The 72089-nt window shown below is 39.3% G+C and overlaps 4 protein-coding genes across 6 annotated transcripts in view; 3 read left to right on the plus strand and 1 right to left on the minus strand.

Annotated features, from left to right (window-relative positions):
- The window catches only part of MAB1 (Transketolase family protein), a 9227-nt gene extending 976 nt beyond the window's left edge, over window positions 1-8251 (minus strand). Inside the window, exons 1-13 of one of the 2 annotated variants that reach the window (XM_078590333.1) lie at window positions 8019-8251; window positions 7411-7490; window positions 7243-7308; window positions 6549-6629; window positions 6447-6473; window positions 6279-6341; window positions 5981-6067; window positions 1616-1741; window positions 1359-1492; window positions 1199-1271; window positions 649-714; window positions 491-529; window positions 272-396 (exon numbers count right to left, since the gene is read on the minus strand). In XM_078590333.1, coding sequence (XP_078446459.1) covers window positions 272-396; window positions 491-529; window positions 649-714; window positions 1199-1271; window positions 1359-1492; window positions 1616-1741; window positions 5981-6067; window positions 6279-6341; window positions 6447-6473; window positions 6549-6629; window positions 7243-7308; window positions 7411-7479 — 956 coding nt within the window. In that variant the 5' untranslated portion in view covers window positions 7480-7490; window positions 8019-8251. The remainder of the gene's footprint in view (window positions 1-271; window positions 397-490; window positions 530-648; window positions 715-1198; window positions 1272-1358; window positions 1493-1615; window positions 1742-5980; window positions 6068-6278; window positions 6342-6446; window positions 6474-6548; window positions 6630-7242; window positions 7309-7410; window positions 7491-8018) is intronic. The other variant, XM_078590334.1, reaches the window with a different exon arrangement.
- Window positions 8252-9867: 1616 nt separating this feature from the next.
- Window positions 9868-16692, plus strand: LOC144715763 (5'-3' exonuclease family protein). Of its 2 annotated transcripts, XM_078590737.1 has the most exons (18): window positions 9868-10493; window positions 10613-10729; window positions 10982-11040; window positions 11322-11381; window positions 11457-11510; window positions 11597-11645; window positions 11834-11881; window positions 12831-12896; window positions 13072-13122; window positions 13226-13345; window positions 13416-13500; window positions 13736-13817; window positions 14206-14320; window positions 14404-14460; window positions 14528-14574; window positions 14658-14712; window positions 15690-15932; window positions 16534-16692. In XM_078590737.1, the coding sequence occupies exons 1-17, from the start codon at window positions 10401-10403 to the stop codon at window positions 15888-15890; spliced, it is 1359 nt and encodes a 452-aa protein (XP_078446863.1). In that variant the 5' UTR covers window positions 9868-10400; the 3' UTR covers window positions 15891-15932; window positions 16534-16692. The 2 variants fall into 2 exon arrangements, with proteins under 2 accessions (XP_078446863.1, XP_078446864.1); XM_078590738.1 differs by lacking the exon at window positions 15690-15932 and having other exon boundaries at window positions 10333-10493.
- Window positions 16693-30792: 14100 nt separating this feature from the next.
- On the plus strand, window positions 30793-39792 carry LOC144715510 (Polyketide cyclase / dehydrase and lipid transport protein). Its single transcript, XM_078590445.1, has 3 exons — window positions 30793-31318; window positions 38676-38843; window positions 39359-39792. The coding sequence occupies exons 1-3, from the start codon at window positions 30902-30904 to the stop codon at window positions 39587-39589; spliced, it is 816 nt and encodes a 271-aa protein (XP_078446571.1). The 5' UTR covers window positions 30793-30901; the 3' UTR covers window positions 39590-39792.
- Window positions 39793-62256: 22464 nt separating this feature from the next.
- Window positions 62257-64974, plus strand: POL (Protein phosphatase 2C family protein). Its single transcript, XM_078590359.1, has 3 exons — window positions 62257-64245; window positions 64334-64598; window positions 64686-64974. The coding sequence occupies exons 1-3, from the start codon at window positions 62698-62700 to the stop codon at window positions 64799-64801; spliced, it is 1929 nt and encodes a 642-aa protein (XP_078446485.1). The 5' UTR covers window positions 62257-62697; the 3' UTR covers window positions 64802-64974.
- Window positions 64975-72089: the final 7115 nt, after the last annotated feature.

Here is a 72089-nt window from a genome sequence, read left to right on the forward strand (position 1 = left end):
CAGAATGGCCCGGATGATGAAAATGATCACAATGAAACTTATCCAGCAGCAGCAAGTAGCAACTGTAATGATTGCTGATGCTCGTGATGATGAGCATGATGACAATCAAAGTGATACTCAAGCATAAGATGATGACGTGAAAGTGTGATCTTTGACTCAAATTCAACCACAAGAGCAACAAAAAACGCAAGTTGGGAATGATCAAGATCATGATGATGGTGATGACGATGATAATGATGACTTTAACAAAGATGATGGGAGGGAAGCCAACCATATCTCAGCGCCAACGCCATGCTGAGGAAAGCCCTCCTCAACGGCAACTAGCCTGTTGGTCTTCCTGACAGAGGCATTGATTGTGGCTCTGTCCAGTGGTCTGAGGGAGCGGAGATTTATGACCTATCAAACAAGAAAACATGAGATGGTTGAAGATCAGCAACCAATAAAAAATGAAATTGTTTCAACAGCAAATCGCCCGTTAACAATAGCCAACCTCTGCACTGATCCCTTCCTTTGCAAGCACCTCTGCCGCCTTCAATCAAGGACAAGGAAAAGGTGTAAGTTACAGACAATGCACAACCTTTTACAGCATCTTATTGCATACTAAATAGTGGCCGAGAAATGAAACAAGAGCTGGAAGAGTGTGTGCACCTGTAGGGCATATCCCACCATCTTGGAAAATGCTGTAATGGTGATATCATTCCCTTCCCGCTCAATCTGCCAAGGGACGGAAAGTTGAAGGTGGACTATATCCATAAAGATTGGCAAAAACGTTGAGATCCGAAATGAAGCAAACACAAGTGGGACAGAAGAGAATGATCCAATTATCAATCGTATGATAAAACCACATTAGATGAACTTGTTTGGTGACCATTGATAGGAAAGATACAAGAATCCAGACCAAAAAAGTACGATGTTAATTGGAACTTATCAGTATTTAATTGTTTTTGAAAGATAACTTATCATTATTTGATGTTAGGACAACTTATATACAGCAAATATAATATTTCTTCATTACGATCTTCTAAACATTGGACGGAGATGTAGGACGATTAGATGTTTGCCATTTTAGAATGTCTACCGCCATGCATTAACTGTAGTCGGTCAGACATTTTATTTAATCTCTCCAGTCATTTAGTCTATACAAGAAACAACCGAACATGGTAATGAATAAAACTTATCATCATCAGGTAGTACTAACCTTTGCCTTGCCGATGGGCAGGCAGAAGCTGGAATCCAAAGCTTCCTCTGAAATAGGGAAAGACTGCCCATACCTGCAGAAGACAGAGTTGAGCTACTAAGTACAAGGGTTTAAAATACAACTGGATTGGCTGAGAACAAGCGACAGAATAGACTATTACAGAATCTCATTCTCAAGGAAGACGACAGGGTCTGGATCCCTGATGGCAGCTTTCAGAAGACCTCTAGCATCTTCAGAGGAGTATGGGCTCAGAACTTTTAACCCAGGAACATGAGCATACCAAGCTGCATAACACTGCATTGGATGCAAGAGTAATTAGCCCAGCAATCACAATGATTAATGGAGTGAACCCATGCATTAGATGGATGTAGCTGATTGAGTTAGGAATCGAACCAAGTTCAAAATTTTCTAAAATACCTGAGAGTGCTGGGAGCTGACTCCTGCGGCAGCACCGTTGGGCCCCCTGAAAACGATGGGCACAGATATGTTACCTGCGGACATGTAATTCATCTTCGCTGCAGAATTGATGATGTGATCGATTGCCTGAAAAGAAACGTGGCAAGTCCTCGCATTAAGTAAGATGACTATGATATGGGGAGTCGGGAAAATGTTAGAAAACAAAAAGAATAAAATCAAAACTGCCCATCTTTTGCTAAAGAATAAAGAGAGAAAACTTTAAAGTTCTAGAGAAGACAAAAGTTGAAAAGAATGCCATCCACCTCCTTCCCCAACACAACCACCTCCATTGAGGGGAAATCAGATCATTTTAATTGACTCAGCTTTTAAACTAGAGGGTCAATTTCAATTTGGAAGAAAATAAGTTATTTCGAGCAAGCCAAGCTTTGGAGCCAAAATTTTATGGATAATGGTGTTACAGAAGCCTAAAACAGACATTTTTTCTCAAATCCATGAACATAATTGTCACGGGATTAATTACACAGCACGTGGGGCTCACGTGCTGCTCATCTTCTATGGCTATTCTAGAAGTATGGGATCTAGCTCAGCAGAGATTCTCAATGAGGGAAGATGAATCTCGGCATTAGAATATGCAATGAACTTCAAGCCTTGTGGAAGGAAATTGATTTTTACCGTCCACCTGCGGCAAATTCAGTGGATAGACAATATGTGATCAGGTGTAACAGTACCTAAAGGGACTACGAGCTGAATTCGAAACTGCTAGAGCTCAGCTATTCAACCGTGAGCATAAACTGAATTTTGAAGATACATTTAGTCAGATTCACAAAGAAGAGAGTCGTCTGACCCCTCCAACTGTTTCTACACTTCAAAATTCAGCTTGTATTGTCAAACAACCGTCACATACTAATCAGGCCATCAGAACCCCTGCATCAACTATATCAGAAGGACCCAAGAAGATACAACCTAAGGGGACACATGGAGATGACAAAGACCAGTTATGGTGCTGTCATTGTCGACGCCATTGCCATACGAAAGACACCTGCTGGAAACTCCATGGCCGCCCTGCCTGGGCTGAAAAACTGCATAGCAAAAGCAACAGTATGATTACTACAGAAGAAAGAAACCATGTGCAGGAAGTGGACAACAACAGTGAGCTCTCTGGATTAAATTACAAACTGCACATCCTCAGGAATCAACTGAAGGCCACTGAATTTATTGGCTCCACATCCCTTGTTCACTCAGGTACCGCTTTGAGTCTTTCAATTGCAAAAAAATTGCATGTCTCATCTGTAACATGGATACTAGTTCTGGTGCTACTAACCATATGACCCCCTTGAAATCAGCATTTATAAAATATGAAATATGTCATAGCACTAAAAAGGTCCAGACCGCTGATGGCACTCTGCTTGCGGTTGCTGGGATTGGAAGTATTGAGATTAACCCTCTTGGTGTACTTACTAACGTCTTACACGTCCCTCAACTCTGTGTCAGTCTTATCTCTGTACAACGATTAGCACAACTTGCATCTTCCAAGTTTTTTTTTGAATTAACTTCCATCCTGTAAGTTGATCTTTGACGGGTACATGTATTTCTTAAAAAACAAGGTGGCGGGTCTGAAGCGTGGGCCAGCTAGGATACAAGATGGTCTCTATTACTTATGCTCTTCCCAAGATGGTACAAGTTCCTTGGTGTCGAAGTCGATGTCAGGGGAGAAGCTCGCGTCAAGCTCTTCCTCCAACAAGGAAGATCAACTTTGGATTCTCCATCGTCAGTTGGGACATCCATCTTTTCATTTGCTCAAAACATTTTTCCCAGATATTTGTCAAGGTTTATGTATGGATAACTTTGTGTGTCAAGTTTGCCATATGGCTAAGCATAAACGCAAAACATATCCTACTTCCCATTCCGCTGCTACAAATGTGTTTGAATTGTTTCATTGTGATGTGTGTGGACCATCTCCATTTGTGGACTTACATGGCTTCCGCTGGTTCCTAATTCTTACAGATGACGTCAGTTGTTTCACTTGGATTCACTTAATGAATTATAAATTGGATGTTCCAAATATAATCCGCGAATTTGTGGCTATGATTACTCACCAGTATGGTCCGCATATCAAACGATTCCGTACGGATAATGGTCGTGAATTCATGAATTCCTCCATCGCATCCGTCTTTAAAGAGCAAGGTATAATCCTTGAGTCCTCATGTCCGCATACACCACAACAGAACGGTGTGGCAGAACACAAGCGTGGGCATATACTATAAAAAACCAGGGCAGTGACAATTCAGAGTAATGCTCCAAACTTGCTTTGGGGGGAAGCTGCTATGCTTTCCACTTATCTTATTAATTGGCTTCCTACACCGTCTCTTAAGGAAAAAACCCCCTTAGAAGTTGTGAGTAACATTTTTCCCATTGCCCAGCCACATCATGACGTGGAACTTCATCTCTTTGGGTGTGAATGCTATGTTCATCTCTATCCCCATCAAACTACTAAATTAGCCCCTCGTGCACTCCCTTGTGTCTTTGTTGGTTTTTCCAACACTCAGAAAGGCTATAAGTGTTATCATTCTCCCACACGTCGGATCCTCAAATCTAAGGATGTCACTTTCAGTGAAAGAAAATTTTATTATCCACATCCTGCATGTAATAATCCCATAACAATAACGATTTCTACGCAGTACATGAACAATAGCGCAAACCAAACGAACTGCCAGAAAATGCACCAGACTTCATGAACAATAAAATAACTATTTTTTCCTACAAAATTAGCAGACCAGAAATGCATTCACGGAAAATACCTAAGCAAGTAGAAAAATCCTATGATCCTAAAACAACATCTAATATCCATTGAGCTGAAACTTACTTCCACTGAGCTATACCATTGCATAGAAAAATTCTAACATTTTTTTACTTCACGGTTCTTCTCACCTCCACAACACAATGAACAACTCACCAATTAAATTCTCTTCACTTTGGCAGACCAGTTATAGATAATAAGGTTCTTGCTAGGGAGAATTTTCCTCGCAAGATACATTTCAGCAGACCATCGTATTGCTCCCAACTTGGGAACCTACGGCTGAAAAATGATAAAGTCCTTCCAAGGACCTTATTGGAGATAGAGGCTAATGAGATCACTACCCGAACCCACACGCGCCAGCTGAAAGGGACGTAATCTGAAAGGGCGAGGTGGGAGATTGAAACATTCAAGAAGTCTGTTACAGGAAATTCCCGAGGGAGTCGACAGTACCTGAATGCTGGACATGGGAGAGGCCTGCAATCAGAAGGGGAGAAATCTACTGATTTCTTGATAATGTCACTCTGTGGGCTTATCAAGTGAACCAGAGAAGGCGACGTGATCACACACGTGCACCTTAACTGGCAGTTGATTTCAAACTCATTTTGGCATGAAGCAGGACACTAAAAAATAAGACCAGGTTTAGTGGTCAAGGATAGGGTTGTCTTGAAGATTAAGAGACGCAGCTTCAAGCTGAAGTCAGAGAGATTCTCTAGGATTTAGAGGAGTCAATCCATTGGTTCTTCTCTTTCTTCTATCATCCCGTCCTGCATTACTCTCTCTCTCTCTCTCTCACTTCGAAACTCAGTTCCTCATTGTAAGTTCTTAGTTGGATATTGCTACTTTCGGAAAATCTTATTTGAATTCTTGTCTGAAATAGTTTTACATTCCAGGATCGAAAAAGTCCGTTGCGCCCGTCGATCCTTCCATCCGTTTTTCATCTGATCTCTTCTTTCCCCCTAATCCCGTTCACGGATCGATTACTGTCTCATGACGGTGATTGAGTACTAATCTTTTTTTCATCCCGGGACATCTACGTTCACCGAGTCCCTAGAGTGAACATAACAGAAACGAAACTGCAACTGGCAGATGCGTAAGAGAAACGGTTGAATTCTCATGGGAAATAATAGGACGCTAAAATATAGTACAATTGAAACCTTTAACTGTTCTGAGAAGAGTCATTTTTTTTACCGCAAATAGCAAGAAAAACAGGAAATATTATTCAATCACTATTTTTTGGAAAGAACTATTCAATCATTTCTTGCGTGTAGGTTGACAGAAATCAAAATAAAGAGAAACCACATAGAGGCAATCACTTCTGTTAAACCCAAGAGAAGTCACATAAATCAGTGTAATTTATGATACTGATGAGGAAAATGCACTTATGATCTTTCATTAGTTTTCCAGAAAATTCCTTTATAAAAGATCAGTTTTGAGGAAAATCTGTATTTTTAACTTCATAAAAGTAGACAAGAAAGATCGATCGGTAATGCCCTCACAGCATTTCTAGAAGGGTTGAGCAATGTTCCGAACAAGAATAAAAAAATACGGAAATAAAGTAGAAGTGAAACCTGCATGGAGAAATTGAAAGTCATGAATTCAACGACTGGTCGAAGACCATAATAAGCAGCTCCAACACCGATCCCAGTAAATCCAGCCTGTGAAGAAAAACGAGGAATAATAGGTAAACAAACATTAGAAGATAAAGAAAAGAGATCATGTTAAAAAATGACGGCATAGCCTGGCCATAATCTTCCCAACAGCGCATGGAAGTTGATTAAAGGTTATGTGTAACAAAGTGGATGCAGAATAAAATCATAGAACCGAACAAAAATGACATTATTAAAATAAAATTAATGGGTTTATGACCTCCGTGATTGGCGTATCAAGAACCCTCTCAGGACCATATTTCTCCAGAAGTCCCTTCGTAATCTAGGAACGATGGAGAGTTAGGATACGAGAACACAAAAAGAGACCCCGAATTGAGGATATAATAGAGAATAATGAATAGATCAGAGTTATAAGTGAGGATCAAACCTTGTAAGCCCCTTGATACTCTCCAACCTGTACATGCAACGCAAGTATCAGATTATCGAGACCTGAAGAATTAAAACAGAAATTTGCGGTCCGAGAGGCTACCTCTTCGCCCATAAGAAAAACCTTCGGGTCAGCAGACATCTCCTCATCCAGTGCTGAGTTCAGAGCTTCTCGAACAGTGATCTAATAAAACATTGAACTTCAGTCAAACTAATGGTAAGATCGTACCTTGCGCAGAAAAAACTGACGTAAAAACTCGATAGATAATGAAACGGAGATTTGTTTTCAAACACAAAATGGCAAGTAAACATACACCGAATGAAGATATTGCTTTAAGCAAGTCCATACAAACAATCTAAAATGCTCACACGAGGGAGTGAGTGAAAATTTAGGACTATTTCAACCCAACTAGAAGGATTAGATACAAAATAACAATGTATCAAAAGACGCGAAGCTGAGAGGAAGTAGCCATTCAAGAACCTCACCTGTTTTCCTAGAGTCGAAAAACCTCTTTCTAACATTGAAACCTCGGGCAGAATTCTAAAATTGAAACCCTGATGTAAAAACTCGATAGATGATGAAACGGAGATTTGTTTTCAAACACAAAATGGCAAGTAAACATACACCGAATGAAGATACTGCTTTAAGCAACTCCATAAAAACAATCTAAGATGCTCACGCAAGGGAGTGAGTGAAAATTTAGGACCATTTGAACCCAACTAGAAGAATTAGATACAAAATAACAATGTATCAAAAGACAAGAAGCTGAGAGGAAGTAGCCATTCAAGAACCTCACCTCTTTTCCTAGAGTCGAAAAACCTCTTTCTAACATTGAAACCCCGGGCAGAATTCTCCGCAACGGCTGCTCAAGAGACAAGCAACAGTGGATATTGAAAAAAATTAAAAACAGCATGAAGATATTGGATAAAAACAATGAGATCGCCGATGATTTGATGTTCCTTACAGAGTTGAGAGAGCTCCCAGCCGTTAGCGCCCGCATGGTAAGCCCCAACATTTTCCACCTCTGCATCATGACAGGAAAATCCGAAATTCCAACCGGATTCGTCAGCCCACATCTCGGAAAATTCATCACAAAATAGTTCAAGAATTAGGGCCATTTTCTTCAGAACAGAGCAAGCGACGAAGAAATTCTACATGGAAAGATTTGGATCATCCTCGTTCCTCGCCATTCCAGAGCCAATATCGAAAGGTGGGTGATTTATAACATCCTTAGACAGAGATAGACCGCATATTTTGTTGGGAAAAAACCAAGAAATAACCCCTCACTTGTGAAATCATAGAAAATCCACTTTAAGATCAAACAATTCCATCGAATTGAGTATGAGTATATGTGTGATAGCATCTACTATACTAGGAATATCAATGAACCCAATTCTTGCAATTGCTCAGGATACCCTCTTTTAGCTTTTAGGGTCTATTTCTTAGTTCCGGTAAAACACTCTTCTCAAGAATTTAGGCTGCCCCTCAACACAGCAGGGAAAAAACAAATACGGGCAGGAATCAAAACCCGCGCGGATAGAGAGAAAATCAGAGAAAGAGAGCAACAACTACCTAGATTTTCGGCAGAAACCGGGGGCCACTCGGCGATGGATGAACGGCAAAATGCTCGCTCCCCCACGATCTATCGCGATCGAAAACCAAAAAATGGCGACTTGTGGTTGATCTGCGAACTAAAAACCTTCGATCTATCGCCCTTCTTCTCCCTTGCTAGCCGGGTTGACCGCAATCTGCTCTTGACGCCGCCTCCCCAAATGGGTTAGGTGTCAACCCTCCCTCCATCTCCTGCCATTTTGTTATTTATTTATTTATTAAATTCATGCACCTATTTATTAAATTCATGCACCTTCATAATCACCGTTGATCACATTTTAAATAACTATTATTTAATAAATCCTGCATCTCCTTCCCTCCCAGGGCCACTGTAGGGCTCGGCTCGCATCAACTAAGATTCATCTCCATCTTAATGTTACGAAGTCAATTAAGGTTCAGGTGAATGTCGCTTTCTAGGATGAAAGGCGATTGACATCTTCCGTCAACCGTCAAGGTTGTCTGCCAAAGTTTCATGTTCATCTTAGTGTTAGAAAGTCAATTCAGATTCAAATGAAATGTCACTTTTTGGGATAAAAATGATTGGCATCTTCCGTCAATTGTCGAGGTTATCTACCAAATATTCATCTTTGTTTGAATGTTATAAAATCAATTCAGATTTGAGTGAATGTCATTATCTATGATGAAAGAAGATTCAGATTCAATTCAGATTCACATTCAGGTGAAAATGTTTTCCCCTACTCGGGCCCATTTAAGGGTTCGGCTCGCATCAAAGGTGGAGGTCTTTGTCTGCCTGAGATTCATAATCATCTGAATGTTACGCAGTCAATTCAAATTCAAGTGAATGTTGCCTTCTGGGATGAAAGATGGTTGACATCCTCTGTCAACCGTCAATGTTGTCTACCTAAGTTTCATATTCATCTTAGTGTTACAGAGCCAATTCAGATTTAGGTGAAATGTCAATTTTTGGGATGAAAAATGGTTGGCATCTTTTGTCAAACGTCAAGGTCGTTTGCCATAGACTCACCTTTGTTTGAATGTTATGCAGTCAATTCAGGTTCATGCGAATGTCGCTTTTTTTGGATGAAAAAAGACTACTGACGTTTTCCATCTACTATCGAGGTTGTCTGCCTAATATTCATCTTCATCTGAATGTTACTATTTCAATTCAGATCCAGGTTCTAGTGAATGTCACTTTTTGGAATGAAAGAGGATTGATGTCTTTTTCGTCAACCTTGTCTAGCTAATATTCATCGTCATCTGAATGTTATGAAGTCAATTCAGATCCGAATGAATGTCACTTCTAGGGATGAATGATGACTTCTGTCTTCTGCCAACCTTCGAGATCGTCTGCCTGAGATTCGTATTCATCTGAATGTTACGAAGTCAATTCAGATTTTGGTGAATGTTGGTTGTCGGGATGAAAGACAATAGACATGTCATGCGTTATGGTTGGGGATGGGCGACAAATCATGGGCAGCCATCTGTCCCTACCTTGAAAGCCTTCATGCCTTTTCAGCAATCCTGATGTTAGCGCTACAACCGCCTTGGTACCCAACCCACCTAGTCTTTGGAGAGAAACTACATACTCTCTAATGCGGCCTAAATCTCCGGCATATCTTTCCCTTTCCTTGATTTTGTTGGGGAGCCGGCTGACCTAGATGATCTGGCCCATATATTTAGTATTTAATTTATTTTTCATTTTCGAACGTTTTTTTTTATTTCCATTTTTTTAAAAATGGGCATCACCGGAAGGTTATATAAAGCCCTCCTGCACTGCTTGCAAGGAGTAGGTTTTTCGAAGAAGAAAATCAGTTACAAAAGAGAGGTCTCATCGCCGCAGTCGCAGCCTACAGCCGCCGCCAACACGCAAGTTGTCCCGTGGTAACACTATCTCCGCTGCACACACTACCCTGCCGCAAGTGCGTCCTCCTTGTAACCTTATCGTCATCATCGACATTGATGTTGTCGCCGTCTCCGTCACTCTCGTCGCCATCTCATCTCTTCCATGACGTCTTCTCCGTCTCTGCCACCACGCACTCCCGTCTGTCCTGCATCACTCAAATCATCTCTCATTTTCACAGATCCCTCATTTTCAAACTATGTTCCCAGCTACACTGTACTAAGTACATACTGACATAGCAACTTCTTGAATATTACAACCCAAGTCCTATCAGCTAATATCAGAGCAGCTAGTGTCTGATGCCATGCCATTCATCATATTCCGTCGTCCGTCCCCAGCCTTAAGTTCAGCAAGAAGAACGATCACGTCAACGTCATCAGGAGAAGTTGACGTTGACGTAGTTTGACGGATCCAGATTGCGGGTATTCCAGTACCGATAAGGTTATCCGAAGGTGCCACGTCATCTGCCGCGAGGGCGGGAAATGAACAGGCTTGGCTGGTTTATAAATTCTTCCGCGAAGTCGAGATCAGTTGGTCAGTGGACGAAGAGGGAAGCATCGGCTATGGGGATTAAGGTCTGTTCGTTTGATTTGATGCAGTTGCATTCGTTTGATTTGATGCGGATTTATTCGTCTATGCTTGTTTTTTCTGGATTTTTCCTTTCTGATTCTGTGATGGGTCGGATTTTGTCTAGGGTTTGACGAAGCTGCTGGCGGATAACGCGCCCAAGGCCATGAAGGAGAACAAGTTTGAGAGTTATTTCGGCCGGAAGATCGCAATCGACGCCAGTATGAGCATATATCAGTTCCTGGTTCGGCTGTCTGGTCCCGTGTTTCTTTAATTTTTTTCTTCTATTTCCGTATTGAGGTCGATCGTGCTATTGTTAGTTGGATTTATTGATCCGTGTGGTGTCTGGTGTCATCCCAGGCTGAATTTCTTGTACATTTGAGTCTTTTCGTAGGATTATTTTTCCTTCGTCAATATTAGAGTTCTATTTCTTCGTTTTTTTTTTGAGTTTTTATGTGCGTCAAAGTCATGGAGAATCTACTTCGTGGATGTTTAGATTGTTGTTGGAAGGACAGGCACGGAGATGTTGACAAACGAGGCTGGTGAAGTGACGAGGTAATGGACTTTCCGCTACTTCGCATAGGACTATTTGGAATATGCGAAATTTATTGTTTTTCATGGGAATAAGATCCGAAAATGTGCATTTTAGCGCCTAGAACACATTATAATCGAAGTCGTGTCGGATACTTTTCATATCTGTCTTGGAAAATAAGGCTCAGAATGAGTAAAATCCCTTCTAAGCCTTTCTACCTGATGCACTCTTGGGGGCATTCCGGATTCACTCGAAACGTTAACCTATTTGTTCATCTAACTTTGCCATTTATTTTTCTTTGTAGTCATTTGCAAGGAATGTTCACTCGTACAATCAGACTTTTGGAAGCGGGAATCAAGCCTGTGTAATGCTATTTTACCCTTACTGGTTTTGTTTGAAAGGATATTGTATGCATTTGCTGACGAAAGTTAGAAGACAGATATGTCTTTGATGGTCAGCCCCCAGAGTTAAAGAAGCAAGAGCTGGCGAAAAGGTATGTTCAAAAAAATGAAAAATGAAATTGTTTACTGCAAGTTTGCTTTAAACAACACTAAACATTTTTTGTCGACTATTACTCAGATACTCTAGAAGAGCAGACGCCACAGAAGACTTGGCAACGGCGTTGGAGGTCAATACCAGTATTTTCTCCGTTCTATGACCTTGTATCTCTAATATCATATTTCTCATGTTCTCTTCAAGTTCTCTATTATCCTTTATTTCTTTTTGTCCGTTTGTTTGAAATTGAGGAATATCTTTGCATTATGGTTTTTCGTATACTTGTAGTCCTCTTGTAAACTTTTGCTTCTTATTCTATAGGATGGAGATAAGGAAAGCATTGAGAAGTTCAGCAAACGAACAGTCAAGGTAGGTTTTTCTTTTACTTCGTGCTATAATATTGCTTTTGTGAAATGATATGAAGAATTTCATCGGCACCAAGTTTATTACTCGTCCTCCTTGGTAATTTCTGCTAATTTATTGCATTTAAATGGACGGGGTGACTGCTCATTCCAATTATATTTCAGTTTTTTTTTTTCGAAGAGAATTATATTTCAGTTTTAAAGGTAAAGAGCTGCTTTCTATGCCCCATTTTCTCTTTGACTTAACTATTTTGTTAATCGTTGCTATTTACAATGCCCTTATACTGTAACAAGCTGCACAACATTAACTCTACCTGGCCAATTAACGGCATGCATCAACAAGTATTTCTTCAAAAAAATCATGCACCAACTAATAGGGTGCGCCTCCAAGTGGTCCCTCTGCTGCAGATCATGCGCATTTGGGGTTTGTCGAAAAAAGAGTGCTTTTTTAGGTAACTTCTCCGATTTAAATGTGCCTTTAGAGGCATTCGTGGGCTAGGCCCATTTGCTTACCCATTCAGTAGATCCGTGTGCTTCTTAAGTGGATACTTTCGAGGGGACATTTCTGATATCAGGAAAACAGTAGGGTATGTAAGTAAAAACAAGGAACTACAACGTTTAAAGAAGTATAAGTGGAGAGGAGAAACGGTATCTCGATAAAAAATCTGGTATTTTATGAATGCAATACTCAATAAAATGTTTCTTTTCTCTAACCCGGTCTGCTGGATTTTTCATCTTACGACACTATCTTACGACACTATCATAAATGGTACTGTTTGGGATTTAAGATTCAAAATCTTCATTTCGTGATTAGGCTTCTTATTGTTAAATAAACCCAGATTTAATCCGATGCTGCAGTTTAAATCCTTTAAAGGGTGGAAGATATTTAGTATTACAGCTCTCAAAAAGACTGAATTAAAAGCTTGCTTTTCTTTCTCTCATATGGTTGTTGTCAGGTGACTAAGCAACACAATGAGGACTGCAAGCGTCTTCTTAGACTTATGGGTGTGCCTGTTGTCGAGGTAATTTGTTGAATTATTATGCTGCCTATTTTAATGTAATATCTACTTTTCTCAAAAAATTTGTGGTAACGCAAGGTAATGTTGATGTTTATGTACTGAATCTTGGGTTTCCTTTTCCTATTATATTATTTGTTTAAAGATGTTAGTGGTAACTTTCTCGTGTTCTTGCTTTAAGGCTCCCTCAGAAGCAGAGGCAGAATGTGCTGTACTTTGCAAAAGCGGGAAGGTAGGAAAGTCAAGTTGTCCTTTCATTCTTTGTTAACTGCAAAACGAGTGGGAGCGGAAATTTGAATTGGTTCTCTTTTTATCTGAATTGGTTCTCTTTGTAGGTTTTTGCTGTGGCATCTGAAGATATGGATTCCTTAACCTTTGGTGCGCCAAAATTTCTTCGTCATCTGATGGATCCTAGTTCAAAGAAAATTCCCGTCATGGAATTTGAAGTTGCAAAGGTGTCTTATGTCAAGCTTTCTTACATTTGCATTTGGGCACATTATTTAAATATGATTCATTTTATTACAGGTTCTAGAGCAGTTAGAACTTACTATGGAGCAGTTTGTAGATTTGTGCATACTTTGTGGGTGCGACTACTGTGATAGTATCAAAGGTACTCTACGGCTAGTTATTCTCACCCCTTAGACCTTTGTCAATGTGATGGCTATGGAAACTAGACTTTAATATTCACCCAACCTAGAAATCGGCCGTCGGGGCGTGTATCAGAATGTGAAGAATGCAGTAAAATTTGTGCTTCATTACTGCAAACGAAGAAACGTCTCCCAGTGATCCTTACATATTTGCATTTGACTGGGGAAAGCTGTTCTGATTGTTGTCTTTGACGGTAGGTATTGGGGGACAAACTGCACTGAAGCTCATCCGCCAATATGGCTCCATTGAGAAAATTTTGGAGAACATTAACAAAGAAAGGTGCATCGCATAAATTTTCAAATGATTTGTATTCTGTTTTGTATATGTACGAGCATACTTGTTTTTGAAGCCGGGTCTTTGTTGGGTATTGTTGGTAATTTCCCTCTCTTGGGTTCTTACAGCGTTTTTTTTTTTGAAGAAATGGGTTCTTACAGCGTATAAGGGTAGGAAACCCTCGAGTTTGATTGAGTAAAGGAGATCGATTTCAGTCCTCGAAGTAATGTAAATCTTTTCATGACCAACTTCATAAAATGTTCAAGCCTGATGAAACTTGGCTCTGATTATTTGAACCGAATAATTATTGGCATGGAATGGGCTTGATTCATCTCTTTTTTGTCGTGTTAATTTTTCTCACTTTCATTACCTCATGGACATTTTGCTGGTGAAGGTACCATATTCCTGAGAATTGGCCGTACCAGGAAGCACGACGACTTTTTATGGAGCCATTAGCGGGTGCTCCTGATGAGCAGTCTGAGTTGAAGTGGACGCCCCCTGATGAGGAGGTTATATGTTACCCACGAATTTTCTTTCAAAATTCAACGCCGGTGATCTTTGTGAAATATCCAATAATAACTTTTTGTTTCAGGGGCTCATAAAATTTCTAGTGGAAGAAAATGGTTTCAACCGTGACCGGGTTACGAAGGTAGCATATTCTCTTATTCCCCGTTTTTTCTACGTCAATGTTTGAAGTCCTGTATGCCATTTCTCAGGCTATAGAAAAAATCAGAGCAGCAAAGGATAAATCATCTCAAGGCCGGTAAGTACTGAAAACCCCCTCAAAGTGTAGAATTGCTCAACTGCTCCGTGAATGATTCCCGTTGTATTGCACATGGGTTTTAGCTTGGAATCCTTCTTTAAGCCATCTGCCAGTGCTTCACCACCAATCAAACGGAAGGTATGCGTCTCAGCCCCCCGTCGCATGTAGTTTTAACTGTCTTCCAACCCGTTTTGTCATGCTCTCAAAAAATTGTTATGTCTTGTTTTCTACCCCGATTTTGTTATGTTTTGACTGTTTGATTTTCACCTCTTCTTTTAAACCGGGACTGATATCTGGGTGTGCTGAACTCCATTGGGATGACGCGGAATGCTGAAAAGGGAGAGTGATAAAGGGAGAGAGAGGGAGAACTTAACCAAGTTACTCATTCATAGGGATTCCCTACCCTTATATAGGTATAGGAATCTTAAGTAAAGGAAATTATGAGAGAATGCCGATGTAGATTTCCAACGTCATTTGTAGAATTCAGTAGAAATGCACCTTGATCCAATAATATCAACCATTCGAGTAAAAGGATAATGGGAAGAACAATGGAGAAGTGAGGGAAGAGTGGGGAATAGGACGGAGAAATTAAGGATAGATGGGGAGCTGAGTGGCATCAGCCGTTTGCCCTTTGTGGACAGAGGATCTCTCGGCCCAGTCTCAGGGCCCTCTTCGACTTCAAACAAAATTTGTTATTCCTTTCTCGAGGAAGAAGGGATTAATTTATGGTGTTTCCTTTTCCCGCGCGATCACCCTCTTCATAGGGGTGAATGGGTGTCTTGCCTTCTCTTCTGGGACTTTTCTTGTAGGTCTTCCGAATATTCGTAACAATTTCGACAAACGCGTACATCAGATACTGGGAAGAAGTGAAATCTGTCAGACCGGGTCTCTGAGAAACTATGTTCTGTCCTCTTTACTGCCATCCTCATTGCCCTCATCATAGCAGCTTCTTAAAAGATTACTTAAGCTTAGTTTCTAGAAGAGATCTGGAGTCTGAGCTAATAATTGATGAGCCTTTCATCCGAAAACAGGACATGTCTAGAGTACATCTTTGCTGTCAATTTCTTTGAATATGTTGATGTCATTTCAATTTAATGTCTATGGGGTTTGAGCAGAAAAAGACCCAATGCATGATGTTTCTGGGGGTTTCGCCTAATCCAAACCAAAAGCGTCACAACAGCGCAAAGCTGTTTTTCTCTCTGCAAGAAACTGTTAAGCATCGGTCAAACACTAAGGTCTCCACACGGCTTGCGTCTGTCTTCAATTCTGGAGATGGATTTAGAACGCTACACGGACCTTTCTGCGGTGTCATATAACAATCCGATGACGAGAGGTTCTACCGCTTTCTGTTCCTTGAGGTATTCACAATTTCGAAACTCATTTTCCTGAGAGATTCTTATCTAGATACCGAAATTTCCAACACCCATTCGCTTCCAACTGCTTCTCATCGATTTGATTGGAGATATGCATACAATCTTTGTAGAGATTCTACTAATAACATTTCCATCTGCACTTAATGTATCTTCATTTTCGTGTTTTGAATGCATTTACTCTGACAAATGTGAAATATATGTTAGAAGTGGGTGGATTATTGTGATTTCCCTTTTCTTAAACAGAGAGTGTATTGCTGATCTAGTTTAATTGAGTTTGCTTTTATTCCCTTCTCTTTTGCCTGCTCCATCGTAAGGACAAGAATCGCAAGAAAGGGAAATTACAATAATACCCCTGCATCAAATTGCAATTTATCATCCGTCTTAGTTAAATGCACGCAAACATGGTAGTTTTTCTCTGTCACGGCTCCTCTTCCTTCATCATCTTGTACACTACAACAGAGATGTCCATTTCATGATTGCTTTTGGAAACATGTGCCTTTCTTTTTAGCACGCCCGAATGCATGTTGTAAACTAACATACATTCATGGGTATATTTGTCTGATGACTTACGGTTTGTTTTTCCCAGGAGTCGGACGCGAAGGCAGCGAAGGAATCTGCTGGCAAGAAATCAAAGCTATCCACAGCAGGAAGGAAGAAAAAATGAATGGCCTATTTATTGATGAGATTGTAGCCCTGAAATTCTACTATAAGTTTAGTTCATGCCCTTAAATTATTATTTTTACAAGTTTAGGTTTGTATCATCTGTTCAACAGAGATGCCCTGAAGTTTAGTTTTGGCGTATTTTTACAAACCAATGCTCTAGAAACTGTTGGGCATGATGATACGAACCTAGATCTAGGCTCATATCGGGAGGTTGGAGGACGAGTCGAGGTAGAAGTTTCCGGGGTAGGAGAGTCGAAACCGGAATGATAGGAGGGGTCGAACAGATGGGGCAGGATCGACCAGGGACGAGCCGCCTGATGATGCTGTACGCCATTGGTGTTCTTTCCGATCACTATGCATTTCACCGCCCCACCGGAAATTCCGATCGCGGGAACGGGGATTGTCGGAGACGCGAAGAGAACCAAACAGAAAGGGTAGGGATCGGATCGGAGGGAAACCGGCTGAAGATCCGGTGAGCTGATCACGGGATAGGGGATCGCTGGACGATCAAGAGGACGGGACCGAGACGAAGACCATTGAGATAGTGAGCCAAGAGGCAAATCTTACCTTCAGTCTTGACTGCCCTCCTCCAGGGAGGGCTACACGTATTTATAAGAAATGGAAGCAATTACCCTAAACATGAAATGACTAAAATGCCCCTCGTGGGATTAACTTCCTAAGATAACCTTAGCGGGTATACGATCGCACCACAAGAAAATGCATTGCATATAGATATGCAGGACTAAACTATTCGGCCGTAAGTATATTGGGAGACTGATACGTTCCTCTTGGGATGGAGCGTCTTCAATTTAACTTTGATGAGAAATAAGAGTCCCCTGGATGAAGAGGAATGGTCAAGTGAGTGTCCGAGTGGAGGGGGTTGGCATGGACGGAGAACAAGCCGCCTGAAGATGCTTTGAAGAAGAGGACGATCACCTAAGAGGGGATTAGGGATAGTATCATTGCATATAGAAACTGTTGGGCAAGAAAATGCATTGGATATAAATGTGGACTTTAGTATTCCCACGTAGGTGTATGGAGAGACATGTCAGTTAAAAGTAGACGAAGAACAAGAAAACTGGAAAACTGAATGATATCACCTGCCATCATGAAAAAGGCAAAGATCTAGGTTTCTAGAGAACCACCTCAATTTTGACTCGATCAATGCTTAACTCTACTGGAATTATTCTATGGATTGATCAGTTCTATGAATTTTAGAAGAACTTTGTGTGCTCTGTCAGATAATGATGATCATTTAGATGATTGCCGTGTCCTAAAGTTTGTAGTAATTATTTTGAATTCAATTATCAATTGGTATGTTGAAGCCTTCAACTTGTAAGCATGGGATAAGGCTTTTTAAAATTCAACATAATAGCTATCACGAAGTATTAACTAATAAGTAATAATACTACATCGAGAGCTAAAATATAATACAGCAAGTACAAAATAATCAGATTGATCCCAGCTTATAAATTAAGTTAAGAAATAATGAAATAATGCTTAAGTTCATAAGTATGGAAAAAAATGATTGAAATTTTGATTTTTGGGACCATTGAATAAGTTCAGTTCAACTCCTGGTAATGCGAATGGCCTAAATATATTGCTCTGTTTTTTTACTATGAAAGTATTTGTTAATTTGAAATGAACTAGTTTTGAAGTTAATTTCAACCATTTGCTTCAGGATTAGTAAATGAAAACCAAATAATAGGCACGTATTTTACAATCATAAATATACACTTATCTATGCATTGACTTTTGATAATTGGACATGTTTGTGCAAGTATTTACTGTCATAGTCAGATGACTTTAGTGAAGTATTGACTTGAGTCAATATAAGCTTTGACTGGATGGGGATACATATACCGCATAGATGGTTATCATATTTGGAAATATCTGACGGGCTTGTGTTATGTCTCTGATGGGTTAATCATAGCTTAGTAAGTGTTGAACTTAAGGTTGAATCCCATATTTCTAAACATCAGTCTTTGGTTTATTAAGATCAATACAGAGGACCTCTTGATTCCATTGATTATTTAAATATTACTTAGAAATTCTTATTTGTAAGATACTTGTGAAGCGAATCGAGCTTTTTATCTATAGGGATAGTGGGTGCTCTCCAGAGAAAGATGAAGTGATCTACATGAATACATGATGGTACTCTACCAAATTATCAATCAAGCAGATTCATTTTTTTATTTTGTGACCCTTATACTTGAGACGTCATGGATGTCTTATGAATGGAAGGATGTGCTTTGACAATGACCAGGAACCCCTTAAATGTGGCACTCAAACCAGTATTTGTTAAAATACAAAAAAACAACAACTGCACAAAGCTGATTGTGTGATCAATATGACATTATTTCCCCTTGATTTGGGAAGATCATGCAAGAAGTACTTGGCCAAGGTACTACAAACAATAGAAAAAAGGTTTCTGGTGATTCCCCCAATGATTCAGTCCAAGTGGGTTAACTTATTAGGATTTTACCATACCCTAAGTCAGTCTAAGAGTCCCAAGTGGAAGAGGGATTATGGGTACACCATAAACGTTGTTTAGAGACGTTTGGTGAAAGGGGTGATTAAAATCCTTGCAGCTTTTGAAAAAAATTTCGATTGGCACTTCATGCACTGGTGACTCAAATTATCATTTGGGTTACATTGATCTAAGATTATCTTATATGTTAGGCATAGTTAATTAACTAGGCTAGAAAACGATTATCATTGTGCTAATGGTGTTAATAACTGCAATAGTTGACGCGACTATAGGAGCATACACACAAGATTTGTAAGATATTAGAGGATATACTTTAAATATATGGGTTTTCATGAGTATCGAATGGCATTACTCCTAAGTGAGAAGCACCATGTAACTGTCTCCTCAGAAACCCCCCTTCTTCTCTCGTCTCCTTGGGAACCCTTCCTTCCTAGCAAGACTAGGATTGGTGAGAATATTCGTGAGTATCTTGAGAGGTGCTAATCAAGAAGAGAACAATTTGATCTCACATGTTTTTTGGTACATGGATACATTATGAGGATAGGCATTTTGACTAGAAATAACTAGATCAAGGACCCAAACGATACATTATATTCTTTACAGGTTGATATGATCATCAAACATTTTTATTTTTAGTCTTAAAATTTCTGATAGAACTCAAATTTAGTTCCATTGTGTGAATCTCATTTTTTATTTTGATCATGTATTAACCCAATACATAAATAATTTTTTTAAATTATATTTATGATGTGTTAATGCCCTTCGTCATAAAATAATTGTGACATATCAAAGTGTCATAAAGTGTAACGGTATTGTTGTATCATTTATGGGATCATTGTAAACATGTATATATGGAATAATGAAATATTATCACATCGTAAGATTTGATTTAATAACTCTGATGTTGTTAAGATGATATCAGTATAACATGATTAAGAAATATTTAGGTTTTAGGGAAGAGAAGGTTTGAAATGACAGATTTTATAAAATATCAAATAAAATTTAAACAAAAAGTAAAGAGACACAAGAAAAACATTTCCCTTCCTCATTTGAGAATTGTGAGATAAATCACAATTCATTTGATGTATCACTTCCCAATCAAAACACATTTTTTCAGTTTTACCTTATCCTCTGAGTTGGAAGCCAATGTGATTTTAGGCTGTTAATATTCATTTGTGAAGTGCAAGGAACTAAGGAAATTTTCTAACAAAAGACTTCAATCCTGTTTCATCCACTATGCAGGAACAATAGTCAATGGACAGTTACACAATTGTCTTTCATTTTAACTTTTTTAAGAGCTTATAAACCACGATATGGCCAAGCATCTGAATATTTTGACAGCCATTCTAAGGAAAATTGATGGGTATATTTATAATTTTTACACTTTCCAATAATCATGGAAAACCTATGTTTCGTTGATGAGAGGGTTTGGGCATAAGTTAACCACCCATTAAGTTGGATTGAGATTTGGGAATGGAATTTGATTTGATTTTTTAATGGGTTATTTTGAGTGATTTTATGTCCAAACGGCTTTCCAGACTTTAAATGAATGATATATTTTTCAGGTTAATCATCATGTAGGTCTATCAACTAGTATGCAGTCACAAGGCCAAAAGATGTGAAAAATGAGGGATGCATGACCGTCTCTTATTTCTTGTGAAGACATAAATATGTATCAGTTTATCCAAAGAACGTGCTAGCCTATAAGTTTTTTACAATTGATCAACCTAAAAACACCTATTTAAATTAAGTTTTTTATTTAATATTAAGATTCTAAATGATACTTATATAATTTTATGTCATCCAGATGACCTCAAGGTTTGGTGGGAAGCCAAAAATTATGCTTGAACATCAAATATTTTCGATGAGTGATGATGATCTTTCTAAGATGACTAAATTTTGTAAACAAGAAATTGACATGGAAATTATGGATGAAGAATTTATGGATAAAGAATTGAATGAAGAGCTATTTTAAGAAATCATTTAAGATATTCATATGTTATTTATGGATGAAGAAACCGATATAGTCAGTACTCTCTACTTGAGCATCTCTAAAGAACATGAAATTATCTCTGATATTGATACACCTTTTTATGATATTGAAAATGATTTTTTTTTTATGAATGTACGTGGGAATTTTAATGATCATATGATTATCAGGGAATAACATGATGTTTCATATCATTCTTTGATCCATAATGATAATGATGTCTCTTTGAAACATATTAATGAAAATTTAACAATGAGCACTGATACTGTGATACATAAAATAGTTATATTGAAAGAAAAATATTTTTTTGAAAGAATTGAGGATAACAGATGTTTGGAAGATCAAAACTGGAGTTTTGGGAGATAATTTATGAAGGCTAAAAAAGCTGAATACACGTCAATCCTTGTAAAACTGACTAAAATCATTGTTACTGATTGGCATGACCATTTATTTGATACTCAACTACATCAACGAAGTATTTTGTCCATTGTTATCAGACATATTAGATTTAACTGCTTTATGTTTTCAGATATTTTTATAAAAACTCAAAGATATGTATGCTATTTCTTGAATTTAAATGATGTTTCATTGGAATACGTTGGCCTACTTGAAGAAAAAAGAAAGATATATCACATAGCATGGCATGATCGCCAAAGTTCTTCTGCATCATCAAAGTTTTTCTTTCAAATTAGTTTTCTGCAATAAAAAATATCTTTTTTACATTGTCTTATACCTATGATGAGTATTTCATGTCCAATATTAATATTAGAAAACTTATTTTTTCTGATTGGCCTAACCATTTTTGTCACACGGTCAAATCCCAAGCTAGGTCTCTTGCTCGAATTTGGCATGTGCCGGCCTCAGTGCTTGGAGCAAAACACTAAGCAGCCTTGATCTCTTGGAGCGGAAGTCTTTGCAAATGCTTAAGGGGTTAGAGGAGATAGTGGGGACGCAGGCCCGCCAGGGAATAGGGTCGTTGCATTGATATCATAAAAGAGTACATCATCCTTGGGACCATTACATGGGGGAAGACGAGGGGTGATACAGAAAACGAGACGAGGTGCCTTGCGCCAGGGTAGTGTCGCTGCACCACCTCGAGGCCGCCGCGCGGCGCGTGCGCCCGCTCTGCCACTACACAAGTGCCCCGGGCAGGGCGCCGCGCGCCCGGGGGCGTGGCGATCACACACACCACCCCTGCCCTGACGATCACACACGCCACCAGCACCCGTGTCAACACCCTCGCGCGCAGACTGCACAACGCTGCCGCATTCGACGCCCCCTAGCACGGCGTTACGCGTCCAGCACTACCCGCAGGAGCGCTACGCACACGCTGTGCCGTCTCGGCGCTCTCAGTGTGCCACATGCCTTAGTCTCCTGGAAGATGTCTCCCTACCCCGCGCCCCGCACACGCAATGCGCGCTGCCCGCGCGTCCACTGCGCGGCACCCCGCACAACTCCACGCGCAGCACTTCCCGCTCCCACGCGGCGCTTGGCGCTCGCGCTTAGTGTTGGCGCGCGTGCTTGGCGCTTGGCATTGGTGCTTGGCGTTGGCGCGCGGCGCTTGGCGTGCGCGCGCACACACCTATCAGCCCGCGCACCCAGCACGCGCGGACCATGCCTGATCCATCCCGCCTTGGGCGTGGACGGGCATGTGCACCGTCTGTAGTGTATCACCATGTACAGGGGCAATGGCCTGAAAGATCAGGTATTTGGGCGTCGCTACCCATAATGACTCAGTCCTTTAATGTCGTGAGCTGAAAATGCGTACACGCCCTCCCAGTAAGCACGCAGGCCTCTGGGCAGGGAATGCCGCCTAGTTAGGGGCCTAACAATTTTACAGACATGAAAAAACATTTATGGTTTTGAATAAATAAAATATTGTGTTATCAGAATATGTTGATTAATTACGTCAATGCCAAATATTTTTCATGTTGCATAGAATTATGATCTGAATTGCCTTGGAAAATTTTCGAATGAGTTATTTTTTAGTATTAAAGATATATTCTCTAACAATGTCATACTTTTTACTCCAACACAAGTATATTACCCATGTCAAGTTTCAACTAAGATAAATTTAAAACCAAATTTAAAATATAGTTTTACTCATAGAGTATTGAACATCTTTTACTCATCTCCTTTTATCCATGAAAAAAATTACTTTCAAATTTATCTCTCTATGATTTGCCTTTTCATATGCTATTGATGAAAGAATTAGTATTCCATTTTCTTTCTTCTTGTTTTTTTTTCTTTTTTCTTTGGTTTTTGTTTCTTTGTTTGTGATTTTAGATGCTCAAATAATAGAGAACTGTTGTGCACTAGGGAACACAACTACAAATAAATTTAAAAGGGTCCATGAAGAAGAAGATTACCGGTCGGTATGCATGCTTAAGATATACTGAGTTATTTTTCAAGGGATTAGGGGCCGTGCTTTTTTTTTGTTGGGGGTGAAATTCAGGTGATTTTTTAAAAAATATTTTATATTCATGCATCATTCTTATTTGGGATGAATTTATTTAAGAACCCTATCTTGAGAAATTCATTCCATCCTTGATCCAAAAAGGGTTAGTCGAAAAGTAAAACTCCTTGAGTGCATCATGAGCTTTTCAAAATTATATCAACTGTGATTTTATACAGCATGCATGATACTTCCCAAATAGTAAAGATAACTAGTGGACTGAGTTGGGGGGGTTAAAAAATCAAAGGGTGAATATTCTATGCGTATGAGTGATGAGAATGAGTGAAAGTAGTCTAGGAACACATACACCTCATGTGATAGATAGCTAAACCTACTTTGAGTGTTTAGTTCCTTCATGAAATGTAATCTTGAGTAGGGAAGGGGTTGGTACTTCTTCTTAGAGTTTATTTGAAATTCAAGACAGGTGACTAAAATTGTGAATTTGGGATACAAATTGGAGGAAATTAGAAACCTACGCCATCTAATAGATTATAAGAAGAGGCCTAATACATAATAAGCCCGCCCTAACAGCCAATTCAAACCTCCTTAAGGACCGGGTCATCTAAATGCTAAAATTTTGGAACTAAATGGCAACTTGAATTTAAAAGGCCTATTTTAAAATCTGGGAAGTAGGGAACATGGATCTTGGATAAAAATAAATTAATCATAACCCTCCAAACCCTTGGAATTAAATCCAATGACTGGAAGAGTTAGGGTACTTCTATTTTCCCCTCTCCTTGTATCTCATCTTGGATTTCTGCTCCCAACTTTTTTTTGGAGGCCTAGTGCATCATATTCATTTGATTCATTATTTTTCTACAAGAGTGTTGGAGATAGAGTTCAAGGGTCATCAAGATTCTTGTAGAAACAACACTACTTGGCCCTTGGGGGAAGTGACAACAAGGTTTGTGTGATCTCCTGAATGTTTGATTTGAATTTTATCACTATTTTCTCTAGTTAAACATTCCATAAGATATCCTAGACTTTAACCTTTCCAACACATTAAATGTCACTAAAAGTTCCTCTTGTAGCAAAAGTTACGTTATCTTTTGCCCACTACTTGTTTGTGCAGCAATTTCACGGTGGGAAGAGCAACCTATTTCATTGTTTGTCCTTAAAAGTTATTTCTTGCCCTAAAAAAACAACACAACAATCTTAAACATCATAAGAAATCACTAGAATTTATTAGAATCAACATAAATATTTATATTATTCATTTAAAATAGTTTTGATTAGTTTTTCTACATTTGATTGATTTGATTTTTAGAAAATATTTAAAAAATATAGAAAAATATAAAATCAAAAAAAAATTATTTTAAATTATATATAAATTGAAATTTACTCTCTCATTATCTGCTCCTTGTGGATTTGACCCTTCCTCACCTTATTCTAAGGAAACAAAATGTAAAAATATTGTTCTATAAATCAGAGCCTTAAAACGACTAATTTAACCCAAATTCTGGTTTATCTATATTCATATCAGATCTAATCACATGTTAGAATTTTCCCATTTTATTCACCTATTTCTTGGGTAATGCCTCTCTGCAATATTTCAGAATGAATTGGTTACCCGTAAACAAGTTTGATTTTCCTGATTATTTGTATTAAAATTCAGAAAGAATTTTCATAAATTTTCAATTGGGCTTGTTTGATAAATAAAGACATGGGAGTAGATAGATTCCAAATGTTATCTGAATTATATTTCAGGAAATCCCATAGCATAGTTAAATATAACAGTCCAATATCCATGATTTGTTGTATGCTGTGGTTATGAATTGGGTAAAATACCATGAGGATTCTTAGTTAGGATTTAAAATCCTATCTGCAGTTTGATTTGATTCTGTCGTTTTATGTCAAAAATATTATTGGTTCCTCATTTTAACAATCAGGATAGAAAAAAATAACCTTTGATTTTTCTTGACCATTCAAATTAATAATGTGAGGGCAGTTATTTTTGAAATTGAGCGAATGATAAAAATGTCATTATTAAAAAAAAGGGTGTAACATTGAAGCCAACCCCCACAAAAAATAAGATAAAGCAACCAAAACAAACAAGAGTATGAGTAGTTATTCATTTTGGACTCATTTTCCTATTAAAAATGTCAATGGAAAGAACTACATTTGGCCTTGAATGCATAGAATAACTCTTTTTGGTCTTTTTAAGTGTGGTGTATATCTGCTCTTGAATTTAGTTGATCTACTACATGTGTGAGTTCAAGATAAAATTGATAAACCATTTAAAATATTTTGTATATTTTTCTTGAAACTTTTAATTTTTATTTAGAAGTTTTAACCTTAAAATTTGGAAAATACATCTCTCGTAAGCAGTTATTCAAATTTCAAAAATAAATTTACTAAAATTTTATATAAAAAGACCAAAAGTGTGTTGGGGCTAAAGACGCACCAGAACAAGCAATTTAAGGAGAATCCTAATGGTGATGCCTAAAAGGAGACTATGCAAGCAAGGTAGGGGTCATGCAAAGGGAGGCTTATCTTTTATGTGTTTCCCAATTATAGTATAACGTGGGTACCAGGCTGATATTTTCAAGGATATTTGATTTCTATATGAGTTGTTGAACCCTTCCATAAGGGAAGGATAATTTTATCTTCATTATGAAATCAGTATTGAGAGTTACATTTCAGGTGAGACATCATAACTAAAGTGATAGTTATGTTTATAATTTTATTCCTAATGTAAGAATAAGTGTTAGTGAAACTAGATAAATCAGAACTAGTATTAATGCCAGTAATTTTAATATAAGAGGAAGATATAATGATTTAGATATAACTAAAATTTATGGGATCAGCGAAAAAATTATAAAAAAAATTTAGGTCAAGACTGAATATTTACAAACACTGGATATCATTTAGGGAAGGTCGTGCGGTGCGGCGCAAAAATTCTCACCGAGTGAGCGAATTTTCGCATGCACAAAAGGGCATGTGCGATGTGCGAATTTTCAAAGTTTTGTGCAGAAATTTGCACCGCATAGCGCACTAATTCGCACAATCCAGGGGAAGCCGCCCGCTCAAGCCGTTCCCGTGGAGGCGGAGGTCGGCTAGCTGGCGGGCGCCGGTGATGCTTGTTCTGGTAAAGAGGGAAGCTTTCTAGCAGCGGAAGGTGGAAGAAGGTTGATGGCTAGTTGGTCTGGGATGGCGCCAGAGAGGCGGTTCCAGTAGACTGTGATCGCGGCAACGTAGGAGAGCCCAGTGAGGACGGCGGGGACCGGCCCATGGAGGTCATTCTGGGGAAGGTCGAGCCGCTCGAGCCGGCGGCACCGCCCCGGGGAAGCGGGGAGGGGGGGGGGAAGTCAGCAGCGAGAGAGGGCCGCAGGGCGGCGGGTGGCAGGTAGGGTGGGGGCGGCGGCGGGGAGGAAGCGGGCGGCCGGGGAAGGGGGGCCAGCGGCCAGGGGAGGAAGGCGGGCGGCCGCGGGGAAGGGGGCGGCGGGGGGAGGGGGGGGGGGCGGCAGCGGCTGCGGGAAGGGGGGGAGGGAGCTGCCGGTGGCGGGGGGGAGGGGGCGGTGGAGGGTGTGGTGCGGTGTGTGAATATTGTGTGCGGTGCGTTGTGCAAAATTCACACCGCACCGGACAAACGCACGAAAAAAAATGCTTGCACGTTTGGACCTTCCCTAATATCATTTGAAAATGAGTAGTTTAGAGGGAATCAAACTTTTGATTGATCTGGGCACCTGGAATCCGATGGATGAGAACATCCTCTTGACTGATCCCATTGAATTTCTTTAAGAGGAAGAATCTTAGATAATCTGTAAGTTCACAATATCAGAGAAAAAAATTCCCAATATTGTAACTCAAAATCTATCTCGAATTCATAAATTTTTATGGATAAATCTATTACTTTGTTTTTGTTCAAATATGGAGCTTTTGAGAGTACCTTAGAGTCATAGAGATCACTATGAAACATATAGATAATTCTACTAGATTGGGAAATCCTTCCCCTTCAATCCCTAGAGTGAAGATGTGATTTCTCATTATATGTATCAAAGCTCAGTTGTAATAAGCTCACTAAAGTAAATAAAAATGCACAAGAAAAAACACCATGTTTGGTAACAAAGAGGTACTGGTGATAGAGAAAAGAGGGATACATGGTGGAGGTGGGAATAGAGGATGAGCAGGAGAGATGAGCAAGGGTTGTCCTGAAATGATCATAAAATGCCCACTGCGAGAGATAATCTGGAGGTGTCATGGTTATCCCCAGACGCCCTCTTTTTTGTGGCCTAGAATGTTAACAGCACCAGACCCTTTAGGGCTGTTTCAGTCTAGTCCAGCCCATTTTGAATATCCCCCTCATGGGCAAACCATTTTTTCCACCTAGATACAGCTGTTAAGATGACACAAAGCAGGCCATATGTTTCTCCCAAAGGATACTCATACTTTCCAACTTGAAAACACTGTTAATGCATTTGTTTCACCCAATTATGTTTAGTATTGATCTTGAATTTCTTTTCGCAATCCAAGCCGCATAAACCCCAATTTCTGATTTCCTATTTTTTCATGTGCGAATGTCATCCGATTCAATAGATTTTTTTAATATTATCTTCATGATCTTCATATCCTTTCTGGTTGTTAAACTAGTCCCATGAAAATCATGAAAATTTTAGCAAAATATTTTGCTTGTAATTGATACAAACTTTCCCACTTTAACATCATCCATTTTTATTGAAATGGTTATAGTTCTATAAATAAGATAAATTTTAAGTTTTGAAAATCTAATGATTTTTCTCAGATGGATTCTTTGTTACATATGGATTCATGAAATTCAGGAATACGCTTGAGATCCCACACCCATATAAAAAACACTAGAGTGATCAACTCCATGGTTGCTTGAAATCTCATTCATTTTGAAAGCATAGCATCACCACTGAAACCTCAATCTTTCTTCCCTTGATACATTATTCTCTAATTTATGGAATACATAGGAGAAACTTGTAAATTGGAGGTGTCCCCCATTTTCCTTTATTATTGTTTCTTTAAGTGGCTACGGTATAAAAGTGGGTGGGGGTGGGGGTGGGGGTGTGTGTTAAGTTTTTTAGGGTATAAAGAACTTTTAAAAAACTTAGTCTACCTTAATGCTTTTTGTGGGTATCAAGCCCGAGATGATGATGTGCCGCAACCAAATTTTTGTGAATGCCCCCATGAAATAAATTGGAAATAAAACATAACAAGGAGACCAAGAAAATAAAGTGTCACTGAAGCTCTGTTGTCCTCGACCTACAAAGTCTTCATAAGAGTGATGATGCATGACATCTTTTGACTTTATCCCAAGAACCTTCTCTTCTTCTACTCCCAAAGCCTTCAAGAATGCACTTAAAGTCTACAAGGGTATGAAGATACTTTCAACCATATATGTTTTCAAGTATATTCAATAATAAATAATTAATGGATGTATTTTAATGCCAAATACTTTGAATATTCAATCCAATATAACACCTTGCTTTCACCTACCTCCTGATTCTGTTCTTTCTTTATTTATACCTATATCATTTTTATGTTGATGTATATTCAATCTTTCTGAATATTAAATTCACCGCCTGCTGAAGATGTATGAAAATCAATGAAGGTTATGTTATATGGATTTGAATTAATGTTATAAAAACTCTTATTTTCAATAACATTATAAAAATGACTAGCATAAAATTCTAGATAATTATCTTGGGTCATAACATTGTGTCATCCTTGTTATTTCTTCAATCCTTCATCAAATGATACAACTCTAGAGTATATCAATTTTTATTCATGTTTGTAAAAATATTTATTTTCAATATAAGGTCCTAATGATTAGCACAAATCTCCAAATTATGATCTTTAGACCAAGGTTGCTGATGGTGTGAATTCTAGAGCATGATCTTGTCCTCCCTGTAACTTTTTCAAACCATTACCAAAAACACAATTTTAAATCCTCTGGATATGGGATGATGTTATAAAACATAAACAGAGTATAAACTGCAGGAGGCCAGATCTGGTGCATGCTCTTGGAGGTGTGATTTTCAGCAAGAGAAAGGTAAGTGGTAATTTGAAATTATGGCTAAATATGCCTATATAGACCTCATAATTGAAAGTGAGAAATCAGTAATTTTCATTAAACCTAAAAGTTGAATGCATTTAGTATGAGAGAGAAAAATTAGACAATAAAAAATAATTTCAAATTGGTTTAATTATAACTTTCCCATTCGCTTCACATGCCATAAAAGAGAAAATTAATAATTGAATTTACTCCATGAATTTAAAATCAAAACAATTCTTTTAAAAAAATTTAGATATCTGAAATCATCTTCGTCAAGATATATAAAATATTTGAGTTTATTCATCTATAAACGCTACAAAATAATCCATTATTCCATGTTGTCCATCACGCTTCTCTGGCCAAATGATTCCTGATCAATGTAAATATTTGACTGATGGCATAAGACATGTTTATCAACATGTCATAGAAATCTCAAGTCTTTACTCGATGATTTAGTCTGTTGACTAGACGGTCAAACATCACATGCCTTTATATTCATGAATGTAGTTATGCAGTGCACATTTAAGCTGCATTGTTTGAATACCATATGAAGTCGGTTATACTCATTTGCATAATTCCTGATATCAATATTCATGTCTAAGCTAATGTTCAGCCATTAACTGACGATTAACTTGTCATAATCTACTTTGACCGTTCATCAAAACATATACTTAAGCATTTCACTAAAATGCACTAAACCTTGATCTTCAATTATCTCTTTCCAAATTCAAACAATACTCTTCTGTCACTCATGTGTTCTTTTCATGACTCTCTTTAATCCTGAATCGGTTGGATCATGTAAGGTGCTGAACTCCCTTCCTCTTTCTTTCTTTCTTCCATTCTTGATTTCATTCTCTCTTGTTTGCTTTGTTTCTTTCTTTCTTCCTTCCTTTTTTTCTTGTTTTCTTTCTTTCTTGCTTTATTCCCCTCTTTCTTGCTTTTTATGTTTGTTTCTTTCTTCCTTCCTTTCTTGCTTGCCTGCTTTCTTTCTTTCTTCTGTCCTTCCTTTCTTGCTTTATTTCTGTCTTGTTTGCTTTGTTTCTTTCTTTCTTTCTTCCATCCTTTCTTGCCTTGTTTCTTTCTTTCTTTCTTGTTTTATTTGGTTATTTCTTGACTTCTTGCTTTCTTTATTTTCATTCATTCATTCATCCTTTCTTTTTTTCTCTTTCTTGCTTGCTTGTTTTTTCTTCCTTTTTTACTGCTTGGGTAGTCTTCTTTCATCAGAGTAGATCAAAGATTTTTCCAACTGGGTGGCGATGGTTGCAAGAGTAGAAAGAGAGGAGGGAGACGACGAAGATCAATCAATCAATCAAAGACCCGAGGAAGAGGAGAGAAGATGATCTCCATTGCCGCCATAGCCGGACCTCTCCCTCGTCCCACCCTGGTAAAATTCCGCCATCTCCCTCTTCCCCGTCGACATCTGGGTTTCTCTCTGCTGCCTTCTTCGTCGCCTCTCCGTTCTCGCCCGGAGACATCGATCGCCGGAGCTTCTTCTCCCCCCGATGAGCCGTCTCCGCTACCCAACGGCGATCAGGAGGGGTCGGAAGACGAGGAGATCGACGACGGCGTCCAAGTCGAGCTTTTGAAGGTGGGTTTGAATCGGCGAAGGGTGGGGGCGCGAATTTCTGTAGACGCGCCTCTGGAGGCTGTTTGGGCGGTGCTCACCGATTACGAGGGCTTGGCCGACTTCCTCCCCGGCCTCGCCGTCTGCCAGCTGCTCCAGAAGGCGGAGGGCTTCGCCAGGCTCTACCAGGCAAGTCCTTGAACATTGTTCTTCTTCTAGGAATCTTCGTGTATTCAATCCGATCATTGGGTAGATCAGAGTTCCTCTTGAATTTAATCTCATTTGCACGTAGCATCAGAGTTTCATCCGATAGGTGTGAATCTTTGCGAAAATAGCATTTGCATGTAGAATTCGCTTAATTTATTCAACTCCGTTGAAGAGATTAAGGGATGGGGTTCATCCAGTAGCTCTCTAGAATTTTATCTTTTCACGTAGCGTTATAGTTTCGTCCGACTAGTGTAATTATTTGCCAAAATAGCATTTGCATGTAGAATTTGCTTAATTTATTCAACTCCGTTGAAGAAATTAAGGGATGGGGTTCATCCAATAGCTCTCTAGAATTTAATCTCATTTGCACGTAGCATTATAGTTTCATCCGACTGGTGTAATTATTTGCCAAAAATTGCATTTGCATGTAGAATTCGCGTAATTTATTCTACTCCGTTGAAGAGATGAGGGGATGGGGTTTGTCCAATAGCTCTCTAGAATTTCATCTCATTTGCACGTAGCGTTATAGTTTCATCCGACTGGTGTAAATCTTTGCGAAAATAGCATTTGCACGTAGAATTCGCGTAATTTATTCAACTTCGTTGAGGAAATTAAGCGATTGGATCGATCCAATATCTCCCTCTAATTGAATCCATTCAAGTGGCGTTAGAGTTTCATCCGACTGGTGTAAATCTTTGCGAATATAGCATTTTGCATGTGAAATTCTCGTAGTTTCTTTAACTCCGTTGAGGTGCTTGGATTGGGTTCTTTTCTAGCCTCAGAGAAAATTTTCATTCGGGAGAATTGAAAGCCAGCATGCGTGATCTTCTGCTGCGCTCTCTGGTTTATTGTTTAAATCCTTTAAATCAATTACATGTGAATAATTCTCGATTGCCTCTTATTAGACGGTATCTGCGTCTATATTTCTGACATTTCTTTAATGTTGCGCAACTTTTATGTTGATTTTCGCAGAAATTAGATACAGTGGAGAGAGATTAGAGAGAGAAAGAGAGTACTTCCCTTGTCTCCGGGGATCAGTTGAGTGTCTTTGGTGTAAATGCAACTAAAATATCCCCTTTTCTGTGGGATCCACAAAAAACTCTCATTTGAGTTCAAAGTAACACTCCCCCTCAAGCTGGCAAACAAAGTTCATTCCTGGCATTCAGATTTGATAATATTAAAAAGGCGGCACTGAATTATAAAATCAGTATTTGATACGACTCTGCCACGTACGTATCAGAGGTCAAAACGTCGTCGGTCAACGCAGTAGCCGTGGTCAACATAGAAGGACTATAAATAAAGCATTCAAGAGGGAGAAGGGGGATTTTTGGAAAAGCGTGGTTTCAAAAGCGGCCTGGAGCGCGGGAGAGCCCCGGATCCAGAGAGGAGGAAGCATCGAGAGCGACATTCCTATTTCCCTTTTCTGTTCTTCTTGTTATCTTGTTCTCGAGGAATATTGTCATTTCTATTCTGGAACTCGTTGTTTGGTTTGGATCTAAAGAGAGTTGTTGGATCTAGGAAATCGATTTGTCTCTTCGAGTCTTTTTCCAGATCAGAACTATATCACTGGTATCAGAGCGATACGTTCTTGGAAGCACCTCCCCGAGATCGGAATCTATTCGGAGGCTATTTTTTATCTCAGATCTCGACAACCTCCCCGAGATCAATTGTGAGAAGATCAAGGACGCGATCAAGAAAATCCAAGATCCTTCTCGATCTTGGCCGCCCACACCGTTTCGTTTTGGAAAACAAATTATTCCTAAACTGCCGAGCTCCTTCTGGATCTGCGTTTGCTCTACCAGATCCGTGGGGCACAGTCGTTGTTCGCTGACATCTGGAGAGCCACATCAAGAGTAAAGAAAGTGACAGCAGAGTCCTTGGAAGACAAGAGTAAAGGTGGTCGAACTGAAGCAACTGTCGAATGGATCAAGATCCAAGAGTGGAACAAAATAAATTGGAATTTCAGAGGCGCACAGCAAATGTATTAGACCATGTAATGGAGCAGATTACCTCCCTAAATCTCAGGCTGGAAGAGCTTAAACAGGCGCCCTCTGCTAGCGAAGATGGAAATCGGCATCCTCGAGCTCAACCAGTACCTCCGGTTGTTCATCAAAGGTCAGAATTGAACTCTCAATTTAAACGCGGTGATCTACCGATCTTCCAGGGGAGTAATGCAGAAGGGTGGATCGCGTGCGCTGACCGCTTCTTCTATTTACATCCAATGGATGACCAAGATAAGCTGCACTTTGTCTCTCTGCACCTTGATAGTTCTGCCCAAAATTGGTTTGTTTATACAGAAAAAGAAGTTTGATTCCGAGATTGGGAAAATTTCAAATTGTTGTTTGCTAACCGCTATGGTATTTCATTCTACAAGATGTATCAGGAATTATTCGATGTACGTCAAACAACTTCAGTTATCGAATACAGGGATGAGTTTGAAAAGATTTTATCTCAATTGCCTAAAATAGCTACTGAAACCAAGGAGCATGCTTACTTACATGGGTTAAAACCAGAAATCCGCACTGAAGTCAGAAAATGCAAACCTTTTGGACTACAGGAGATGATGGATTTATCAGTTCAAGTTGAGATTGATTTGGGAATCTTGTACACAGCATGGCAGAATTCTTCAGTCTACTTCCAGCCTCAACATTATACAGGATCATCAAGTGGACAGAGCAACCCTTGTTATCACCCGAATCCACCAAGGGCTCCAGCTCCTCCCAGGAGTAATCCTAATATGGCGCAGACTCAACAGATCCCGCAGGTGTATCCCAACCAAATCTAATCAAGACCTCAAAGGAAGAGGAATCTACGCCTCACTGATGCTGAGTTCCAGTTACGAAAAGAGAAAGGGCTTTGCTTCCACTGCAATGACAAATTCTTACCGGGACACAGATGCAAGAAAGATTTGAATCTCATTTTAGTATTGGATAGAGCTGAGTTTGTGGAAGAAGCAGATGATGAAGTTGATCTAATGCAGACAGACGAAGCACCTATTACTGAAGGTTCGGCCTTCTCGGCACAGTTAACAGCATTTATATCTCAGGGGCCGTCACCAAATCATACTATCAAATTATGGGGGCATATAGCTGGGTTCCCAGCGAGGATTTTAATAGACAGCGGAGCTTCCCACAATTTTATTACACCTGAGATCATATCTGAAGCATCACTTCAGGTTTTTGCAGGAGCACTCTTCGACGTATTATTGGCAAATGGAACTCTGCAATCTTCTATGGGGGCATGTTTAGATGTACCTATCTATATGCAGGGAATCGATATTATTCAAGACCTATATCCATTACCTATGGGCACTATTGACGTGGTGTTAGGAGCTCAGTGGTTAAGGACACTTGAGTGGTTTTTAAGCAATTATAATTTGAGAACCTTGAAGAACTTATGGCAGGGAACTGTGCATCAGCTGAAGACTGACCATTACTTTTTATCTGCTACAACTCCAGTACACCCTAGTGCTCAAGATATAATCAACAGCAAACGGCAATTTCGGGCTCTCTACGCGGCTTGCGATCCCAGACACCCAACGGTATTTACTATTCAGAAATCTAATTACATTGATCTTTTTCGTAGCCGTCATCCTTCTGTTTTTGAAACAAGTTTACAATTACCACCTAAGAGGGATATAGACCACAGAATACACTTGAAGCCTGGTAATCAGCCAATCAACTTAAGACCATATCGTTATTCTTATCTACATAAGAATGAATTGGAAAAATTAACTCAAGACATGATTGATTCCCACATCATCAGGCCGTCTACCAGTCCTTACTCAAGTCCTGCCCTCCTAGTCAGAAAAAAAGATGGGGGTTGGCGAATCTGCATAGATTACAGGGCCCTGAATAAGCTCACCATTCCTAACAGATATCTTATCCCCGTAGTTGATGAATTATTTGAAGAGTTGCATGGAGCTACATTATTCTCAAAATTGGATCTCAAATTAGGGTATTATCAGATCAGAATGCATGATCAAGACATTCACAAAACTGCCTTCAAGACACATCAAGGACATTTTGAGTTTCTAGTGATGCCTTTTGGGCTAAGCAATGCTCCAGCGACCTTCCAGGCCCTTATGAATTCCGTTTTCTGGATGCAACTTAGGAAATTTGTAATAGTATTTTTTGATGACATCTTGGTTTACAGCAAAACTACAGAGGAGCATGAACACCACTTATATCAAATCTTCCAAATTTTACAAGATAACCGTTTACAAGTCAACCCAAAGAAGTGCCTAATAGCACAAAATTGTGTTGAATTTCTGGGTCACAGGATCTCTAATCATGGGTTGGCAACCGATCCTAGCAAAATTTCCACTATTGCAGCATGGCCTCCTCCAAAGTCCTTGAAGCAGCTTCGATCATTTTTGGGATTAACCAACTACTACAGACGTTTTATTGCTCATTATGCATCCAAATCTTATCCTTTGACATCTCTATTGAAGAAAAACTCTTTTGTTTGGACCTCGGAAGCCGATCAAGCCTTTTCAGGGTTAAAGGTAGCTCTTACGACAGCTCCAATACTGAAACTACCGGATTTCTCAAAGCCCTTCATTGTTGAAACAGATGCCTCTGGTTTTGGACTGGGGCCAGTATTACTCCAAGATAAACATCCGATATCGTATTTCAGCAAGGTACTCAGTAATCATTCCAAGCAAAAATCAACCTATGAAAGAGAATTAATGGCCGTGGTCTTATCAGTTCATAAATGGAAGCATTACTTATTGTTTCAAAATTTTTTTATTCATACAGATCAATTTAGTCTGAAATTTCTGAATGATCAGAGAGAGGTTCCTCAACATTATCACAAATGGGTATCCAAATTATTGGGGTTCAATTTTGAAATTCGATTCAAGGCAGGACGGCACAACACCGTGGCAGATTCATTATCCAGATCTGAGGTTGACGTACAATTACAGTGCCACAGCATCACAGTGACACATTGGCTAGATAGAGTGGTGTTGGAAAAAGAAATCGACCAAGACCCAAGACTATCCCGTATTAAACATGCACTTCTTACTCACTCAACCACAACTCCTCATTATACATTACAAAGCAATATGCTCTTATACAAGGGTAAAATAGTTTTGCCTTCCAATTCATCTCTAATTCATGTGATCTTACAAGAGTTTCATGATGCAAAGATTGGTGGACATGGTGGGGTACTTAAAACGCATAAACGTATCTCTCAACAGCTATATTGGCAAGGTATGAAAAAGAAAATTGGGGAATACGTGGCTGCCTGCCCTATATGTCAACGTCACAAGTCATCTACACTTTCTCCTGCCGGATTGTTACAACCTCTCCCTATACCGAATCAAATATGGGAGGATATCTCGATGGATTTTATCAAAGGTTTGCCAAAGTCGGATGGGTACAACTCTATACTTGTGGTGGTTTGCAGGTTGAGCAAGTATTGTCACTATACTGTGTTAGTCACCCCTTCACTGCAGCGGACATTGCGGTAATTTTTAACCAAGAAGTTATCAGACTACATTGCATACCGCACTCTATAGTTTCTGACCGAGGCAGTACTTTCACTAGTCAGTTTTGGAGAGAATTACACAAACTTCAAGGGACTACGTTAAAGTTGAGCTCTTCTTACCATCCAGAAATGGACGGTCAAACTGAGGTCATGAACCGAAGCTTGGAATGTTACACTGTTTCGTTTCTGAAAACCCAAAGAAATGGGCACCCTGGTTACCCTGGGCGGAATACAGTTATAACACCTCCTTTCATACATCTATCAAAATGACACCATTCAAAGCTGTTTATGGGAGAGACCCACCCCCAATTATTTGCTATGGTTCCTTACCTTGTCCACTGGATTCACTGGACTCCCTGCTCACAGAAAGAGATAAAATATTGACAAGGTTACAAAGTCATCTCTCCAAGGCACAAGTGATTATGAAAAGAAAAGCTGACCAGCATCGGCGGGATATAGAATTTCAAGAGGGTGACAAGGTGTACTTAAAAATTCGTCCCTATAGGATGAAATCTTTGGCAAAACGCAAGTCGGAGAAATTAGCCCCAAAATATTTTGGCCCATACACAATTATTAAACGTACCGGGCCCGTTGCATATAAACTGGACCTTCCTGACACTGCCTCAATTCACCCGGTTTTCCATTTCTCCAATTTACAAAAAGTAGTGGGTGAAGACATTAATGTTTTACCAATCCCTACTAACATTTCTGATGAATGGGAATGACAGGTCTCTCCAGAATCGGTGCTTAAGAGGCGTTTTACAAGAACAGGAATGCAACTTCTCATTAAGTGGAGGGACTTACCAAATTTTGAAGCAACATGGGAAGATGCTGACGTCATTACAAGGCAATTTCCAACCTTCCAAATGGAGGATAATTTGGATCTGCAGGAAGGGAGTATTGATACGACTCTGCCACGTACGTATCAGAGGTCAAAACGTTGCCGGTCAACGCAGTAGCCGTGGTCAACATAGAAGGACTATAAATAAAGCATTCAAGAGGGAGAAGGGGGACTTTTGGAAAAGCGTGGTTTCAAAAGCGGCCTGGAGCACGGGAGAGCCCCGGATCCAGAGAGGAGGAAGCGTCGAGAGCGACATTCCTATTTCCCTTTTCTGTTCATCTTGTTATCTCATTCTCAAGGAATATTGTCATTTCTATTCTGGAACTCATTGTTTGGTTTGGATCTAAAGAGAGTTGTTGGATCTAGGAAATCGATTTGTCTCTTCAAGTCTTTTTCCAGATCGGAACTATATCAGTGTACTTCCCTTGTCTCCCGGGATCAGTTGAGTGTCTTTGGTGTAAATGCAACTAAAATATCCCCTTTTCTGTGGGATCCACAAAAAACTTTCATTTGAGTTCAAAGTAACACTCCCACTCAAGCTGGCAAACAAAGTTCATTCCTGGCATTCGGATTTGATAATATTAAAAAGGCGGCACTGAATTATAAAATCAGTATTTTCCTATGAGCTCATTAAAACTTGCATCCATCATAGCCGCTGGTTCAAGCCAAACGTGGATAATGATGATGAACTTGTCATCCCACAGAAGAGGGGAGATTTTCAGTATTCGGTTCTTGCAACTCCAATGACAATAACAAGCGGATGATGACAATGACTACAACATAGTTGTCATCATCGTACTTTTTGTCAGCCATCTGACCATCAATGATGAATTCATTATTTCAAAAAAAAAATCAAAAATGAATTCATCATTGTCATCCCTGGAATTATGGGTGACGATGACAATAACAATTTTGAACCGTGAAGATCTTAGTAATGGTATTTTTGGTGTGTGTACTTGGTTAGGCCTTTTTTTTTTTAGCTGAATCGGTGGCATTATGTATTAGGTTGGTCAGCAAGATCTGGCTCTGGGCTTGAAATTTGAGGCGAAGGCCATCCTAGACTGTTACGAGAAAGATCTGGAGATTCTCCCGTCAGGTAGAAGGCGAGATATCGAATTCAAGATGATAGAGGGAGATTTTCAGACGTTCGATGGCGTTTGGTCCATTCTTCAGGTTGGAGGTTTCACGTGATGTGCCCATGAATTTTATTATTCGCATTGTTTTCCTAGGCATCATATATCCAGATTTGCATGGGTTTCCCTTTATTTCTACTCAGTTTATTTGGATTTATTTTTTAAATTTTAAGTTAGATACCAAATGCTGCGCGCAAGAGATAGGTGGTAAACAATAAGTTAAAGAGTTTTTCAATGGGAGAACCAAACAAAGAATTGCTTTGGAGAATTCATTTAGGGGATATTGAGTAGAATTCATTTTTTCAGAGAAAACGAATTGAAGAATTCATTCACTCTGCCAATTATTCATTTCTATAACATTATATTCATTTCCCAAAAACCTTTTAAATTTTGAGGGAGAATGTGTGTGTGTGTGTGTGAGAGAGAGAGAGAGAGAGAGAGCTGTTATACAGTGGCCATCATCTCTGTCTAAAGTTCTTAGTGGAGTGAACGGTTCAGTCTAAATTCATGACATGTGCTGAAATGGGTTTCCTCTCTGTTCCCTGTTCCTTGCAGGCTGCTACCGGAGATAGGAGAGATGAAAACGTCGATGTCGCCTTTGGAGAACAAGAACCATCAACTTTACTATCATACATGGTGGAGCTTGAACCCAAGCTATGGCTACCTGTACGCCTCCTAGAGGGAAGGATTAAAAGAGAGATCAAAGTTAATCTCCGGAGCATCCGAGACAGGGCCCAATTGCTGACCCCCGTGGACTCATTAAATAACAGTAATCTCATCTCTTGATCTTGCTTTTTTTGCTTTGTATTCATCAATCATGGCCACCTTGTGCATGAGATAGATAGATTTGGCCTATTTCTTAACCCATGTCTCGCCCATTACAAGGTAATGAGGTGGGAAGATGTATCATATTTTGATCATTTTATCATCACTTTAATGGAACTAATAAGGTGCCCTATTGGGCATCTCCCTTTCTCTTTTAGATTCAACCGTTGGTCTTTCTTCTCTCTCATCCCTTGTGCAAGTTCACTCTTGATATTCTGTCCTGCCTTTGCTGAAGACATAGCTGCTGATTTATGGGTGCCCTATACATCCTAAGAAAATATTTTAATTAGATTGTCTTTCTTTGAATACAAATTGAATTTGTTGTTATTTTATTTGTGTACGTTTCAAAATACCATTAATTTTTAAAAGTCAAATAATGAGGGAAAGATGGGAGCCAATATTTTTGTACTATTCTGGCTTAATGCCCAATCTAAATCTGATGAGTCCTGCTCCCCATGTTCTGATGAAGAATTTGTGGTCGATACACATCAACTTTACTCTATATTGAGAAAAGAGCAGTTGACCATGGGGCTTAATGACATGCCCAAGCAATGGACCTTTAGAAATTTATACAGAAGCAGATGTCAATATTCACAAAGAATCATCTGGCCACTGTCCTATTTCCATAGATTCACAAACATAATAGGATAGAGAGTTTGCTGGTTCAATTCAATGAAGATGTTTTTGTCAATTTACATAAGCACTATCATCTTCACATAATTATAGATGCTTCTTGACGTTGCGTTTAGTGGCTTCCTTGAAAGGTTTGTCTTTTGTCGACTTCAATTTTTTACTTCTTTTCTGGATGTCATCCCCATCAGATCTTCAATTGGTTGATGGGAGAAAGCTATGTCACTCTATTTTTCAAGTTAGTTATCAAAATACATTTCAAACAAACATTTGTCATCTAGATGAAGCATAATCTTATTTACCATCCAAGGTTCTGAAAGAACTGGATTGAGTATAATTTAAAACAAACCTTGTATCATTTTCAATGAATAAATCATAATTTATATTACTTATTTCTTCAAGTTACAACAATCAGAATCATAAACCCACTCAAGAATTATTTACAGAATAACTTAAGAAAATCTACAAATCTACAAGTAGTCCTCTTTGAATCCCTAGGTCAAGAAGTTGTTACAATAATTGAAGTTCTCGCCAAAACTTCAAATATCACTACTCAAGTTCTATTTGAATGGGAACGACGACGAAAGTATTTTTTGGTAAAATTGTATTCTATATATCCCCTTTGATAAATTTCTGTGAAACTCCCAGTCCCTCAAAAAATTTAATAATAAAACTAATGTTCAAATATAATAATATTAGTAGAAACTAACATTTAATCCAATGGTGTATACTATTTAGTGGGCCTAAGACAAAATCCCCAAATTGACTCTTGATCTAAGCTGGTGACAAGTCTAAATTTATGGCTCATTATGACATTTTAATCCATACTTATAATAGTTTTCTAGTTAGTACTATATAATTAATATGGGTTAGATATCAATCAACAGGGAACAGAAAATTTAATTTAATAATTTTTTGAAAGTTTTGGAATGAACATAATGTGTTTAGAAGTGAAAATATGAATACAAAAAATATAAAGTTCAGTTTTGGCGGCTGGTGGTGGTGGGCGATAGACTTGGGTGTGGGGCATGGTTGTAGGCACTCAAACATGGGGGATATGTGGAAATCACATATTTCCCTGAATGTGCTGGATATATATATATATATATATATATATATATATATATATATATATATATATATATATATATGGTCACTAAGCCAATCATATATTTCATGTCTCATTAGTATTCATTATATTGATATGTGATGCTTATGATGAAGGCCATGAATAATCATAACATCAAATTAGAACAAGAAAAATATGATTTTATATTTTATTTTTTCCACTAATTTTTATAGTTTCACTTGCATTATTTACCATTTGAACAAAGATATAGTTTTAGATATTTTATTGAGTTTTGATACAATTCCACTTGACTCATAAGAGTCAAGTGGAATTCTCACATTTTTTTCGAGTTTTATTTAAAATCAGGACTTGGGTGACTAAAATAGTGAATTTGGAATACAAATAGGGGGTAAGGAGAAACCAAGACATATTTTATATAATAAGAAGACACCCGATACACAAGAAGTCCGCTTTTAAAGCCCATTCAAGCCTCTTTAAGAACCAGTCAACTTAAGGCGATAATTGTGGAATGAACCACAATTTGCATTTGAAATGTATGTTTTTAAATCTAGGAAGGAAGGAACATGGATCCAGGTTGGAAATCAAGTAACCTGGCCCTCCAAACCCTTGGAATTAAATCCAATGGATAGGAGAGTTAGGACACTTCTAGTTAATCTCTTTCTCCCATCTAATTGTACCTCATCCTACATTTATGCTCACAACTTGTAGTTGTAGGCCTAGTGCATCATATTTATTTGATTGATTATTGTTCTAAAAGAGTATGGGAGAAAGATTTCAAGAGTAATCAAGATTTTGGGAGAAAAAACATAACTTGGCCCTTGGGGGAAGTGGCGATAAAATTTGTGTGATTTCCTAAATATTTGATTTATAATTTCTCACTTTCTCTAGGTAAACATTCTAATGGATAGACTAAACTTCAAGCTTTCAAATGTATCAAACGATACTCAAAAGGCCTCTTGTAGAAAACTCTACTGCCTTTATGTCCATTAACCATTCATGTCCAATTCTATCACCCAACGGTGTGCCAGCACCCACAAATTGCACGTCCACCAGCAAAGCCCCCCACAGATTTTGTCTTGGGAAGGGGGGCCCAAAAATTCTACTTTTCCTTCAAACTTAAATCTTGCCCTAAAAAATCAAAAAAATGTTTAAAAATCACAATCATTTGCTCTAAAAATTAATATTCAAAGTATAATCAAGAAGGAAAATGAAGTATTCAGATAGAATATCACTACCTAGTCCCACTCATATGATAATTATGATTGGTCTCATAGTCATAAGTGATATATGAAGACATTAAGGACAGATGGTGGGTGATCTTTAGCAGAAAGAGTTCACTGAATTGATCTATATAAATTCATAAATGGTGTTGCATCAACTTGTCAATCAGGTTGATTCACATCATGATTGTGCAATTGGTTCTTCAACATGAGACACCAAATATATCTTGTGAATGGATGGTGGTACTTTGACAATGACCTAAGAGTTTCTAATTATATAATTCCAAATAATCTTAGCTGGGGACCAGCAATAAATTCATGAAGATGATTGAGTGGTAAATATGGGATCTTTTGGCCTTAATATTAGAGGAGGCAGATTGAGGAAGAAAATGTGATGAAGTTATTAACTAAGTTAGTGGAGTATCAAAGAAGAGTTTTTCGATGATTTCCAAGTGCATTAATACTAACTTAGATGACTTTTTAGGATTTGGCAGTCGACCATTCCTTGATTCAAGAGGATGATGGACTATACATACATGATATTCGATGATAGAAAGTTTTATGACTAACTCAATACACTCCCTTGCATCTTGTAGATCCTGATGAGTTACTCGGCACCCCATGAGCTGAAAACTCAACGTATCAATTGGGAATACGTATGGTTAGAAATAAGATTCATTAACTAGAATGATATATGGGCCTAAAGAGTCACATAGAAATGGTTTTTTCAGGTTGGAAAATATATTTTTATTTTAGAGGTCTTATGAAAAATTATTTTAAATTATAAATATGGGAAGGTCCTCAATGCAATTCACCCAAAACTTTTTAGGTGCACACCCTCTTCTCCCTACTCTGCTTAGCTTCAAACTTCAATACAATCATGGTGGAGTAACAATGGGGATATTCAAGAAGAGGGAAGAAATTCTTAGTATATTTATATAGGATGGATACATGATCACACTCAACATTTATCACTTGAAGAACCAAGAAATTATGGATCAAAGCTACATTAGGGGGATTTGATCAATGGTTTTAGAGCATCAATATGATGTCATCTTCATTCTTCCACGGTATGATTTTTTCATTTGTCTAATTCACATCTCTATTACCCTACAGAATGAACTCGAACTTGGTCAAAATACAAGATTTTTTGGCTAAGTCCTAACGGGCCTAACAGAATCTTGTTGAGGAGGTAACATAAGATTTTGGAGTGGCAAACGAGAAAGTTTTAGAAGGAAAATTTAAGGAGAAAACTATTAATATATATAATATGGGTTTAGAGAGTGAAAAGTATGGATTCTAGAGAGAGAATGTGACTGAAAGGATGAATATAGAGAAAGTGACAGAAAATGGAGGAAAAATGATAGAAATGGATGGGGACAATGATGAAAATGTAGATCTAGATTCCTAAAGTTCTGATGCTTCAGTCTTGATCCCAAATGCCAAAAAATTAACTTGGATCATTTTTTCTAGTAGGAATTTTAAGGTGGGATCTAAATTTAAGGAGAGAGAGGAAGATCATAATTTTACGTAGGGCATGATCTAAAGTTTCCTTTTATCGTCCGTTATTCCCTGCTTTTCATTCTTCCTCTTTCCTCATTATCTGAGAGCTCAAGCATTTGAATTTTTTGCTATACTCATGGAAAGAAGTTATAGAGATTTTTGGTGGGATCTCACACCCCTAAAACTGATCCTTTTAAGCCAAAAACCAAAATTTACGTTTTAACCCAAAACGAATACCAAGAAGTTATAGAAATTGTTCGAGCATATGCTCCAACAATTTTATAATCATCCCATTTAATTCCTGTAAATTAATAAAAACATTGAAGTTGAAAAAAAATCATCATTCATTAAGCTGATCCACATAGAATTCAATAGGGTTAGTTAAAAAGGTTTAAAATATGTATAAATTGATATTCATATGAAATTGAGAAAGATTCATATGAAATTTATTACTTATATGATTGAATTCATATCTAATGTAGATAGTCATGGACAATTTCATCAGTTTTTTTATCAACATGCTTAAAGATGCAGTAGCTGTAGTGTATAGTATCAGTTTTCGTAGGCTCAACTTATAGATGATGTGACATCCACCACAAGCAGAAAATAATAGTGCATGGGTTTCAATGACCTTTGATCTTTAGTCATAATCAAAGGTCATTGAATTTAAGTCAATGATTAAGTTTTGATGAAATTATAAATATAATCTAGTCAATTCATATCAACATACTCTCAAGACAAGAAAGAGCCTAAGATATCATCCACATATGAATAATAAAGCACATGTGCCTGCTTGGATATGATGATTGGTTTTAGCAAAAAATTTATCATGCCCTATATGAAGCACATGTTTCAGATCATTATTTAATAAATGATAAAAATATAGACATAAATCATTCATAAAATCCGAATATTTTGTACCACCCTAGTGATCTGGTCAATGTAGGGGTGAGAAACATGATTTTGTGAATGATTCAACTTCAAATTAAGATATCTAGCAATTTAGGAGATTTAAATGAAATTTTGAGGGTGAAAATATCTGTCTCTCCCTATCCAACCATATGGTCTATAAATAGACCCGGCCATAGATGTAAAAATAATCCTAGAGTTGCTCCTACTTTAAAGCCCGAGTGAAAGAAAGTGATTTTGAGATTCATCAAGTAATCTTGGCCTTCATTTTGGATTTAAGTTAGGAAGTAAAGGCGAATTTGAGGGGTTTCTCCTGATATCACAAATCGCCTTGAGCCAAGTTGAATAAAAGGATCTACAATGAGTCTCATTGTACTTATGTTGTTTACTTTTTTACGTGCATCCATCCAAATCCATTAATTTATATGTCATCATCATTCACTGCATCTACTTATTCCATTCATTTATATGCACCAACTATTACATACATCTATCTTTAATTATCATCTCTCTCATCTCTGTGCACTAATTAATAAAATATATTTTATTTCCCCCTCAATCCCAGCTGAAAAAAGGGATTTATCCCTAATATACATTCCCTGTGAGACAACCCTTGCTCATCACTAACTATTAAAATTATTTAAGGAATCAAGTTTTATAAATTTATATAGAGATTCTTAAATAAAAGTTAAAAATTATTGCCCTGAATTTGTGTTCATCAATGTGTCGATATGGATAGAAGTTAATAAGAAAATGGCAACATAAGTGCAAGGATAGTCACCATAGATCCTTATGCTGGGATCAAGGTTATTCATGACATAATGTGAGGGCCTATTCTTCTCGTTTCTTCTCTTTCTCCCTCTGACATTGATCAACATTGAACACTGACACAACTTGATGGCTTCTATTTCAGTTAGCCAATTAAAGTAAGACCAGTTCCTATTAGAGTATTAGATTCATAGATGAATATATTTACAGATTGGAGGAAATGGATGGATAGATGTAGAAGAAGAAGCTACCCTCATAATTTCAGCATGAAACTATTCCATGTGCCCGATTACTAGATTGTCACAGAATTTGTACAGACTTTGAAAAAGAATTATCTCCCCTTAAATAGTTCTGTAAATATAAATTTAACTAATATAAATCTTAAAATAAATATCCCAAATAAAATAGTACCTCTCCAAATGTAATGTCAGAAAATTCTAAAAATATATTCTAAAGTAGAAATTAATATTTTTACAAAAATGATGTATTAAAATTAGATTTAATACATATAAGCTTTCTAATAGACATATAATTCTTTCAGTTCGACTAAACAAGAAAAATTGATGATATTAATCTAATAATTAGTGTATTATCAATAAGCCTAGAATTTTCCAATGATTCAGTTCCAATTTATGTGTTCAATCATTACACTCTTTGTGAAAGTTTGCAACTTATGATTCTTAAAATGCTAACCTCATTTTCCATTATTAACCATTCTCATATCTTGGTCTTGTAAGGTGTGTTTAATTTTTTAAAATTTTCATTTAAAAAAAATCAATTTAAATTCTTTTTTTTCATTGATATGTGTCGGTCTGTTCCACCAAATTCATAACAAATGAACTAGATGCACTTTTCTCGGTGGCATGTATCCATGCGCATAGAAAAAATGCTAACTCATGATTGGCCCATTATGACATTGAGATTTTTGATGACATAGTTGTAACCTTTCTAATGATTGAAAATGCCAATCATACGTCATAGCCATGGATTGGCTGCACTAATTGATTGACTGTAATACAAAATAATCAGAATGTGAAACATGGAAAACTCCAAATAAACAATATTTTTTGTAAAACCTATTAAATAATTTTGAAAATAATCTACTTGAAAATACTGATGGGTGGTAGGTGATCTTTAAGAGGAGTTTATTAACTTTGTCTTAATAAACCTTTAGGGTATTATGCATTAAGTTCAACTAAGTTTATTCATATCATAATTTTTGAAGTAATCCCCACACCTGAAACATCAAGGATAACTTAAAAATTAAGAAATAAGTTTTGACTATGACGTAAAAGACTTTGTTCGTGATGGAAATATAAGTGACCGATAAGCCAATCACACATTCCATATCTCCTTCCATGTTCCTTAATAGAATATAATTATTAAAGTGCATGTGTGATGCTTATAATGAAGTTTATGTGAGTCAGTGAATTATGACGAGATCATAATTTAGATATCACAAGTTTTTAAGCATGTGTTCTAAACATTCCTATTTGAAGGATACTCGAGAAGGACATCTAAGTATCCTAATATAATAGCACTATTTATCCTCACTCATATGATGAGTATGGCCGATCCCATAGCCATTACTGTGGAGATACCAACGATAAATAGTGGGTGCTCTTTAGTGGAAAGAGTTTACTAAATTGATCCACACGAATCTGTGAATGGTATTATACCAAACTGTCAATAAGTTTGATTCATGTCGTGGTTGTGTAAGTAGTCAGACCTAAGACACCAAATATATCTTATGGATGCACAATTGTTCTTTGACTATGACCTACGAGCTCTTAATCATGAGATTCTAAACAGTTTTAATTTGGCATCCCACAAGTTGGAGGTGGGACCTAAAGATTTGTTTAAATCAATCAAACATTATTTAATCTATTCGATAGTATAGTTAATTAGTTTTTAAGTCCCATAGAAGTTATTAGACCACTATAATCTTTAACTTAACTCATACATGGGACAAGAGGCTCACATACAAATGATCTTTTTAACATTATAAGATATACGTAAAGTTTGGGGGGTTTATTTAAAATACCCACTTATTGTAAAAAGAGGAAGGCACTGAGCAAAATTCACCCATGCCATTATTAATTAGGACTCTTTCCCTTATTCTCCCTTTTCCCTTTAGCTCCTCACCATTATCAATGTGATTGAGACATCGCAACAACAATGACAGAGGGAGAACAGAGCTCCTCTAAGTGAAGGAGGGGATTTGATGTGTCGCAGATCATATGGATACTTCTACAGCCTACATACATGAGCAGTTTCACATGACTCATTAGAGAATTGCACAAATCACAGATGTGATATGTACCAAGGTGATTTTTCTCATATTTTATTGATGTCATTGGGATTCTGTTGAATGCTTTCGCTGCACTTAATCATTATGTCCATCCAGAACAATGCCATCAGAACACAACATATCATAAGTTGTAGCACAGATACAACTATAAGTCCACAAATTTGTTTTTTTGTCAATATGTGATTTTCTGGTATCAATTTGAGAAGATAAAAACTATGAAGAGATGATGTAGTGAACTCCTTGTACAAGGTAATGAAAATATCAAAAAGCTCATATTGTTGATTTCCAAATGCATCAATCTTTATTATGATGACTAATTAGGTTTTGGTAAGGGGCCTTAGGCATTTTATAAGGTAGTGTAAATATCAAAATCCTTAGTCATTTTATGAATATATAGACAATGCAGGATTATACATATATAGAGAAGTATTAACACAAGGGCTCCATGAATGGACTCAAGTCAATACTTGAGCCATTAATAAGATTGTTGTATCTTGGTGCCTCACTTGTCTAAGATTACACCTATTTAAATGGTTAAATATATCTAAGATAAATAAATTTAAATGTTAGATATAGTTAAGTAATTTATCTACGACCATGACTGACATAAAACTAAGATGATTCACACAAAAATATTTGAAAGAGGATTATAAGAAACCTTAAAGAACGAAGATCTAAGCACCTTCAAAAACATTAAATCTACAATTTTGTGGCTCCTCAAGTGAAATGTGCTGAAGAATTCAATTGTGCAGCCTCCAGACATATATACATGGTCCTAATGTGTCGAGTATCCTCCTTCATTTTCATGATTCAATTATTAATCCACCATCATCGTTACGATCACATCAGGAGTGGAGGGAATACAAGGGTGGAACGAAGAAGAATGATGGGCATCTGAAGAATTATTGCACGGTTGAGTTTCATTCTCCTATTATTAATTAAATGGAAATATTTCATAGATGATGGGTATTATGTGGCTGTCAAGCCCAATCACACCATCATCTTTATTTAAGTTCATTGAGTGTGATGTTTATAATGAAGTCCATGAATACGTGCATTGACAAAACAAATGATGATAAGATCATAATATAGTGATCACTAATCTTTAAAAATGTATTAGAAATATCCCTATTTGATGGATAGTCGAGATGGACATTGGATAGAATAACACTAATTGATAACACTAACTGATCCTACTTATACAATAAGTATGGCTTATCCTGTGGCTATTAGTGTGGCGGCACTAAGGAAAGATATTGGATGCTCTTTGGAGAAATTTTCATGGAATTTACCCATATGAATCCTTGAATGGTATTATACCTAAACATCAATCAGGTTGATACATTTCATGATTTTATGAGTGATCTACTGATCTGAGACGCCAAGGACATCTCTTGAATGGACGACTATATTTTGACTACAACGTATGAGCCTCTAATCATGGGATTCAAACAAGTCATAGCTCAGATATTGTAAGAAGCTTACAGAGGTGATTGAGTGATTAAGACGGGATCATCTGCCCTGGGTATAAGAGGAGATTGACTCAAGGAAGACGATGCGGCAAATCATTGGAGAAGGTGTTCTCCAATGATCCCCATTATGCATCATTATTATTCAAATGAGGGTTTAGGGTTGGACGTGTTGAGTTCTAGAGGCCTTGACATGGATGAATAAATCAAAATGATTCGTAGCGGAAGACTTGAACGAATCGAATGGCATCAACAAAAACATTAAACAAAGTACCTTTCCATGAATCTCATTTGTGATTTCTTCGATCCCGGAGTGAGACGAGTCAAGCTGCTCAAGTGTACAGCCTCTAGACATGTCCACGCAATCCTCGGCACGTCAGATCTCCTCCTTTTTGATGAGCCCATTCTACCTCCATCGTCATCATTACGCCATTCCGATCACATCAAGCATGGAGAGCGGGTGTGGGGAGAGTGGAGAAGAAGGGGAAGGCCCCATAATAATTCTGGCCTGGGTGAATTTCATTCAGGGCCTTCCCCTATTTATACTAAGTGGGTATTTTTCATAAAAACCCCAAAACTTAAGTATATCTTCCGATGTCCATAAAACTATTTGCGTGTGACCCTCTAGGCCCATGTATCACTCTAGTTAATGACTCAAAAGGCCCAATAACATTTATTGACCTTCCAAATTAATTAACTATATCATCATATAGATTAATTAACGTCAGATCAATTTAACCCAATAGATAGGTCGAGTCTCCGACATGTGGTGTGCCAAGCTACACCTCGTATCCTAGAAGATACAAAGGAGTGTGTATCGACTCACTCATGGAACCTGTTCGTCATCCGTAATCATGTATGTATAATCCCTCATCCACTTGACGCTCCTTGGACGACTTAGGGTATGGTCAACTGTCAAACCCTAATTGGTCATCTGAGTTAGTACTGAAACATTCAGAAATCATAAGAGAACTCTTCAGTGATATTTCCCTGCCTTGGCCAAGGACTTCATCGCATCCTCTTCCTTGAGCTGTCACCTCTTATACCGAGGGTGGACGATCCCATCTTGACCACTCAATCGCCTACGTGAACTTCTTGATGCACCCGAACTAAGACCGTTTAGTATTCCATGATTAGAGACTCGTTGGCCATAGCCAAAGTACAAACGACCGTCCACAAGATGTCTTTGGTGTCTCATGTCTAAGGACCACTTACACAACCGTGACGTGAATCAACCTGATTGATAGTTTGGTATAATACCATTCAGGGATTTGTACAAATCAATTCAATGAATTCTTTCCACTAAAGAGCACCCACTATCTATCCTTAGTGTCTCCACGCTAATGGATACGGGAACGGCCATACTCATCATATGAGTGAGGCTAGATAGTGCTATTCTATCCGGATACTTCGGTATCCTTCTTGTGTATCCTTCGAATAGGAATGTTTAGAATACATGCTTAAAGATTAGTGATCTTTGTATTACGATCACATCATAATTCACTAAGTTTGATCATGTATTCATGGACTTCATTACAAGCATCCCATGTGCACTATAATGAATATGTTCTATTAATGAACATGGAACAGGATGTGGAATGTGTGATTGGCTTGCCGGCCACATATATTTCCATCAGGACAATCAACCATACACTAAGTCATTCGAGAGTCTTGTGTGGATAATGGATTATACAGATACTGTAACCGATGATGGTAAAGGTTCCATGAGAGAATTAAAATACTACTCGGTTATGTTCTAGAGCACAAGGTGTAGCTTGGCACCCCGCAGGCTGGAAACTTAACCTATTGATTGGGTTAAATCGATCCTTAGTTAATTAATTTATATTATGATATAGTTAATTAATAAGGTTGGCCAATAATTATTATTAGGCCACTATAATTATTAAGTAGAATGATACATGGGCCTAGAGGGTCACATGCATAAGATCTTAGGAACATTGGTGAATATATTTTACTTTATCACTTTTTTAGAAAAAATTAAGTAAAATATAAATAGGGAAGGGGCACTCATTTTCAAGCACCTAGGCCAGCCAAAATTTAGAGTCCCCCCTTCTCCACTCTCATCTCTTCTCTACTCAACCAAGGAGAGTGCCTTGAAGAAGAGTTAGAGAAGAAGTGGAGATCCAAGGCTAACGTGATCACGTGGATACTTCTAGAGGCCGAGCACGTGAGCAACTTGACAACGATCTCAAAGTGAGCAGGTCAAGGGTGGAATAAGTTCCCCTACAAGGTATATGTGATGTATTGTTTTAGAGATCAAATAAGAATCACGTGACGTGCTTCTACATCATGGAATCATATTTTTATGGTTTAACCAAGGCACAGAACCCAACAATAGAAACCCCTTATTTTTAAGGATGCCATTTGACATCAAATGACCATTTGTGTGTTACCTTAGAGAGCCATACATTAGTGTAGTTAACCTTTGTATGGCACAATAACTTGTTTGGTTTTAGGGCCTTGATCTGGATGCAAACTTAAAAATGATTCAATGTAGAAAATTTTGAATGGAATCAAAACCCTCATTTAAACCATGGAGTTGAATCACCTAGGCATAATTGCATTTGTGATTTATTGGATCCACGAGTGAAACATGTACCTATCACATGTGCAACTTCTAGATGTATCCATAGGATCCTGCCATGTCAAATCTTCTCCTTTGCATGGACAAGCTTAGTTCATCATCTGTCGTCATTGTTGTACTGACTTGATCACATTGAGAATGGGGAGGAGCTAAGGGGAGAAGGGAGAAGACCAGGAAGAGCCCTAAGTTATTATGGCCTGAGTGAATTTTGCACAAGTCCTTCCCATTTTTACACTAAGTATGTATTTTTAATTAACCCTCTAAACTTTAAATATATCTTTTAACGTCCAAAAGACCATTTGTGTATGACCCTCTAGGCCCATGTATAAGTCTAGCTAAAGATTCTAGTGGCCAATAACCTTTATTGGACTTAAAAAGTAATTAAATATATCATCATATTAATAAATAATAAAGATCAATTTAACCCAATCGGTAGGCTGAGTCTCCAGCTTGTGGGATGCCAAGCTACACCTTGTGCTATAAAAGATACAGAGGAATATTTATCGACTCACACATGGAACCTCTCTCTCATTTTGTACCATGTACTTATACTCCCTCATATGTGTGATGCTCCTTGTCTGACTTACAATATGGTCAAGTACAATACTGATGCGTTTGAAAATCATCAGGGAAATCTTCTTCGTTATTTGACTACATTGGCCAAGGATTTCATTACATTGTGTTGTTTAAACTGTATCCTATTATAATAAGGGAGGATGATCCTTTATTCACCCCTCAATCGTCTTCATGTACTTCTTGATGCACCCGAACTAAGACTATTTAGAACTCCATGATTAGGAACTCGTAGGCCATCGTCAAAATACAGTCGTCCATCCAAAGATGCTATTGCGTATTAGGTTTATGCGCCACTTACACAAACATGATGTGAATCTACCAGATTAACAGTTTTGTATGTTACTTTTTGAGGATTCATACAAATTAATTCAGTGAACTCTTTCCACTAAAGAGCATCCACTGTCTATCATCTGTGTCTCCAAATTATTGGTTATGGGGCCGGCCATTCTCAATATATTGTGAGGCTAGATAGTGTTATTATTTATAGATACTTTGGTGTCCTTCTAAAGTATCCTTATAAAAAGAATATTTAGAACACACACTTAAAGACTAGTGATCTACGTATTACGATTTCATCATAATTCATTAAATAGGATTATGTATTCATGTACTTCATAAAAAGCATCACATGTGCAGTTTAATGAATACAAAATATTAATTAACATTGAACGAGATATGAAATGTGTGATTGACTTGTTCGCCATATTTATTTACATCATTATCAAGTTTCTCTTATAACTCATATATATATATATGTGTGTGTGTGTGTGTTGAAAATTAAGTAAATATTTAAGTGATAACTGTCCATTTTATTGTCAATAAACAAATAATGTGCAAACATATTTTGAACTAAGGACTCTCTAGTTCACACTGAAAAGAGATGATGGACAATACCCTTGTCAAATTTTTATATAAACTTGAGATAATGGACAAGGCAAAAGATTGTTCTAGGATTTTAGAATAAAATTATGACATATATGATATTTGTTCAACTATATTATTTTCTATCGTTCCACAATAACATGTTTTGATAACCTAATATACAACAAAAAAAAGCAATGTTGTGATGCATAAAACGAGAGTTCAACAATTAACGTAACACATTTAGTACAACATACCATATGGCTTACATTTATCATCTTCCAAATTTTGTGTCTAAGACGCTTTTGAGCCAACTATGTCTTCAAAAAGATATATCAATGATGAAGGCTTAACAGTGATGTATGATGCTTCAAGTATAAAAACTATAAAATTGGATGAATTTGACTTCTTCATAATAGGAGTACTTAATAAAGTCAAGAAGTTACTTTAAAAGTCTGAAAAATTATAGGTGTATGTGCAAATATCAAAATATAGATCTGTAAAAGAGTTCTAAGAGCATACACCTTGAAAAAGTGTTAATAGGAGCCTCAGGAGCAAGGTGGTTAAGAAAATATTATATAATATTTTCATAAAATAGTTAGTTTGTAGGATACAAGTAAACTATAAAAGGGAGTGATGAATTATGAAATTTAACTTATTTTCATTCATAAATAATTCATCATTTTTTCTATTTAAAGTGGAAGAAGATAGAGAAATGAAAAATTCATACTTATTCATGTTCTACGATTTAAATCCATATGTTGAGTCCTAGTCATCTTCTTCCCAGATCCTCACTCAAGAAATCCAAGTATACAGTTAGACTCCAAAATCCTATGCCTTGTATCAGGAGTTTACTATACACACACAATTTCCCATTGAGGTTGATAAAAGGTTGATGCACACTAGGTCACAGCTCCGCAATGTCAGGGGTGTCCAGTTGTGAGATCAAATGTGCCTTCAAGTTAAGACTCCAGCTTTGCACATCTATTTCTTCACAGTAAGCTTCAACATTACATCCTCATCTGAGGTATCCAAAGAGACAAGTTGAGGTCACATTTCACTTCCTCATCTCCTATGAGCTTTCTTGTCTTTGAATTAATGAATCCTTATGTATCCACAAGAAAATAATGCTATTACATTATCATCTTGTCTTTTATCTTCAATGCTTTCTATTTCACCTTCAGACTGGTATTTAGACAAAAAAAATTACAATACTAATACTGACTCTGGTATTAGCTTTTCACTCTGAATATTAGTTCTCAGCAAGCATGTACATGAATAGAAAACTTAATATTTTAGGTAAACAATTAAATCCTGAAATCAATTATTTTCTGTTTCCGGTTGTGAAATCACATATGAAATGTATAAATTATTAGAATTAAAGCTTAAAGATATAGATATTTCTTGCCAGATATATTGTTTGCCAATTTTTAAAAACAGAGTAGCTGAAATGATGTAATCTTATCAAACAACAAATTATATAGATCAATGAAAGCAATCACTGAATATTCACAAGATTCTATTTCTCAGCCCAACTGATATGACGATGTGAGAAGCTTTTAGAATTAACTCAGATTCTAAAGAAGAAATATCAACTTCAAAATTTTATTCAAGGATATTAAAAAAACTCTCATGATGACATTATAACATAGATTTTCATTTTTCATAAGTTGAAAAAGCAGTTAAGATGATGTTACTGTGCCCATAAATATTTTTATCTGAATTTGGAACTAAAAGTAGTTAAAGAGAAGTGAAATAAGAAGAAAAGAACTTTCTTTATTCTATATATATTTTAACATTTCAGAAAGAAAAAATATTATTTCCAATTTTCTAACCGAGTATTTGTTAATGAAGATTGTAAATATTTATTTTTTATAGATTTTGTGGTTCAAATATATGAAAATGAAATCATAAATTACAATTCTTTACCTGTGTTCAAGTTCTTGAGAATACTAAAAAACACTCTAATGATTAAGCTATCTCTGCAGCATTAGGAATATGTAAATATAATACACTCACAAGTGCTATGAAAGTACCTTTTAAATGATGAAAAATATGGGTCCTTGAAAAATAGTAAAGCAATTATGGATATGTCCTTAAACAAGTAATAAAGTACTGAACAATATCAATTATTAATAAATTGCCTAGCCAACTCTCTATGTACCACGATTTCATGATATAAGAGCAATCAGGAAGTGGGGAAAGACTATAAATGATGAAGTACAAGACTATTTCAAGAAATTCATTGCAATAGTTGAAATTAAAATGTTTCTTTAATTTCCAAAACTTTATGGATGAAACACCCAAGGATAGCAGCTTCTCCACAGGAAGTTCTCTTACTACTTGGAAGTAAAAACGCCCAAGGATAGCCATGTTGATGATATTGATCTGATAGTAATGATTCCAATGAAGGTGGTTCGGATGACATCGAAGACACTAAAGACTGAGAACTTGTAGTTGTTTTTATGCTTGTACATAGTATAATTTTACTTGTGTCAAGTAAAATTGGCTTTTATTTTGCGGATTGTATTGTTATTATTATGGCTGGATTTATGACGAGATGAAAGACTATAGTGTCTATTTTTTGGCTTTATCCATTAAAATTTGAGAAATGTTTTATTATATGTATCAAAACTCTATGCATAAGTTCATTGTCTGGACATCAAAAATCAGCAAGCAAAGGCAAAAAATTAGACAATGTATTTCATATTCTTTTGTTTGCATGAATTTAGGAATTTCAATGTCATTTGATTTAATAAATATAAGTAATTCAACTGTGACAATATTTTTATTTTTGATTAAATTTATTCATAATATATTTGAAAAAATTATTAATCCCTTTCATAAGGTCAACATAACATCGACATGTCACTGTGTACATACTGGACGTCACAAACATGTATTAGGCCCTGCAAGAGATTCATGCCATGTGTAAGTGCATTGAAGGTTTATGTCAAGAAATAGTGATGGATCCTGGCAAACAATGTCTTAAACATATCTAATGTGATGCCATTTCTTTCAACCGCCCACCCCCCCCACCCCACAATACACACACAATAACAATCCCGCAGGAGAATCGTCACTAGATGAACATTAGAAAACAAAAAAAACTTATGGAAATTAGAAATGCAACTGAGTAAATAAATTGTCCTGTAAGGTGACTGTTTGGGAAACTATAATATTGAATAATCTAATGCAGAAGGACGGATGACTCGGGATATAGTTCCAGATCAATTTTGAGATAAGTTCAGGAAGACAAGCTTGTGGGACCCTGGAAATGTTGTTAAGATGATACAGTCCATTCCCAAGTGTGCCTAAAGCTAGAGTCTATCCAATCCGTCCTTGACCAAGAATTAATGAGTGTAGAATTCAACTAGTGAGTTTTGGGCCCTGCAATAGTACACGTCATTATAAGTAGTGAAGTTTTATACAGATAAGATTTTGTTTATCCGATAACAATATCGAATGTTCTGTAACAATAAACGAGTTGATGCAGTTGATATACTGGACGAACCAATAGAATTTGGTGCTGTGGGACTAAAGATTTAATTTGTTGACCATTGAAGCAATCTGTTTTCCAATGCAAATTGATCATATAAAAATCGTTTTTGTCACTTTCAACGCTCACCCCATTATTGCTACATAAATTAGGCTGGAGAAAGACCTTACGAGCAAGGTATAAGAAAAAGACTGATGCTATAATATAACTAGCACTTTTGCCACCTCTGCCCCTGATATCCTTCAGCGCAGCTGCTAGTTCTCTTCTCTGCCGCTCACGTTGCCCTGTGAATCACACTGGCAAGTCTAAGGGAAGAGCTATACGTTCACATAAATAGCTAACACATCTGTGTGATTAATGAGTCTTTATTAAGGAAAAGGGAGGAAGAGGCCACAGATGGTGAGACCCATTTAGGCCTATTTAGGGGGTCTCATCTTCTTGCTTAAATACCATGGCGTGTGTGTTATAAAATTTTAAGATGAATTTTAATTTTATAGAAGATCCTCATCATCTTGACCAAAAATATGCTGTTTCCAGAAAGTATTTTGACGTGGCCCCACACCTGAAGGTTCACAATTCCATGAAACTTCCTTAGAATTGCGGTGCATCTTGGTATTGAATTACTTGTTGGAAACATGTGAAAAAGTTATTTGAAGAGACGCCAAGTTCCCCAGTCACTGCGGGCCCGTTGACTCAGCAACTCACCATAATATCATTTCGTGTTCGTGATTTATTCCTCTATTTCCTACTTCCATTGTCCACGAGTAGATAGAGATAGATAGATAGATCAATAGAGATTGAGGGATAGATAGATATAGCGATAGAGAGAGATAGATATATTGAGGGATAGATAGAGGGACAAAGAGAAAGATAGATAGATAGATAGATAGACATAGACAGATAGATAGGTAGAGAGAGAGAGAGAGAGAGAGAGAGAGAGGGAGAGAGAAAGAGAGGGAGAGACCGAGAGAGAGAGAGAGAGAGAGAGAGAGAGCAGCTGCCAGGGTACACGTGGTGGGGCTTGCGGTAGAGAAGGCATCAGACAGAAGACAGGGGACTGCTTCAGGTCTCTTAACTCCTCGCACCTACTTCTCCTCTCTCTTTCTCTCTCATCATCAGTGTTTGCGTTGACCCCGGAGAGTTCATGGCCCGCAAAGAGCCCCCATTTGTCCCCATTCCCCCTCTCTCTCTCTCTAAGTTTGATTCTCCCTGTCGTTCTCCTTGAAATGAGAATTTACAAGGGGGAGTCACGACCTTGGATGTGGACGCGTCCATGGCCTCTCTCAAGCTGTTCCCCTTCACGACGGGAATCGGCCCCCTTTGGAATTGGCATTCAGCGCCCCACCCGTTCAATTTATACAACTCCTCTTTGTCCCCATCTCGATTCTCAAGTCACCGCTGTATCGCCTATCCTTCTTCCCTCTTAACCTCGCTAGAACGGCAGAAAATAAGTGCACCGCGGTGCATGTTGACCGGCCGTCAGAGATTACGTAGCCATGCAGGTAAGCGAGGTGCAGACCAGGCCGGACCATGACGGCACCATTCAATCAATGCCGACGGTCCTTTTTTACGTTCAAGTAGATAAAAGTCAGCGTCTTTCGGCCGTAGACGAGGGGTTTCCTCCGCCCATCCCTTCCGTAGCGCAGGAGAGAAGGAGCGAGATGGAGAAAGAGAGAGAGAGGGAAAGAAGGAGAGATCGATAGAAAAGATATAGAGAGACGGCAAGAAAGAGAGAGGGAAAGAAAGATATATAGAGAATGAGAGAGAGAGAGAGAGAGGGAAAGAGAGAGAGAGAGAGAGAGTGGGAGGAGAGCAGAGAGTTATTCAGAGAGACAAAGATGGAGGGATGTCGTCACTGATGCGAGCGACGGGATTTAGTGGCGAGGGTCCACCCACACTGCTCCGGCCCCTGCACAGGCTCTGTTCCCCTCTCTCGCTCTCTTTCTCTCTCTCTCCCCCTCTCTCCCTCTCTTTCTCTCTCTCTCCCCCTCTCTCTCTCCCTCTCTCTCTCTGTATCCCCTCTTTCTCTCTCTATCGATTTCTCTTTCTTTCTCTATTTCCTTTTCTCTCGCTCTCTCCTTCTCTTTCTCTGCTTTTCTCTCTCTCGCTCTCTCTTCTTCTCTTTCTCTGCTTTTCTCTCTCTCGCTCTCTCTTCTTCTCTTTCTCTCATTTTCTCTCTCGCGCTCTCTCTTCTTCTCTTTCTCTCATTTTCTCTCTCTCGCTCTCTGTCCTTCTCTTTCTCTCCTTTTCTCTCTCTCGCTCTCTCCTTCTCTTTCTCTCCTTTTCTCTCTCGCGCTCTCTCTTCTTCTCTTTCTCTCATTTTCTCTCTCTCGCTCTCTGTCCTTCTCTTTCTCTCATTTTCTCTCTCTCGCTCTCTGTCCTTCTCTTTCTCTCCTTTTCTCTCTCTCGCTCTCTCCTTCTCTTTCTCTCCTTTTCTCTCTCTCTCGCTCTCTATTTCTCTATCCCTCTATTTATCTCTGTTCTTTCTCTATCTATATATTTATCTCTCTTTCTTTCTCTATTCCTTTTCTCTCGCTCTCTGTCCTTCTCTTTCTCTCCGTTTCTCTCTCGCTCTCTCTTTCTCTCTGTATTATCTCTCTCTATCGCTCTCTCTTTCTCTATCTCTCAATTTATCTCTCCCTATCGCTCTCTCTTTCTCTATCTCTCTATTTATCTCTCTATCTCTCTCGCTTTCTCTATCTCTCTATTTATCACTCTCTATCGCTCTCTCTTTCTCTATCTCTCTATTTCTGTCTATTTATCTCTCTTTCTTTCTCTAATCCTTTTCTCTCGCTCTCTCTCCTTCTCTTTCTCTCATTTTCTCTCTCTTGCTCTCTCTTTCTCTATCTATCTCTCTCTATTGCTCTCTCTCTCTTATCTATCTATCTATTTATCTCTCTCTCCTTCTCTCCCTCTCTATTTCTCTCCCTGTCTTTCTCTTTCTCTCTTTCTCCATCTATCTATCTCTCTCTGTCCCTCTCTCTCATTCTCTCTTTGTCCTTCTATTTATCTCTCTCTGTCCCTCTCTTTTTCTCTCTTTGTCCATCTATCTATCTCTCTCTATCTCTCTCTCTCATTCTCTCTTTGTCCATCTATCTCTCTCTCTCTGTCCCTCTCTCTCTCTCTCTCTCTCTCTCTCTCTCTCTCTCTCTCTCTCTCTCTTTCTCCATCAACTATCTCTCTCTGTCCCTCTTTCTATTTCTCTCCTCTCTCTCTCTCTCTCTTTCTCCATCTACTATCTCTATCTGTCCCTCGTTCTATCTCTCTCCCCCTCTCTCTCTTTCTCTTTCTCCATCTACTATATCTCTATGCCTATCTTTCTTTCTCCATCTACTATCTCTCTCCGTCTATCTCTCTCTTTCTCCATCTACTATCTCTCTCCCTCCCTCTTTCTCTATCTATCTCACTATCTATCTCACTATCTACCCACTTACCTATCTATTTATCTATCTTATCTATCTCTCTTAGAAATAGGATATTCTCTATATCTCCATCCATCCGTCCATCCAAATCCATCGACCCATCTATCTATCTTCTTACAGATGTTTCTATCTATTTATTTTTCTTCAAGAGTTCGGGCCGATCACTCCGGTCCGAGCTGCTCGCTGTTTAACCCTGCGCAGTCTCCGGGACAATTAATACCCAGGACTTTTTTTCTATGTTTTTTTCAAAAAAATATGGTCGGACTAGTTTGTCAACAGCTGGTGCATCTATTCAAAGTAATTTCCATCACATTTTTTCGAAAATCTTGAACTTGTTGATCAATTTCCATTCTATCGCAGGCCTAATTATTGGACGGCAGTGATAAATTCTTTTATCAAGTGGGCGCTACCGGACGAACAACGTTGTGCAAAAACAGAATATTATTATTAGGGCGTGATTACGATTTGTTTATACGCTCAACTTGCATCGCTGCCCTTCAGAGAAAACGCTGGAAAATTACTAATGTTTTTTTTCTTTCGTCGACGGGTATTTTTACTACTCGCAGAAAGCGTGGGAAGGAGGGTACTGTTAACCTCGGAATTGACCAGACAGAAGGACGACAAAGGTAGAGTCAGCAGAGTTGACTTTGCTCGTAGTCGTCTTCGTCTGGGGTTGACTCTCTCTGCCTCCTCCGTGGTAGGTTATGTTCTCTCTCTCCCTCCTTTTTTCTTATATCTCTCTCCCCCTCTTTCTCTTATCTCTCTCTTGCGTTCTTTCTCTCTTTCTGTATCTTTATCTCTCTCTCTCTCTCTATCTCAATTTCTAGCTCTCTCTCCCTTTTTCTCTATACCTGTATCTCTGTCCCCCTCTTTCTCTCCCTCTTCCTTTAAGTCTCTATCTCTCTCTCCTCTTTATCTATATCTGTATCTCCATCTTTTTCTATATCTGTATCTCCATCTCTTTATCCCTATCTGTGTCTCTCTCTCCTCTTTCTTTCCATCTCTATATCTCCATATCTCCATATCTCCATAACTCTATCCCTCTCTCTCTCTCCCTCTTTCTCTCCATCTCTATATCTCCATATCTCCATAACTCTATCCCTCTCTCTCCCTCTTTCTCTCTATCTCTATCTCTATATCTCATTATCTCCATATATCTATCCCTCTCTCTCCCCCTCTCTCCATCTCCCTCTGTTTACTGTATCAATCATTCTCTCTCTCTCTCTCTCGGTTTACTGTAGCTACCGTTCTCTCTCTAGGATGAATCAGGTGGTGGGGGAGGGTGTCTGTACGGGTCAACGGGGCTGACAGCGGTGACAGCGCGATGGATACGGGCGGCAGCGTACAAGTCAAGGAGACGTTTCGTGGGTCTCCCTCTTTTTATTTTTATTACTCCCCTATCCCTCCTCCCTTCCCCCTCTCTCATCTGCAGAGATAGATAAAGAAAGAGACTGAAAAGAAGAGTGTACCACTCTAGAGATAGAGCGAGAGATGGGGCTATGACTGAAAAAGATAGAGAGAGAGCGACTGAAAAGACTCTGCCACGCTAAAGATAGAGAGAGAGAGATGAGACTCTGACTGAAAGATAGAGGAGAGAGACTGAAAAGAGTCTTACCAAGCTAGAGAGAGAGATCAGACTACCGCTGAAAGACATTGAGATGGAGATAGAGAGAGAGAGAGAGACTACGGCTGAAAGAGATAGAGATAGAGAAGAGAGACAGACTACGGCTGAAAGAGATGGAGATAGATAGAGAGAGACAGACTACGGCTGAAAGAGATGGAGATAGAGAGAGACAGAGAAGAGTATGACTGAAAGAGGCAACTCTTTTCGTCCTTGCTAAACCCTTTGAAAACGCCGAGGACAAGGCACGAAAACCGGCGCTCTCTCCCTCTCTCTCCTCTCCTCTCTCTCTCTCTCTCTGCGTCTCTGTCTCTGTCGCGGAGCATCTCTCTCTCTCTCTCTCTAGAGAGATCTCTCGAGGGAGGTGGGGCGGGGGTAACGGGGATGGGATGAGCGGCGTCGCCTCCTCCGCCTTGGCCGCCGCCGCCGCCATAGCAGCCCCCGCACGAACAGAAGCGAACCGGAGGAAGAAGAAGAAGCGAAGATTCCTCCTCTCCTCCCTCAAATCGATCAAAAAATCCCATCTTTCCCCTCCCCCCCTTCTTCTCCTCCTTCTTCGTCCTCTTCTTCTGCGCCGAGGGGGGGATGGGGAACAGTAAGTCGCGGGTGGGGGGGTGCTTCGCGCCGTTCGGGCACGGCAAGGAGGGGGTCGAGCTCGACTTCCTCGAGCCGCTGGACGAAGGGCTTGGCCACTCCTTCTGCTACGTCCGGCCCGTGATCGCCGACTCCCCCGCCATCACCCCCTCCAATTCCGAGCGATTCACCATCGACTCTACCGCGCTCGACTCCGACGCCTTCAGCGACCAGACCCACCACAACCCGCCCCTCGACGAGCCCCCCCGCCCCGGCAAGGCCACCTTCAAGACCATCTCCGGCGCGTCCGTCAGCGCCAACGCCTCCGCCGCGCGCACCACCACCGGCTCCAGCCCGGCCGGACCGCCGCCGGCCGGCGACCCGCTCGCGGCCGAGCCGGCCGCGTCCTTCGACTGCACCGCCTCCTTCACCGCGGTCCCGCTCCAGCCCGCCCCCCGCGGCTCCGGCCCGCTCGACGGGTTCATGTCCGGGCCCCTGGAGAAGGGCTTCCTCTCCGGCCCCCTCGAGCCCCCCGACCGCGCCAACTTCTCCGCCCCGCTCTACTTTTCCGGGCGCCGGCCCGCCGCGCTCCGCCGCCTCGCCGCCTCCGGCCGCCGCTGGGTCCGCCGCCTCTTCCTCCACCCCGCCGCCGCCGCGGCCGCCGCCCCCCCGCCGGCCTCCGACAACGACTACGCCGCAGGCGAGAAGCTCCAGTGGGCTCACGGCAAGGCCGGCGAGGACCGAGTCCACGTCGTTCTCTCCGAGGAGCAAGGCTGGCTCTTCGTCGGCATCTACGACGGCTTCAGCGGCCCCGACGCGCCCGAATTCCTCATGCGCCACCTCTACCGAGCCGTCGACCGGGAGCTGCAGGGCCTGCTCTGGGACTTGGCCGAGCCCCCGTCGAGCCGGAGCCGGCGCCTCTTCGAGCTGCTCCAGTTCGAGCTCGCCGAGGAGGAGGAGAAGAAGAAGAAGAAGACGAAGAAGAAGAAGCTGTTTCCTTGGGGATACGACTGGCACAGAGATAGCGGCGCCGGGGGGGGCGCGGCGGAGGAGCCGGGGGGCTCGGTCGGGGAGCGGCGGTGCAAGGCCGGGCCGGCGGACCACGGCGCGGTGCTGGCGGCGCTCCGGCGCGCGCTGGAGGCGACCGAGAGAGCGTTCATGGAGATGGTGGACAGGGCTCTGGACCGGACCCCGGAGCTGGCTCTGATGGGTTCGTGCGTGCTGGTCATGCTTATGAAGGACCAGGACGTCTACGCGATGAACCTCGGCGATAGCCGCGTTATCCTCGCGCAGGACCGCGCCGCCCCGGCAAACCCTTGTCTGGACAGGATCTCCGAAGACTCCCCCGCGCTCCGCAGAAGGAGCAAGAACAGCGAGCTCTCGCTCTACCGGCTGAAGCTGAGGGCGAAGCAGCTCACCACCGACCACAGCACCGACGTCGAGGAGGAGGTCTCGAGAGTGCGAGCCGAGCACGACGACGACGCCGAGGCGGTCTTCAACGGGAGAGTGAAGGGCCATCTCAAGGTCACCCGCGCGTTCGGCGCCGGCTTCCTCAAGAGCGTAAGTGAAGGAAAAAAAAATCGCTGCTTCCGTCGTTGTCTTCTTCCTTTCCTCAAGAGAGTGAGTTTGAAGGGGGGGAATTTCGCAGAGGAAGATGAACGAGGCGCTGCTGGAGATGTTCAGAGTCAAGTACGTGGGGACGGGCGCGTACGTGAGCTGCTCGCCGTCCATGTTGCACCACCGGCTGAGCCCCGGCGATCGGTTTCTCGTTCTCTCCTCCGACGGGCTTTACCAGTACTTCAGCAACGAGGAGGTCGTCTCGCACGTCGCCTGGTTCATGGACAGCGTTCCCGACGGCGACCCCGCGCAGTATCTCATCACCGAGCTGCTCTTCCGCGCCGCCGAGAAGAACGGTGAGATTTCTGGGTGGAGATAGATTTTTCCGAGTTTATTGGGTTTTGTTTTCTTGGGTTTTTGAGGTTTGAGGTTTGGGTTTGCAGGGATGGACTTTCACGCGCTGCTGGATATTCCTCACGGCGACCGGCGCAAGTACCACGATGATGTATCGGTGATGGTTGTCTCTCTTGAAGGTAGGATCTGGAGATCGTCTGGTTGATGTTCTTGCGTTCTTTCTTCTTTTCTTTTCTTTTTTTTTCTAGATCATCGCATGACACTCGTCGCTCCCGAATTTGGGAGCCCATTTTGCCCCCTCGTCTTGCGACGATTTGGCCTATATAGAAATTCTATGTGAAAAAAAAAAACGGAGATTCCTGAAATATTTGAGCTCTAGTAAGTACAACCCAAAGAGTTTAGCTTCTACTGATAATCAACATCTTCCGCTAAATAAATGCCGGGCTGAGGACGAAAGCCTTTTGCATTTGTAGGGAAAATGTCGTGATCTGTCAAAATTCTTTGAATACCCACCATGGAGATTCCAGAAATATTTGAGCTATAGTACTACCCAAAGTGTTAAACTTCTATTGATGATCAACCTCTCCCCAACCCACCTACCACTTAATAAATGCCGGGCTGAATATGAATGACTCTGCATTTGTAGGAAAAATGTGGTGGGCTGTCGAAATTCTTTGAATACCCACCATGGAGGTTCAGAAATATTTGAGCTCTAGTACAACCCAAAGTGTTATCTTTTATTGACGATCAACCTCTTCCCATACCCATATACCGCTAAATTAATGCCGGGCTGAAGACCAAAGACTGTATATTTGTACGGAAAATGTCGTGATAAGTCAAACTTCTTCGAATACCCACCATGGAGATTCCGGAAATATTTCAGCTCTACTTCTACCCAAAGTGCTCAACTTTTATTGATGAGCTACATCTTCGCCTACCCATCTACCGCTAAATTAATGCCGGGCTGCAGATGAAAGACTCTGCACTTGTTGGGAAAATGTCGTGGTCTGTCAAAGTTCTTTGAATACCCACATCATGGAAAAGATAAAAAACTAATAAAATGCGGCATCACCCATAAATGGTTGGCCTTTCGGAAGGATTTCTAGCCGCCATCAAGTCTTTCAAGGACTAGAGCTTGCAAGGTCAGACTATCATGAAAAAGTATAACCGCAACGTTAACTTGACGCTGACAGTGAGTGGCATTTGAGGATCAGACAGACTGCCCCAAGATTAAAGTTAACTAAACGGTTGATGGACAGCACGACAACTATCCGTTCCACTGTACTTTGCACTGCGCAATTGATCATTACGAGCGTGTAGTGATGGAGAATGTCGCATAGATATTCTCAACTGAACTATTCCGTCTGATGAATGAATTAATGATGCACATGAAGAATGAGAGTGTCTTAACCATATCGTTTTATATATGAATTAATGATACGGAGAGATATATGTAAATAGAGAGAGAGAGAGAGAGAGAGAGAGAGAGAGATAGGAGGTTTTAGTATTCTGAGTTGAAAGCGTAGCTTCAACATGGATCTTCTGGCATTTGCCATCTGGGGGACTGCGCGGACCATATACTTGCTTGGTCTTGTGATGGGGTGGCGCTGACTCCTCGAAGGTCGGAACGTTTTTAAAGCACAGTCCAACGGGACTTAACATCGAAGTATTGATGCACAGCGTAAGAACAGATCACTTTGCATTGGGTTATGTGATATACTGATGGATCATGGATGACTGATTCTCTTTCTCTCTCTAACTATCTATCTATCTATATATCTATCTCTCTGTCTCTACGTATGTGTGTATGTGTCTCTCTATCTATCTCTCTATCTCTCTGTCTCTACCTATGAGTGTATGTGTCTCTCTATCTATCTCTCTGTGTCTCTCTCGGTCTTTTTCTCTCTTTCCGTCGCAGTGTGTCTTTCTCTGTCTTCTTCTCTCTCTCCCTCCCTGTGTCTCTCTCTCCCTCTGTCTCTCTGTGTCTCTCTCTTCCTCTGTCTGTGTGTGTGTGTGTGTCTGTCCCTCCCTGTGTCTCTCTCCCTCTGTTTCTCTGTGTGTCTCTCTCCCTCTTCCTTGGTCTCTCTGTGCGTCTCTCTCTCACTCCCTCTGTCCCTATCTCTCCCTGTCTCTCTCTCTCTTATATCCTGTCTCTCTCTCCCTGTCTCTGTGTGTGTCTCTCTCTCTTATATCCTGTCTCTCTCTCCCTGTCTCTGTGTGTGTCTCTCTCTCTTATATCCTGTGTCTCTCTCTCCCTGTCTCTGTGTGTGTCTCTTTCTCCCCCTCTATGTGTCTCTCTCTCCCTTTGTCTTTCTGTGCGTCTCTCTCTCCCTGTCTCTCTCTCTCTCTCTCTCTCTCTCTCTCTCTCTCTCTCTCTCTCTCTCTCTCTCTCTCTCTCTCTCTCTCTCTCTCTAATACTTGCGCATAAGACCGCTGGGTTTTTGCCACAAGCCGTTATTTTTGTAAGGTGATTATGACAGTCTGTCAGACGCTCTTATATAGAGAGGACGTACTGTGTTAGACGACATGTTAAGGATACATCCGGATCGTCCCAGACGGGGACAATGGGCGGGACGGGACAAATTCCGTCCAGTCTGCCGTCCATAATTTTCCCCGGGACAAAGGATGGGACGGTTTTTTGTCCGGGGAGTGAAAAACCGTCCCGTCCAATATCTCCCAGACGATTTTTCGTCTCGTCCATTGGAAAAATCGTCCGACGTTATCGTCCCGGACGAAAAATGTATCCTGAAAATAGGTTACTTACAAGTTACAGCCTCATTTTGAAAGAGCCAGCCCCATTTCGCAGTTCGAACGACAGTGGTGTCCCACCGCTGGGAAGACAGTGGCGTCCTGCCGCTCTTCCTCCCTCTCTGCGCGAGATAGTGGTGATTCACCATTGGGAAGGTGTCCCACCACCGGCAAGGTATGTTATCTATCTCGCAATCTCACTCTTGTTCTGACTATCTCATTCTCGACAATCTACCTCAATACCTACCTATCTATCTCACTGGCTATCTATCTCAATGTCCACCTCTCTATCTCACTGCCTATCTATCTCAATGTCTTCCTATCTATCTATGTATCTATCTATCTATCTACCTATCTCTCTGTTGATCCAACTTTCTCACTTTTTAGCTATCTAACTCACTGTCGATCAATCTAATTAGGGTATCATTTTTGGGGACTGGTGGAGGGAAAATATAAGGATAGAATGACTTTCGAAATGACTTTCTATCAATCTATCTACCTATCTACGTATCTATCTATCCATCTATCCATCTTATCTACCTATCAATCTATCTACCTATCTACGTATCTATCTATCCATCTATCTTATCTATCTATCTATCTGTCTTATCTATCTATCTGTCTTATCTATCCATCTATCTTATCTACCTATCTATCTGTCTATGTATCTATCTTTATATCTATCTATCTTATCTACCTAAGTTTAATTTCGCTGATTTCATGTGTTCTTCAGATAATTTGGACATGTCTTCCTCAGAGATTCTGTTCTGCAGCTTACTTTGTCGGCGACCCGAAGATGTACGTATATTTCACGTGGTCACGAATTGTACACGACAGATTTCTAGTTGCGTATTAATACACATGGCGCATGTGCTATGTGATTACCGGTTCTGAGTCTGCATGAATTGTTATAGGTCTGTCGATGTATTATTACAGCATCGGTGCGAGTTTTGAGACTAATATCCACGGTCATCTTCGAATAATTTTTCCGCATCTGTAATCCTTATTAATGTTGAGTGTTGTACACATCTATTAGAGTCTCCATTTGTTTAATCATACTTCAGTGTCACTTTAGTACCTTGTTCAAATTGCTATGTTTGTGATTCGTATGAATGAATATGTATTGTGATTAGTTCTGATATAGATATGGAGTCCACATCCGCTACCACTCCCAAGTCAACAGCTAGGGCTACGCCGTCGGTGTCTACGGAGTGCTACGCAGTAGAGGTCGATGACAATGTGTCATCTCGAAGCGTTAGACGCAAGCAGTCTAAAGTTTTAGATCGATTTGTTAAACTCGGCCTGGACGAGTACCAGTGTACGCTTTGTCAAGCGCAGAACTCCACTCATAAGGTCATCATCAGGCGGAATAAGGATAGGAGTACGAATGTGTTCTGGAGACATATAGAGAAAGCACATCGTAAATATCACGATGAACTGAAGGGCGTCCAAACGAATCAGAGGAAGCTAACCCACTATGACTTTCTGTCCCCCAAGCTTTACTTACGCGGCATCACCAAGGAGCGTACGAAGAAAGAGTTCGTCAGATTCATTTGTGACAACGATCTTCCGTGGCAACTTGTGAAGAAGAAGTCATTCCGAAGATTATGGTTCTACGGGACGCAGGTGGTTAGCGACGTCCCTGGTCCTGATGCGGTCAAAGCTACAACTTCTACCATGTATATAGAAGTCCGAGGGAAACTAATAGAGATGTTTGCTGACATTCATAGCGTCTCTCTAATAGTGGACGCGTGGACGTCAAGAAATAACCTCTCCCTTGTAGGTGTAATCGCCCATTGGATTGACGGCGACTGGAAGCTCTGTGATCTGCCACTTGCTATCCGTCGGATCAAGGGATCCCATTGCGGCACCAACTTGGTGAGGTTCGTCGTGGAGGTTGCATATGAATATGGAATAGAGTCAAAGCTTTGTGCCATCACGACGGACAACGCATCTAACAAGCAAAGCTGATGCGTAACGGGGATCATTGGAGAACGCCTTCTCCAATATCCTCACTACCCTGGCCAGGGATTTTTCTTGCATCGTCTTCCTCGAGTCAATCTCCTCTTATACCGAGGGCGGATGATCCTGTCTTGACCACTCAATCATCTCCGTAAGCTTCTTACTACATCCAATCTATAACTTATTTGAATCCCATGATTAGAGACTCATATATCACAGTCAAAATGTAGTCGTCCGCTTACGAGATGTCCTTGGTGTCTCAGGTTAGTGGATCACTTATACATCCGTGACTTGAATAAACCTAATTGACGTTTAGGTATAATACCATTCAGGGATTCATGCGGATCAATTCAGTGAACTCTTTCTCTAAAGAGCACCCACTATCTGTCGTTAGTGTCTCCACACTAATAGCCACAAGATCAGCTATACTTATCGAATAAGTAGGGTCAGCTAGTGCTATTCTACCCGGATAATTCGATGTCCGTCTCGACTATCCTCGAATAGGAATATTTAGAATACATGTTTAAAGACTAGTGATCACTGTATTATGATCTCATCATAATTCACTTTGTCATTGCACGTATTCATGGACTTCATTATAAACATTACACAGAATAATAATGAATGCAAATAATTTATTCAATGAACTTAAATAATCATGGTAGTGTGATTGGCTTGACGGCCACATAATATCCATCACCCACGTCAAGCCATACTATGAATATTTTCCCCCTCGTTTAGTCTGATAGCACACAAACTACAATTTACCTTTTGAATGATCATGTAAAACATTTGCAATTTTCAAATGAGGACTACAACCTCGTACGAAATCACTTTTATCTCGGACGGTAGAAAATGTGGGAAGTGAAATTCATCACCCTCTCTAGAATTTTAGTTACATAAAGATCGGGACAATAAGATTTACTCAAATATGCTGAACATTTTAAGAAAATTAAAACTTTAATATCATCGTTTGGAAATTGTAAAATTCCAGATTCCTTGATTAATCTAAAAAGTTAGTGTCGGTCTCCCCTCTCAAATGTTCCGTCCTCATCCTTGTCTATGAAATTTTAAAATGTTTGGTGAGCAAAACGGGTCCATTATTTTTGCTTCAACATGCTTACTATTTAAATAAACTTTAAAATCTACTACCATCGTTTTACAAATGTAGAAATCCAGACTTCTTGCTTAATCTAAATAGAGTCTGAGCCTCATCTCTAAATTCAAAAAAAAATGGTGAACAATCTGACAGCTTGTTATTGGAAAATTAAAAATTGGTCGATTATTTCAAATGTAAATAAATATTTCTTTCAAATATTTATTACCAAGTTGTCCATATGTCGTGCGTCCATCGTCCGAGTATTCCGGGCAGACGGATTTTATCGTCCAACGGGACGGAAAACGTCAGATCCGCGCATATGTAGGACGAAATTTCGTCCACTGATTAGTCTAAGCCGCTGGACGGGATGATTTTTCCGTCCCGTGATGAAAAAATTGTCCCGTCCGCGTCCCGGATGTATAATGTTAAGTTGATGTTCTTGTTCAATTTCCTCCCACCATATCTCTTCTTCTCTTTGTCTACGCTGAGTTGACAATCAGATTTTCAATATATGATGTCGGAAAATGTGTAAAATAATTTGCACGCTTTCCGTCAATAACTTTATGAGAAAACTAAAAATTGAATCCGAACTCCAAAATTATATCTAAATGACTTTAGAATAAGGTCAAAAATGTCATGAAAAGGCTCTCACTTGAATTCTAGTATAAAAAATGTCATGTCTATCGAATTTGACTAGCGCCTGTGGAGGGAGTGTATATTTTTTGTGTGATCAACATTGAACATGATATTTTTTTTACAAAGAAGTTAATCAATGGGAGCAAGTGTTTCAAATTTTGATACTAGAATTACCCAAAATATTTACAAAATGTTTTCATACTTTACCAGAAATTTTAAGGCAACAATCCATGGCTTTTGTGGGGTCAACATGTGTGTTCACCGTGCTATATTTTGGAAAAGGAATTAATCAGAATCCGTGATTTGTCTGAGTTCTGAGGTTAGAATTACACATAATATTGAATAATAATTTTCCTAATTTATTATAATTTTTCTAAAATTTTAGAGCAACAATGCATGTTTTTGAGGGACCGACGTTTGCACAGATCATGATATAGTTTCACAAAAAATAGAAAATGTGGATCTGGAATAGCCTTTGGCGACTCTGCACCTAGCAATCTGAAACTAGATCAATGAGAGATCAGTTTTTCAGATTAGTCTACTAACTTAGAAATGTTTAGTGCGCTGACCAATTTTGGTACCTTCCACTCTACTCATGGGCTGCTAGGGACTATGGGTCACCAAATATGTTTATTTTTACCCTGTGTGAAGATTCGTGGCTGAGGCGGCCAGTGGAAATGCCATAAATCACCAAAAATGATTTTTGTATCTTATATGATGTCTTAAAAGCAACTGTAGTATCTTGATGACTATAGTATAGGATTTTCATCCTAATTTTTGGGATTAACTCATCGTGACTGTTATTTTTATGAATTTTTTGTGTGTGAAAGCCACAATTCGGGTAAATTCCAAAATGGTTTTCATATTTTATTTTCACTTCTCATAAAGAGGATTAGATGCAATAGTGAGGAGAGGAACTTTCTAGGATAGTTTTACACACAGCTTTTATGGGTAGTTGCATTACACACTATATCTCTTGGAAGGACATGTTCCAGCTTGAAAATGTTTCCCCCTCTTAGTTTTAGTTTTAGTCTCTCCTTTTCCATTG

The sequence above is a fragment of the Wolffia australiana genome, chromosome 19 (genome assembly GCF_029677425.1).
Source record: "Wolffia australiana isolate 7733 chromosome 19, ASM2967742v1".
NCBI lineage: Eukaryota > Viridiplantae > Streptophyta > Magnoliopsida > Alismatales > Araceae > Wolffia > Wolffia australiana.

Excerpts from the sequence above, each read along its gene's own strand:
- LOC144715763 (XM_078590737.1), top strand. The coding sequence starts at position 10,401 with ATGAACAGGCTTGGCTGGTTTATAAATTCTTCCGCGAAGTCGAGATCA. Across the intron at positions 10,730-10,981 it reads TGAGCATATATCAGTTCCTG|ATTGTTGTTGGAAGGACAGG; the intron begins GTTCGGCTGTCT and ends GTGGATGTTTAG. Across the intron at positions 13,123-13,225 it reads TACTTTGCAAAAGCGGGAAG|GTTTTTGCTGTGGCATCTGA; the intron begins GTAGGAAAGTCA and ends TTCTCTTTGTAG.
- LOC144715510 (XM_078590445.1), top strand. The coding sequence starts at position 30,902 with ATGATCTCCATTGCCGCCATAGCCGGACCTCTCCCTCGTCCCACCCTG. Across the intron at positions 31,319-38,675 it reads GCTTCGCCAGGCTCTACCAG|GTTGGTCAGCAAGATCTGGC; the intron begins GCAAGTCCTTGA and ends ATTATGTATTAG. Across the intron at positions 38,844-39,358 it reads GCGTTTGGTCCATTCTTCAG|GCTGCTACCGGAGATAGGAG; the intron begins GTTGGAGGTTTC and ends TGTTCCTTGCAG.
- POL (XM_078590359.1), top strand. The coding sequence starts at position 62,698 with ATGGGGAACAGTAAGTCGCGGGTGGGGGGGTGCTTCGCGCCGTTCGGG. Across the intron at positions 64,246-64,333 it reads GCGCCGGCTTCCTCAAGAGC|AGGAAGATGAACGAGGCGCT; the intron begins GTAAGTGAAGGA and ends GGAATTTCGCAG. Across the intron at positions 64,599-64,685 it reads CCGCGCCGCCGAGAAGAACG|GGATGGACTTTCACGCGCTG; the intron begins GTGAGATTTCTG and ends TTGGGTTTGCAG.